At 40.9% G+C, this 72089-nt stretch overlaps 2 protein-coding genes across 2 annotated transcripts; one reads left to right on the top strand and one right to left on the bottom strand.

The window, feature by feature from the left end:
- Positions 1–10519: 10519 nt before the first annotated feature.
- Positions 10520–14681, bottom strand: LOC308329315 (protein L-Myc-1b-like). Its single transcript, XM_080783560.1, has 3 exons — positions 14383–14681; positions 12989–13755; positions 10520–12059 (listed from the first exon to the last, which is right to left on the bottom strand). Exons 2-3 carry the CDS (start codon positions 13638–13640, stop codon positions 11419–11421), a joined length of 1293 nt encoding a protein of 430 aa, XP_080639686.1. The 5' UTR covers positions 13641–13755; positions 14383–14681; the 3' UTR covers positions 10520–11418.
- An 11157-nt stretch (positions 14682–25838) lies between these two features.
- Positions 25839–49392, top strand: LOC308330193 (sodium-dependent lysophosphatidylcholine symporter 1-B-like). The gene is made up of 14 exons (XM_080784952.1): positions 25839–26093; positions 28363–28494; positions 32793–32917; positions 38275–38398; positions 38496–38574; positions 39297–39460; positions 40588–40678; positions 41157–41281; positions 41751–41834; positions 45187–45270; positions 45383–45495; positions 45766–45909; positions 46618–46794; positions 47735–49392. The coding sequence occupies exons 1-14, from the start codon at positions 26001–26003 to the stop codon at positions 47790–47792; spliced, it is 1593 nt and encodes a 530-aa protein (XP_080641078.1). The 5' UTR covers positions 25839–26000; the 3' UTR covers positions 47793–49392.
- The last annotated feature ends 22697 nt before the right edge of the window (positions 49393–72089 follow it).

The raw sequence follows: 72089 nt of genomic DNA, 5'->3' as shown, positions 1-72089 counted from the left end.
TAGTGTGGGTGGGTGGGAGAGAGAGAGAGAGAGAGAGAGACAGAGAGAGAGAGAGACACACAGAGGCGAGTCAGAGAGAGAGTCAGTGTGAGAGAGAGAGAGAGAGAGAGAGAGAGAGAGAGACAGTGAGAGAGAAAGGGGGGGGGACTGACCTACATCAGCAAATGGCATAGATAAGCAACCCAGGGAAGGGCAGGAGACAGCAGCAGACTACTGCTAAGATCAGATCTCAGATCAGAAAAGAGGGGATACAGAAATAGACAGACAGAGAGAGAGGGAGAGAGAAAGGGAAGGAGAGAGAGAGAAATGGAGAGAGAGAGAGAGAGAGAGAGAGAGAAAGAAAGGGAGAGAGAGAGAGAGAGAGAGAAAGAAAGGGAGAGAGAGAGAGAAACAGAGAGTGAGAAAGGGAGAGAGGGATACAGGAAATGACAGTAGGACGGTAGGAAAACAGGACATGGGTATTAAGTAGTATCAGGAAGAATGCGTCCGTCGCCATGCATGTATGCACATGCACTCATGCATTGTGTTCTGTGCCGGCTCGTCTCGTGCACGAGTACACGGACCGTGGCCTCATTAGGATCAGATGGACAGTGGCTGCCACCGCCCCGGCTCTGTTCCAGTGACACAACCAGGCTGGAATGTGGGTCAGTGGGCAGAGAGATGGAGCACTGCCATCAGGGAAAGTTTCCACCAGTACAGTACGGTACGGTACGGTACAGTACAGTACAGTACAGTACAGTACAGTACAGTACAGTACAGTACGATGCGATGCAGTGTGGTGCGATGCAGTGCAGTGCAGCATCGCACCGTGTGGTGTGGTGCGGAGTAGTGCAGTGCAGCAGAATGCAATGCAGCGTGCATTCGTGCTGGTTTGTGTTCCTGCTGACATAGGCATAAAACACAAAAAACAAATGATTGGGTTCAGCATGTCAACTGGGGACGAAATCGGTGTCCCCAGTTACACTTCACTTAGGGTTAGGTTTGGGGATATGGAATGAATGTACAGTAAGTCAATCCAAATGTTTGCAATACCAGTGTGTGTGTGCATGCCTGTGTGCGTGTGCGTGTGTGTGTGTGTGTGTGTGTGTGCGTGTGTGTGTGTGTGTGTGTGTGTGTGTGTGTGTGTGTGCATGCCTGTGTGTGTGTGTGTGTGTGTGTGTGTGTGAGAGAGAGAGAAAATGTGGTGCAAATCTTTGAATATATATTCTTTCAGAGCAAATGTATTTTAGTAAAATCTTTGCTTCATTGGAACAACATATTTTCAGATGGGGGTCGGCGGCCAATTACATATAGTTTTGGGGGTCCTTGCCATGAAATAGTTTGAGAACCACTGACATAGAAACATGAGGTTTTTCAGAAAACTGTCAGGATTTAGAAGATATTTGTAGAACCGACCTCAGGTCTAAATGGGTTCAAATGACACTATACCTTCTGAACAGGACAACGTGCAGGACTTAAGCATAAGAAGCCTATCTGTGTCCAACCTATATACTACAATAGTCTTCACTCTTCATTTGACCTCATGTGGTCCACATGTAGGTCAGAGATAAGCTGCCAGTTATACCATGCACTTAGAACCACAAACCAGTGTAGCGTTTACGGCCTGTTTCCTCCCGCGTCTCTCCCTGTGTAAACATGCAATGTGTGCGTGGCACACACAAACCAGGCCAGTCAGAGACACAAATGGTTAACATGGCGGAAACATTGCTCAACGGCTCGGCGCTTAAAAGAAAGAAAAGTGCAGAGGTATGACATTTGTCACAACGACAGCCCAGCAGGGATGGTCCAGTTGCGAAAGTGCCGTTCGATCTTTTGTCTTGAACAGGGGATGCGCTTGTTCATTGTTGCGCAATTATAAAAATCAACGAATCGTTTAGGTGTGTCGCAACCATAACACCAGATCTTCCGGATGCACGCCTGCGTTTATATAACGCTCTGCGTTCTTCTGAGGAACCAGAAGTGCCGGAGTGAGGAGTAAGACTGGTTGGGTTTAAAATCAGGGACACGTGTGTGTCAACATACTTGTGCTGTGAGGTCACCAAGTTTGTCTGGCATTGTGCTGTAGGCCTACGTATCAAAAGAGTCCTCGCACACATCAATGAAATCTTGTAGGCAGGTGCTGGAACGACCTGTAGACAAACAATATTGAGGAAGATCAAAGTCTGTGTACACTGTAGGGTAGGCAGACATTAAGGGACATTTGCCAGTGTCCCTCTGGGCCAGTCAAGATCACTGGCCCCACCATTGAAGGTACTGGCCCAGGAACAGCAGTACCTTTGAATTGACAAATAACAGTCAAGAATTGACACGAGTAATAAAGGGCTCACAGACAGAACGCTATGTTATAGCATTAATTGACGAGACAAAAATCATTACAATACACCGGTACCACAGGAAAGTAATGTGAACTAAATGGCCAGCATAGCAGGCCATTTATAGAGGGTATAGATGCGCATGTATAAAGTGAATGGCAGATCGGCAAAGTGAGTGACAAAGTTAATTTAACATTGTTTAAAGTCATTTAATGCAATCAAATAGGACTTTTCTGTTTGAATGTATGGGCTGTCAAGGCCAAAAAGTAGTTTTTTGACACTCGTTCCTGCATAACTTCCGGGTATGATGATGATGTCACACGCATACCCTCTATAATGTGTATCCCTGAGCTCCCCTTTGCAGATTTTCATACAGCAAAGCATCACGTATCATATGAACATCACACATAGGAGAGGCCTAGCTCTGGTCCTTAAGGCTATGGAACTCTCAATTTCCTGCCCTCGCATGAAATGCTGCACAGCCTCTGGACTTCTGAAAAAATAAAAAGAACAATTTAGCTACTAGCCAATACAAAGATCTTTTTCTTCAGGTAAAAAACTTTCCTTTCTGGCTAAAAAGTGCATTTTATGTGTTTGGTTTTCATGCGAGCGCAGGACGTGTAGAGTAACATAGCCTTAGGGGAAGTCCTGGACAAGTGCTATAGGAGAGACTATAAATGCCTGTTCACTCAGTGTAAAGCCTAATCAATAGTCTGTGATACAGTTGTGTCGCTTGCAAAAATAAACTAATTAAGCTTATAACTCTATTGAACATTGTCCCCACAAGAGAGCAGGCATGAACAGGTTCATAGAGGCCTTCGCACTCACATCTCACCCTACGCCCACTGATTTGTTTGTTGTTTGTTGACCCAATCAAACTCAAACTGTTTCCCATTCATTAGTCACTGTTACAAGCAACTATATTTATTTCGTAAGCAGAATGGCCTAATGTCTATTCACTGGTGTATTCCCGAATCATGTCTACCTCCGGAGTTGCCCCTTGGGGTTTACTTTTTTTTTAATTGAATTGAATTGTATCTAAATTAGGGGGAGCTATTATCAAAACACAATGCTATCATTAGTCCCATGTGTCAAAATCAGGAAATCTACAGATCTATTTGTGCCCGGTGAACAAAAGGTCACAGGGATATCAATGAAAAATGCTTGTTAACGGATGGTGGGAAGGACGGAGTGTGTTAAAGAGTGAGTCAAGTGGATATATAAATCAGTAGGAGAGAAAGACGGCCCCTTGTACTGAGGCCCGGCCTAATCATCAATTATCCACAGTCCCACCCTGATCATGCAAGCACACACACACACACACACACACACACACACACACACACACACACACAGACCATGTATGACAAACCTGCATACAGAGGTCACACATTCCTGTTTGATACAACCATGCAAAGATCAGTGTTGGAGCTTTTTAGACCAGTGGTTTTCAAACGTTTTGTGGCCAAGGCACAACAAAGGGGATCCGCATCTAATTCCGACGGAGCACATGCGCTGCTCCCGTGGTTGTGGTTTAGGTTAGGGTTTCAGGTAGGTTGTCGTTTGTCGGACCAATGTCTACCGGTAGTCTGAACTAAGTACTGCACCCCACCAAAGGGAAAGTAAAAAATCTCAGGGCATACCTGTATTGATGTCCATGCAAAATAGCATCCAACACATCACTCGGTTTACTAATGCCAAACAAACCGTTTAACCGCTTAAGCCCTATTTAATTATTTCACAAATATTAGCTACCCTCGATCAGTCCTATTAGGGAAAGACCAAGGCCACACAATCCGTTGGAACTACTCCAGAAATACTCTGCCAGGGCTGGGAGGTACGCTTCTGGCGCATGGAAGGACTAGGCTCTGTGGGTTGACTCCTGTCCGGGCCCCTCCTACGTCGTTCTCACCAGGTCCACTCCTGCTCTCACCCGACCCAGGACCTGTGCGTTGCACCAGAGTCCCAGGCCAGCACCAGACACTTCATTCAGGAGTGGTGGATTCCTAAGCCGCAATGGTTCTGCAGACTCCACCTGAGCAGGAAGGTGGTGCTGCATGCGCCGCTTACGGCTCAAGTGGCCCTCCTAAAGGCCTCACCGAGGGTTTGTTGGGCTTCCTCCTCACGGAGGACACAGGCTAGGGCGCTAACCCATACTGCTCACCCCGGGTGCCGTCTACATTCCGGCTGTCACCCGTCTCTCCGGTGGTCACCTGACTATACCTGGTTGTCAATGTCACATAGTCTATTCATAGTCCATACTTAAACCAAAGTCAGCTTGTGATATAGCTAGCAGTAGCACACATGTCGCATGACGATTTGCCCTAGTAACTGTTATACATGCAAACGTACGTTCTCTGATAATATGAGTGAAGTGACAATATGTGTGTTGATTAGGGTCAGAATTCACATGAGGGCGCATAATATATATATATATTTTTTTTATAAATGGCAAACGGAAGGAAGAAAATATAGAAGGAAGGAAGGCGAAGCCTTTGAAATGTTAAATGAAAGACATATACTCGGCTGTAACCCCGGAGCATATCCTGGCTGTCTTCAGGGCAGCTGGGTTACATTCTTACAACACGGATGTGACAGGGAAAATGACTTTGCAGTTTGCACAGAATATATCTCAAATGCATTCTCACCATGTCCCAGACATTTCAGGAGCCAGCTACTGTTGTAGGCTACGGTACATTAGGTTTTGAATTGGAACTGAAACAAAGTCATAGTTCAGTTACTAGTTTTTCTAGCTAGTAGGAGTGCATTTTTCCGCATATACTTCCGTTAATACATAGGTTTCATGGGTTGATCCTGAAGTACATCAGACATTTAAGTGCAAAAATGAGTGTGGACACAGCCTCTATTTGTATGTTCTTATACAGAGTTTATTGAAAAGAGTTTATTATTTAATTGTCTCCGCCAGGTCGAAGGAGTGACCGAGATTATGTTTCGCCCCTGTCTGTCGGTGAGCAGCTAATCTCTGGCACTGCTGGGGAGTGAAACTTTGTTTGCGTTAAAACTCCCTGCCCCAAATGTTTCGCGTCAGCCTGTTATAGCGCCAGTGCGCCACCAGGGGGATAGTTTTATGTGGTAAAAAAACTAATATAAAGTGGTATAAAGTAATGTAATTCAGGGGTACCGTGGATGAAAAGGTTATTTACAGGGGTGACATGAGACAAAAATGTTTGGGAACCACTGGTCTAGAAGAGGGTACACACAGAGCATGTTGAAGCAGTTTAGGACTGAGAAAGGGGCTTATTTTAATCGTGGAAAATAAATGTAGCACACAGATGTGTGACGATGAAACCCACATGGACTAACAGCACACACACCAGCCACCCACCCACCCACACACAGCCCTGAACATGTGTGTCAAAGTGATCACACATGCAGCAACGCTGCTGTATACTGTAGGCATGTAGGCGTGGGGTGGACTTGAGAGCAGAAGATCTGGTCGGACAAGTCTGTGCAGTTTAAGCGCCAGCGGCCTATAACAGAACAGAACAGAGATAGTCTGACCTCATCGCTTCCTTGAGGAAAAGATCCTCGTTCTCAGAACATGGAAAGACTGGAGGGCATATATTTAACGTATAAGTAAGTCTGTTAGGAGGCTCTTTGATAATTGGTAACATGAATTGAGTTAACCATATGAACTGTAGTGTCCCTATTCTGGGCATGTCATATTAATAAATGTGTGAATTATCGGTAGAAATTGGCTGATTTACATGCTCACATGTGAGTTTGTAAATTGTTTGTTTTCGCTAGTTGACGTGTGTCCCTCCCCTCCTCATACAAAGTGGATATGGAATACTTGGAATATGGAATACTTCAGATAGACCCTGACGAAGACCTTTTGGTCGAAACGCGTAGGTCCTGTTATTTATTTGCCTTGCTCATCATCAAATAAACTATTTAATTTTTCACCAAAGACGGAGTGCCTTGGATTATTTTCTTTTCAAGTCTGCAATTCACACTTTGACAAGCAGTACAACTTGGAGGAAGGATACCTTTTGTCTATATGGATATGGATTACTTTGCATATTGTTTGTGGACAATAATTACACTATCACAAGACCACAAATAAAGCACCCTGCAATGCTGTTTACCATAATCTGTATATTATACAGATGAAGCCGTTTCACCTCGGAAGCAAACTTCCCAGGTTTATTCGCTTTAGATTAATTCTGTAGTTGAACTTAAACTTGTTTGTTAGTTCACAGAAATTCTGCAGTGCAGGTTGCTTCCTTCTCACACTAATCTGATTGTGTGCTGTTTTCACTTCCTGGTAATTTTACAGGAACAGCTGTGTCCCTGCAATACCTGCTGCTGATGGCAATCTAAAAGAGTTATCTGACAATCTACTATCACTTTCACTCTACTGTAAAACTCAACTGTAAAGATTAAGAACTTTAAACCCAGTAGTGAAACGGACCTGAGTTGCAATTCTACTTGGACCGCTTTTTCCCGTCTACACAAAATCTCTTCGCCAAAATGTGCCTATCTACAAGCTCACATCTCGCTTGTAGATTGTATGTTTGTCAAATGTTCCACCCAGAATAGCGATGCTGAGGTTCAAGTGGTGAAACTGACTGCCCTTGATTCAGCAAAGGAAGATATAGGATTTGGAAGATTTCTTCTTCATGGGACTAAAGTGTAATTTTTTGTTGAATGGAATGAAAACAAGTTTCTGTCTCCTATCGTTCTTATTGTTTGTGGAATCGAATATTCGACACCTTTAACGGTGCCTCCCTGAGACAAAAGCTGGATTTTGTGTGAAAAATACAACTGTGGTTGAAAAAAGAAAATGGTGCCCTTAGGGCTGAAATGGGGCCCACTCAGCAGAGAAAACATTCAGGTGAAACAGCAGCCGGTTGCAGCCATAACAAAGGCCGGTGAGGTGTGAGACTGTTGCGGTTCAGGGTGTGTCAGGCTAGTCTGTCAAGCTTGTCCTTCAGTGAAACAGTAGTTGGAGTTTATTTTTCATACAGCTGGAGCCCAAGTCTCTGTCATGTACACAGCTGGGCTAGCTGAGACTGGTTGGCGAGATCATTAGTACAGGCCAGCATGATTCCTTAACCCCTTTCAACCTAGCATGTCTATTTTGGGCATGTCATTCTAGGCACACATTTTCATAGAATTTGGAAAAATAGCAGATCTACAAGCTCACAGCAACTCGCGATGCGTTGTGAGCTTGTCGATTTCTGCTGTTTATTGTGCGACAAAGTATAATCTGTTGGTCTTAAATAGTTAAGATTTAACCATTTCATGTTGTTTTTTTCCGTTCTAGTTATTCTATTTATAGTGACAGACAATAAATCGTGTGCGGACATTCCACTTTTTTCTTCATCATATGAATAGACAACCAGGAACAGTATGGTGAAAACCAGAGAGACGGGTGACAGCCGGAATGTAGACGGCACCCGGAAGCAGTATGGGATGGCGCCCCAGCCTGTCCCATGTCTTTCGTGAGCAGAAGGCCAACGGGAGGCGGCCTTTTTTCCGACAGCATTCTAGCCGACGGGGCAACGATCCGATCCGCAGCGGCAGGACATTCGCTGCGATGCGAAAAAGCAATGGTCCGACATGCGCTGCGCCCGTGCTTGCGGTTAGGGTTAGGTTAGGATTGAGGTTTCGGATCAATATGCTGTCGGAAAAAAGACCTGCACCCAAGGCCAACAAACCCACGGTGAGGCCATTCAAGCCTGCAGCACCACCGTTGCCGAGGTGGAGCCTGCAGAACCATTGCGGCTCAAAGATCCACCACTCCTGAATTAAGTGCTTGGTGCTGGGAGTCTGGTGCAATGCACAGGTCCTGGACCTGGTGAGAGCAGGAGTGGACCTGGTGAGACGTAGGAGGGGCCCGGACAGGAGTCAACCCAGAGCCTAGTCCTTCCACGCCCCAGATTGATCTACCTTGGCTCCCAGTCCCGGCAGAGTAGTTTTGGAGCAGCGGAATGTGTAGCCCTGGTCTTTCCCTAATGGGACTGATCAAGGGTAACTGGGACGTAAGTCAGGGCTTGACCACCCCGGCTGGGTCGCCTGAGCGAGGGGTATGATGTTGTGAGAAACCCTGATGACCTTGGGATATATCACTGAGGATACGTCCCAGGTGCATCCATGCAATGTTATTTCCGTTCTAGTTAAGACATCAACTTTTTCAGTTGTAAGTCGTTTTTGTTGAAAGACACAAAGTAGGAGATATATTGCTGAAGGTGTATATCACTCACAAACCTTTGCGTACATGTTTTAGACCTTACGTAACTTATGTTAAAGTACTGAGTGCATCATAAGACTTATGACAGTAAGCACAGCCCCACTGGGAATGAAACCAATAGCTAAGACTTCGGTTAAGACCTTGTCCATAACATTGTATGCACTTATAATTGAACCAGCGACCTCTTGAACTTCAGTCAAACACTCTACTATTCAATTATACAGTGGGGCGGCCGTAGCTTAGTGGGCAGAGGCCATCTGGCATCCAGAGGGTCACCGGTTTGCCCCCCAGCCTTCCATGTGGAAGTGTCCCTGAGCAAGACGCCGAAGTCCAGCTCCCCTAAATCTGTTCCAACTGCTTTGGATAAGTTCTAGTAGTCTAGTTTTGTTTTCTTATCTATGTATTCTCCCTCTTGTTGTATATTTGTTTACATTAATAGTACTATTATTGCTTCTACAATGTCTGAGGAAACGGAACAATAGAAATGTACTATACATAAGATATAAAAATACACGTGACCTTGTAAATCTGCTTTACTATTCCACTATTCTTGAAATTGTAATCATGGAATTAGTACTACTACTGCTGCAGGAATAAGATCAAAGGATTCCAGACACACTTGCAGAACTTGGTACAACTTTTTATTTGCAAGATGCAGTTCTGAGCTGATCTTGCCAAGTTGTTCGCAGTGCTGCAGGTATTGCTGGAATCATCTGATCTTATCTGAGCGTCTGAATCATCTGATCTTATCTGAGCGTCTGAGCCTAAAGTGTGAAGTTCTGTGAAGTCCCTCTGAAGTGACTTTTGTCATGCAAAGGTCACTGGTATTGCATGACCGTGACAAAACAAGTACAAGGCCCAGGTACAAATAAATCCAATCATGGACTGACTCAAATGTTATCAATCATGAGTGTATTTTTGTTTTTATACTGCATTGTTGACGTGTTACAATGTTCCTTAACCGCTAATTCAACAACCTAATACACCAGCAATGCAGCATGAACGCCAAGAGGACTTTCTGGAATTAATTTTGATAGAAAACATTGGCAGACCAGAGTGGATTCCTTGTCCAAATATCCAGAGAAGCCATATTACAGCCATGATATTATTATTATGACGTATAGCATGAAGCAATGATACATGCTTGGCTTAATAGTGCTGCTATACCGAACCCATCTCAAAGTAGCAGTTAACACAACCCCTCTCTATGAACCCAGGAGACTGTTCTAAAGATACTGTGTGTGTGTGTGTGTGTGTGTGTCACTGTAACCTAGTTCAGAGCACATCAGGTGCCCAGCATGCAGCAGCCACTGCAGAGGGGAGGATCCTCCGAGGTACCACAGACTCTTCAAGGACAAACCTCAAGGACACGTTCTCTCTAACCTACAGTGGAGTTAGTAGACCGTACAAGATGTACCCTGTGTAGCGTGAGAACTGAGAAGTACTACTCTGTGTAGTACAGAATGTACTATATCTGTATAAGGTCTACTCGTGTCCGTCAATGGCTTGAATAAACCACAATTTCAGGGCATCCAGTTTTTATTTCGCAGAGCATTATTTTGCGAGTGCTTCTCAAGAGACAAAGTATTAACAATGAGTGTGTGCTTAACTTAAACTTAAATACTTCATTGACCAGGGACCTCCAGGGTTTCATATTTGGTCAACTCCTTTTTCCCCCTCGACATCAAATATCAGGCTGAAAATAGCAGATCTACAAGCTCAAGCTTTGCACAACGTTAACTCCAGAATAGGGTTGCTAGGGTTTTTGCGTTTAAAACATCTCATCCACCTGGCAAAAAAGTGCTGCCTGAACTGAAATTTAAAGCCTCCTATATTCACATTTGTGTGGGCTTTTTCCTTTAAGTTACCATAGTAGCAGTTAAATAAATCACAATAAGTTGATTTTTTCAAGATTCATGTAGATATTCAATGATGCATTTGTGACACTTATTTTGCAGGGGGGAGAAAAAAAAAGACATGAGCACCAAGATTGTATGCAAATATGGTATCAAAATTTAATTGTTTCTGGTGATATGAGCATGCATCAAAATCAAGCCAAGAGGAAAAGCTTTGAAAATATCACAAAGTGACCTGTGAATAAAGTACAGCAGTGCTACTCTTATTTTATTTTTTTTAACATTTTTTTTCAGATTTTTATTAACAAAATAAAGGCTCCCTGTTGGTAGGTTATTATAGAAAGAAGCGCAGTTCAATTCCTGTTTTGATTCCATCTCCTTATCTGGAGCAAATAAGCTATATTTACATAACAATTTATACAGCAAAACAATCTGTCATGTGTCACCCATTCCTATGTACACAGCAAGACTTTCACCTTTCACTCCAATGCAAGTGTGCAACGATAATCATGTCAAACGACATTCCACTGAGAAAACCAGCAAACAAAAAACAGGCTCCATGGACCTATCTAAGCTATGCCATTACCAACGTTTCACCATTACAAACATTGTGCAAAATAAAGACAAAAAAAGAAAAAACTCCAACTTCCAGCCTTCCCCACAATGGGTTCATTGGCCAGTAAAGAGTTAACTCATAGGAAGCCCATAGCAATATGAATGAGGCATTTATTGATAAACAGAAGTCCATATCCTTTTAGATGAGGCATGTTGTTATATAAAGTCTGTAGCTTTTTTGAAAAAGTGACAGTCGATTAGACATTGAAGGGTACTTGGCTAAAGCTTAATTCATTCTCCATCGTGCGAGTGTGCTTCTACGAGCTAACAACTACAAGCTGAATGCGACGTGTCGTTAGCGTGTAGTCGTTAGCTTGTGGATCTGTTCTTTTTGGCAAGTTGACACCGTCGTAACATGGAGTACAAATTAGGCTTAAGAATGCAGCAGTTTATTGTGTGACCCCACGTTGTCTGGACCTCAGGAGCGTTTCAGCTCAGCTAGCTTGCGGAGGAGCTGCTGCTGGCGGGCTTTAAGGCGCTTCTTCTCCAGGACCTGGTGCTTCTCTCTGGTGTGCAGCTGGGCGAGATACTCCGTGGCCTGGGTCAGGATGGCCACCTTGGGGGTTTTGGCCGACTCCACCAGGCCGGGCACCTGATCCCGCAGCGCCAGGAAACGGGAGCGCAGGTCATTCCGCCGCTTCCTTTCCAGGAAGTTGTGGTTCCGCCTGCGGTCGGTGTCCTCCACGTCCGAGCTCTGACTGTCTGTGGAAAATGTGGACTGGGAGAGCGAGGTCGACGGGGACGCTGCCGCCCGCTGCTGTTGACAGGACTCAACGAAGGTACGTTTGCACTGAGGTTCATCCTCATACTCTTCTTCCTCATCGTCGTCGTCGTCATCGTCATCATCGTCCTCTTCCTCATCGGGCTCGCTGTCCGGCGAGCGGGCGGCATAGTTGTGCTGCTGCCGGTGGACGGACACATGGAAGCGTTTGGGGCAAGGGTCAGCCCGCACCGTGACCGTCATCGGTTTCCTGCCACGCACCAGCCGCGCCCGGTTCTGCTTGCTCTCCACGGTGACAACGTCAATTTCTTCCTCGTCTTCCTCGTCATCGTCCTCATCTGCGACAGCAAAGACAAACAAAAAAAAACACTGGTCACTACACATGATCTAGGCATTTAGAAGATGACGTTAACTGAAGTGATTTGCAATGTGCAAGATCAGAGAAAAATCCCCCAAGTAGACTGCAAAGCCACATCAAATGTTGAGTGGAACGTCAAAATTGCACTTCTAGCAATAAATACTAAACTAGATGGAAGGAAGTACTTTCCACTGACAAGTAGGTATGCAAATCAGCATTCCTTCGCTTCAGTCAGAGTGCAGGGGACTGGTTGAGATGTTAACCGAGTCGAGGTCATACGTGTCAGCGCTCTGCAGGAATTCAGGCTATTGTCACAGGCGTTGGGGACTGAAGTATTATTCATTAGAAGTCAGAGGGCTCACGCCATTTAAAGGCACTGAAAGAGTTTCACTCACAGGCTGCCAACAGTGTGTAAAAGCAATAAATCATCCACACAGACAGACACACCCACTCTACTGCACTCCAATTGCAATGCAAGACTATTGGGGTTTATCTTATATGAAAGGAATCCCAAACGCTGAACTGGACAAGGGCGCGTTTAAAAAAATTAATCAAATGTCTGTGTCAGGATGTGGCTGCGATCCTGTCATATATCAGACGATGTCACATTTTTGACCAGCGGAACCATCATGTAATTTGGACTCGACTCAAGTCGATATGGTGCTCTGCAGGAGGCACAGCCCTCCAAAATTACGCATTGTTAGAGGGCATGTACACAGTAAAATCATCAGGGTTCACAATATCCGTTTGTAAGTCTGAGAGTGTACACAGATGGAACCAAATGGACCAGTTTGTTCACATCTGTGTATGTGTGTACACTCTCAGAGTTAAAAGAACTGAGGATTTCACTGTGTGCCATGCTGGAGGCAAGGGTGGGGTCATTCGGTACATCGTGGTCAGTTCACTTACCGGAGGAATCGGAGTGTGACTCGGAGCCAGATGATGCTGCAGGCAGCTTCCTGCAGCTGCTCGCCACTGCTGCTGCGGGGATGGTAAGGACAGACGCGGGGTCAACGCAGTCCGCCAAAGTGCAGGTCAGTGACGCATTAGGCGATGCCAATGAGGATGCGCAGTGCGCCTTGCCGGCTCTCACTGAGATCTGGGGCGCCGCCACGGATGGCACGCGGGCAGCCTGCTGGGCTACTGCAACCGCTGCTGAGGATGATGATGATGACAGTCTCTCGTTGACCTTCTCCAGCTGTTTGCTGGCAGAGAAGCTACTCCACATGCAGTCCTGAATAATGATGGAACTGAGGTTAATCCCAAACAGCTCCTCCGTGTCGGGCAGGAACTGTCCCTCGCACTCCTCGTCCTGTCCCAGCACCTTGGACAGCCAGCTGAGCTTGTCCCCGGGGGACAGGAGGTGCTTGTCCCCGGCTGAGAGGTGACCCTGCCTGGGACCGGCACCGCTCACGCTCAGTGTCCGCGTGGGTGACATGGGAGGGGTGGGAAGCAGCTCGAACTTTTTCCATATGTCCTCGCTCGGGGCGGTCGACTTGTAGAAATCCTCCTCGGTGTCGAGGCCGTCGTAAAAATAGTGCTGGTAGCAGTCGAACTCCATCTTTTTAAAGTTCTCTAGTAAAATCCGTAAAGAATTGGTTACTAGTAATAAGGGCGGAAAAAATGACACCAGTGTTCTTGACGAATGAGACTTGTAATGAGGTCCACGTTACAACCTGAAGGAACAAAAATGTCACAAATTAGCGAACACGATCCGTGCAGTGTGGTTTTTAAAAGCAGTTAACGTCACTTTTCAGCAGATGTGATCACATTTCAAAGCACCGTCTAATGGACTATTAGGCGATCTAATAGCACAGCCCACTTTCTACAAATGGGACTACATTAATAATTGATTACATCTTGCGGATGTTCGCCTTGCAGTGATGGACTGTCCACTCAGAGTCCAGACACACAAGGTTATTACATAAAGCCAGTTTATAACCTGTATGTGGTAGTAGTGCTGGTTACTATGCACAATTATTATTTGCGTATAAAAAAATTGGTATGCAAATCTAAAAGTCTGGTTTTATTGGACAGTCTGTCTGGCGTAGACGAACTAATACAAACAAGCCATGTCCTGAAATGCAGCCGGCGCTTTGTTCTAATTAGAAAGGCAGACAGACATGTAAGCCGGTTTAGAGACAAAAGTGGGGCTGCCGCTGTTATATACTAGGTTGTAAAAAAGGAAAGGGGGGGAAAGGGCACGGCTTTTATGAGGGTTGATTCATTGCCCTCAATTTCCTCCTCCAAAACTTTGCAGCTTTTACCACCCCGGTTCAGCGATGAATAAACGAAGCACTCACCAGGTTTAATGTTATCCACAAATCACGACACGCAGAGGGGGAAATTCCAAACTCCCAAAACGCCGAGATGAGATAAATGGAAAAGCTGTCCCGAGTTGCTGCGAGACGAGCCCGGTGCCGGCGTCAGCCTGGAGAGAGAGGAGTAGGTTTTTCCTGATTCCGACGCAGGTTTGCTTCTTCTTTCGCACAAAAAGCGTCAAGAACGAGACGTGGAACCGTGTCAGACAGTCTCTAGTAGAAAAGCAGCACAGTGCGTTTTTCGCGCCAGTGAGATATCCTGTTATAAGATGATAAAGTAAAAGAGGGAGGAGCCTCGGAAATATCTGCAGCGGTTGATCCGGGTAAATGGCGCGTTCGTTTGCATAGGAGGCGGGGAAAGGCACCCTGCGCCACGCCCAGCCTTAAAGGCCATTCATGGCAATAATAACTGAAAATATTTGAGCAATTATAAACGCCTTAAGACATCTAATGTTGCTCCAATGACTCAGGCTCAGATGTTGTTGATCACACGTTGAATGCGTTCGCTCAAGATAGATAGATATAGACAGATAGATTAATTGATTGATAGCCGTTGGGGGGGGGGGGCTAATTGCTCAAGATATAACAGTAGTAAATAATGCAACATCAGTGCTGTGTTGCCCACATAGGCTGAAGCCTGCTGCACATAGACATAACCCTTAACCTTATCAATAACTGTATAGTTAAAATCATATGAAACTGTCTAAATTGAGGTTCTTAAGATGTCCACTAATCTAAAAATAACTTCTCTCTTATTTCAGGAATTATTCATGAGTATTTCCTGAGTTGCATTTTATTGAAAGGTATGGCATTTCAAACCCAATTTTCGCCATTAAATGGCAATTGGATTTAAAAGGATTTAAAATGTAAATCTGTTTCTGTTGTAATTTGTGGATCTCCTTCCTAATTTGTATTACAAAGGGTAGGAATTGACACAACACAACATTAGCATATTTAATTGAACATAATATGACCTGGGATAATGTCACAAGGTGTGTTCCAGTGGTGGAAAAGGTACTAACATGTTTTACTTAAAGGACCACTTCACACATTTTTTTTCCAACTCGGTCTGTGTCTCATAGAAGGGCTGTGGTGTGGGCAGTTCAGAAACCCATCCGCCAGTGACATCATCAATGGGGAATCCAAGCTAATAGAAACTGCAGGCTTTATATTCCTGAAAAGTTGCGATAATGGAAGTCATCATTCTCACGATAATAAAAATCTAAATATATATATATATTTTTTTTCATTTTGTTTAAAAATATATCTGCCTAACGATGTCACTGGTGGACGGGTTTCTGAATTGCCCACAGCCTTCCTATGAGACACAGACTGAGTAGAAAGAAATTGTGGTATTTTATCATGAACATTAGTGAGGACCAATTATATGAAGATAAGCTGAAAAGTGGCGAAATGGTCCTTGAAGTAAAAGTATGAATTCTGCAATGTAGAAAAACTATGTTACAAGTAAAAGTGCAGAATTCAAAATGTATTCCGCACATTTGCGTAAAAGTGCAATAGTATTGGCATCAAAATGTACCAAAAGTAAAAAGTACTCATTGTACAGAATGTTCCATTTCACAATGTATTTTCATATGTATAAAAATCTTGATCTGAAAATAGCAGATCTACAACGCATTGTGAGCTTGTAGATCAGCTATTTTCAAATGATATAGGGCTGAAGTGGTTAATGTATGTTTTGTGAATAATCAAAATCTACAAAGTAACTAAAACTGAAGTTTTGAAAAATAAATGTAGTGGACAATAATTTTATCCAAGATGTAGCGGAGTAGAAGTAAATGTATTGTAAATTGTAAATACTCAAGTAAAGTAGGCTATACAAATATCTCAAAAGTGTACTTATAGTACAGTACTTTCTCGGATTGCAAAACGAGACATCTCTCTGAAGGCGAGATTGGAGGGATGTGTGCTATCGATGGGTTCCTCTCTGATTGGTGTGTTTTAACTAAGTTAGAAATGTTTTTTCATTAATCATTTATCATCATTATTGTATTGTTTGTGATATTATAAGGGATGTTTGGAGAGAGACGTTGATGCAGTGGGAACAGAAAACTGGCTCCCACACTGACCTTCATCCCTAATTTGTGCAAAGAAATCTATAAAAGAAATCTATAGCAGATGTATAAACTCACACAATGTGACGCTTTGTGAGCTTATATATCTGCTATTTTCATTATTCATCATACAATGAAGTATATAGGTCTTAAGTGGTTAAACATACAGTAGGTATATTGACCCAGGGAATAATTTAGTGGAGAGGTAAACTAATATAATGTCATAGTCTGGTGTGGAGTGAGTGAAGTCAGAATGTGTCATGCTCCGTGGTCTCATGATGGTTGGGGCGAGTTTGGGGGTAAAATTTCTCACAAGTCTCCCGACAAGACAAGGTCACTATGGTCGGATTATTATTGATCAGAGGCGTGCCCCCCCAATGGGGGGTGGACCCCCCCCCCAGCCCTGGCCGCATCCAGGCCACATTAATAACACTGATTAGCGATGGACATCTGTTGAGCCTGAGGTCAAACACACTTACAGCCTGCGGTGGTCAACCCTAAAAGCCTAAAAGTAGCGTCCCCTTATGTGAGATCTCCATTTACGAGGACAGAGTGTGGGATCTGGTCAGGTCTGGAGTGGTTTAACTCGGCCTGTCTAATTACATTCTAGTAATCTCATCAATCCAGCTATAATTTCACAGGAAGCTAATTCATGTTGGTGCAACAGTCGTGATTATTCTCCATATTCAATCTCCAGTCAACAGGTGAACTGTTTTTTATTTTAGACTATGTCAATTACTTTTACCCACTTTTTCCTCCCAATCTAGTTGGCAATTAATCTTTGCCACACATTTGTATTGCCACTTCTATTGTATTCCCTATAGTCTTCTATTGTACCCTCCTGGCTCCCCTGCCAGTGAGGAGCCCCAACCGAGAGGACGTAGTCGTAGCCCCTCTCAAGTTACAAATAGATTACCACTAGGAGTTTGCTGTGTATCACTTTTTTTGCGTATCTCATCACACTCTTAATTTCGGTAACTTCACATGGATAGTCACATGGACCACCCCACAATCTGCTACAATAAGGAAGCTTTCATCCCCATAAATAAGAGAGGAAACCTTTGCCCCCATAAAATTCAGATAAGGGGCGATCCTTCCCCCTGTGCTTTCACTTCCAAGAAATGGAAACGTTTTTAATTTTGGCATTCTATCTTCTATTTCAGTACTAGACTAATGTTTATCAGCATGAGGTCCGTTGTCCGCGGACCCCCAGGGGTCCTTGAGGCATTACGGGCCTGTAACTCTAAACTCTGAGAGTGTACAAATGGAACCAAATGGGTCCACATGGTTTAATTTGTACACACTCACAGTTAAATGAACACAGATTGTTTCCGTGTAGTTGGTGACCTATATCAAAATGCAGACTTATTTAAAAGGCTGAGAATCATTGGTGTGTAGAGCATTGGTTCTCAAAGTGGGGTACAGGGACCCCCAGGGGTCCTCTTGGGGAGGATCCAGCAATATTAGTTAATAAAGAATCACAAATATTTCAACCTTTTATATTTTGGCTATTCAAAAATAGGAGATATACAATGGATCTGCTAAAAAAAATCACAGAATCTTTGCTTCTGGGGGTCCCTGATACAACATATTTTCAGATGGGGGTCGCGGCCCAATATATATCAATTTGAGGGTCCTCAATCAAAAAGTTTGAGAACTACTAGTGTAGAGAGATGAAAGAGATGAAACCAAGGGCAGGGAGAGAGGAGAGACATATGAGTCAAGACGGAGGACAGGGGGTCGGATTCGAACCTGGGTCCTCCTCATGCTCGCTAAGAGCATATGGTCAGTGCATAAACTGGCTGAGACACCATGCAGGGCCCCCCCCCCTCTCCGCCTCCAAGGCATGGCAAGTTGGGAATGTTTTTTTTTCTCCCTCAGAGGCCTCATTGATGTTGTGACAATGCTTAATACTAAACAATGCATCTCCTCAACTCATCTCCAGCTTAACTTCGAGTAGCTGCCATTGTTGCCATGCTCATTGTTGGAGTAGCATAATGTGTGAGGAGGATGGGGGGGTACATTGATGTGGGGGAGGGGCAGGAGGATTCACCTTTCACCCTCGGGGTGTACTCATGCAGTACACATTAACACCCACTGGTAAGCCACCGGGGGAATAGCAGAGAGAGTACACTGGTGGAATTTGGAGGATTTTTGGCGCAATCCCTCTGGGATTGTCCTCAACACCAGAGGTCCCGCTGACTCCCCTTCCCCATAACCCTGATGACACTGGGACCCCTATAACCTCCGACCTATGACCCTTCTCCTCCCACCCTAATAGATTGGACCTGAAACAGATTGAAATGAGCCCTGTCACCCTACGCTTTGAGAAAAAAAGAGGAGGAAAAAAAACTGCCCTGTAAATGAGAATGAAAGACAAGAATAAACCCTATTGCTCCCCAGGGGATGGATAACGTCCTATTGTGACACACCCTCAGTGTGTAGGGACAGTGATGAGTTGTATGTAAACTTTCCTGCTGTGACATTTTGCATATTCATAGACACACGCTGTTGAACCTGCAGGGTTTCACTGATGATGACTCGTGGAAGAAAAGGGAGAAAAATGCATCATCTCAACCAAGAATAGTGGTGGTTGCATAATTGCATTGTTATTGATTGTGTCAAATGTATTTTGGTAGCCTGTAGTTGTGTTATTATTAAACATGGTAAATTGGGAAGATTCTACTACTTAAGCCCCCATACACATGTATCATCGTACGACAAATATCGAAAGTAACTGATTGAAAAACATTAGAGACATATCTGTCATCAGAAAGAAAGATAAAGAAAGAAGAACTCAGTCTTCATTTGTTTCTCAGTCTGAGAATCAAATGAAGGTTGAGCTGGGCTGCCACCTGGTGTTTTAAAGGTGTAAGCACATGTCAGGGAGCCGTCTGAGAAAAGTCTCAATACAACAAAGCAGTAAGATCAGTGCAGCTGAATATAAGGATGTCCTAATTAATATATAATGAGCACCTGTTCAGTGAAATAGTTTTTCAGTCATTGATGCAGCAATAATTTAATGTATTTATTAATTTATTTATTTTTATTTTGTATTATGATTTATTTATTTTTTACACCAGGAGATGGCAACATTGCACAACAAAGTCAAGTTTGGGAGGTCATTTAGAAAATAATTATCCATGTCAAATTGTAAATAATTCACATAAATTAGTTTATTTATTTAAGAAAGCAAAACGAATGGCCACTTTTTCAGATTTATTTTTGTTTGTGATTTTATGCCTACATTTCGGATAGGTCAGTAATAGAGACCAGGCAGTATAGCCTCCCCCAAAATCATTGGTTTATTCATAGCATTATGGGGTTAAGGCTAAGGGCATTGTGCAGGCCAAGTCTTCCTCCCTCATCTTCAGTGGTGGAGTATCTAAGTACATTTACTTGAGTACTGTACAGTCTGTACTTAAGTAATACATTTTGAGTGTCTCTACTTTACTTAAGTAGGCCCGGCCCTACCTGGGCCCTCATCAAACCCTGTACACTCAAGACCCCTCTGCCACCCTTAGATCTCCATATATGGAGCTGACCTGTTCTGACATTCTATATGTTGATCTGACCTCATCAAACCCTGTACACTCAAGACACGCTCCATATATGGCCAGTACATTATTCATTCCATATGTTGATCTGACCCCCCATGAAAGCGCCAGCGCTCGCCCAGAAGTCTGCTGTCACCCAGGCGCCCACCTGGTAGTAAAGAAATTATATTTTAATTTCGGGATGACAATTTTAACCAATCAGGAGAGCCCAAAAAGTTAATTTATCATAATTGTATAATGTTTCAGTTCCAATTATAAAATTGGTATTGCACCCTGAAAATTTAATTAAAATTTTGTTAAAGAGCTGAAGACACAGGAAAACCCCTGTTACTGTTACACTTCAAGGAATGAATATAGAGCTGTTTAACACTTATTCTAACCAAAAATATCACTTCAAGGATATGGTTTGAATCTAAAGGCAACAACTTCACAGACTTCAATTTCAAAAGCTTCAAATTTAGCTTTGTATAGAAGATGGAATGCGATTCCATAATTGCACGCTCAATCATTTACTGCGGGTGAATCTTTTTTTTTTTTCAAGTCATTCGCGTTTACACAGGAAATGTGGGACTTTATTGGACAACTTATGATTCCTCAGCTATGCTCATAAATGTGGGGCAACAAAAGATGTACAGTAGGCCTGTATATGATGGGTGAGATCCAATTAAGTACATACTGTATGTCCATGTGAGACAGAGGCATGTCTGCATGACCTCTGTGGCATGTACTGAGCTCTTTCTTTTGGTAGGAGGGAGGAGGGGTATAGATAAGGAAAGGCTGACGTAAAGAACAGGGGGTGTCTCCATGAGTGTCGAGTGGTAGCAGTATAGCCATTGCCAAAATACTGGTGACCTAAGGTCTTAGGACCTGAGGACCTGAGGCTGATTCTACTAATGCCTTCTAAATAAGTAGTCACATATAGTGCAGCTTTTTAGTAAGTAATTCCATTTTACTTTATACTCCACTACACCTCAAAATGATGCCTTGTGAGCTTGTAGTGTTTTTGACAAATTTTGATAACTTGTGAATTGGGACATATTGATTAGATTTACTTTTAATATTCAAGAATATTTTGATGCCAAAATACTTTTGTACTTTTAGTCATGTAAAATGTTGAATGCAGGACTTTCCATTGAGCTAATAGAGCTGGCCTGCTTGCTCAGGTTCTGTGACATGACCTTTGACACAATCTAAATATCTCGATAGAAGAGCAGGGAGACTAAATACAAGTTACAACCTCCCTAATTGTATAAGTTATCCAGTCTGTATGCTCTACCATACAGACTGGACAAAATTTAATTTTATTCATAAAACAAAAGTAGTTACATAGTGCCGCTTTAAGTAAATAAATAATCAGCATACTTGTGAGTACCAGTGAGGCCTCAGTGTCACACGTGGCCTAAATCAGCTGATGGAGGTGGGAGCCTAGGTCAGGTCAGATTGAGAGGGAGGGGCCCGCATGAGGGGGGCCCAGGAAGGGAAAGAAAGAGGAAATGGCCCTGTAACAGACTTTACTACAGCTGTGTCTGTATGATATGAGAGAGAGAGAGGAGTGTGTGTGTGTGTGTGTGTGTGTGTGTGTGTGTGTGTGTGTGTGTGTGTGTGTGTGTGTGTGTGTGTGTGTGTGTGTGTGTGTGTGTGTGTGTGTGTGTGTGTGTGTGTGTGTGTGTGTGTGTGTGTGTGTGTGTGTGCGTGTGTGTGTGTGTGTGTGTTGAGCTTCTTTTAGTTTTAACTGACACCTCGTGCCCTCGGGCATAATATTCATTATTTATGAATTGGAGAAGAAGTCATGATAAAGATCTCTAAATATTCATAATTAGGTTTGAGTTGACGGCACAATATTCGTGTGTATTACAAACACAGGTGGAGCAGTTGAGCAAATTAGAATGGCATGGACCTAAATGGATGATTTAACACACACACACACACACACACACACACACAGATTTAGTGGTAAGTTTGAATTCAACAGCACGCCGCTGCTTAGCAGTGCCAGTGAGTTAACTAATAAGCTGCAATGTGAGCCCTGGTTTTACACTGTCAGGTTGTAGAGGTGGTGTTTTGTTTTAGATGACCACTAAGTTCACACACACACACACACACACACACACACACACACACACACACACACACACACACACACACACACACACACACACACACACACACATGCACGCACGCACGCACACACGCATGCAGTAAAATGGTGAGTGTCAATCATCATATCATCATCATCATCATACTATCATCATCATCATCATCATACTATCATCATCACCATCATCATACTATCATCATCATCATCATCATCATACTATAATCACCAGTAAGACGCGCAAACGCGGGAAGCGAACGCAGCTGAGACCCTGCAGATCATGTCTGTCTGTCTGTCTGTCTGTCTGTGTGTCTGTCCCGCTGTTACTGTATATGTGGACCTGGCCCCTTTTGTGCCCATATATGGAGCTGAGTGGACCTGGCCCCTTTTGTGCCCATATATGGAGCTGAGTGATTGCTGATGCAACACACTCCATATTTGGATAGCGGGACAGACACACACACAAACACACACACAGACAGACAGACATGATCTGCTAGGTCTCATAGTAAGTGCTCACTGCGTTCGCAATCATCATCATCATACTATAATTCTAACAATGTCTGAATGTCAGAAACACTGCCTTATCTCATCATTGCCTGCACCAATCACTCCCACTTTTCACACAGGCATTGACCATAATAATATGGAGGTCTTAACGGAACCCTTTTTTCTATTTGACACATTAATGATTAATAATGAATTTATTAGTGAATTAACCTCGCACCCTCACACACCTCCGCCCCTTAGCGACACCTGCATCACAGGCCACCGTTCTCACCGTTACCCCACTGGCATGCTTCCTCTAGCTACCGCCGCAACACAACAAAAAGTGCCCTATACAATTTGGCGCCGCTGACTGTGTGTGTGTTGCATCCTTTGTTCGTCTTCTCCTGCTAAACTACACGGTTTGCACACATCTCACCATGCACAGCAGCGACAGCTAGCCTGTCCACACATCAACCACTACTTTGCATTCATATTCATGTCATATTTACAGTACTACGGCCTTCACAGTGACTGGGATATTTCCAACCCCTTCAATGTCCAAACTCGCTGATCTGCTCCACACCACCTCAGGCCCCTCCCCAACTCGCAGGCACATAACACTCTGGACTTTACAGTGCACAGTGGGAACTAAATGCCAGACACAGGAATTGTCAAGAATGTTCATCAAGTTGTCAGTAGGACCTTGTTATGATTTATGACCTTTATCCGCTTGACCCAGTGTGAATCAATCCTCTAATCATAATTGATATGTGATACGATGACCACACTTTATCAGAGAGACTGATGATGTCTGTGCACAATGATTGGAGATGCATGTTCTATTCCTATCCATTCTGTTCTTGTCCTATATCTTCTGGTCACATCATGTGTCCACTGCCCAATACTGTATATTCTTTCTTGATGTGTGTATTAAACTTCAGAACTTCAGAAGTTGTGTGATACTGCCTATTGTCATCATGTTCTCTGCGCACACGAGTCAGACTGAAACATCACTTACCACCCTTAGTTAGAGGGTTGAAAGTGGTTAAGGTCGGGCAGAAACCTCTTATCTCCATTTAAAAAAAGTAATGTCCTAGCCTACTCAATCATATACAACAGCGTCATACAAAAGCATAAAAAGTATCAGATTGCACAGTGCTTCGAGCTAGTCTATCTGCTACTTTTTTATTTTAATCCTGACAATTAACAGTTTTGGACACATGAGGTTTACACCCGACAGAGACGATATGTTGTAAAGAGAAACTGTGAGAACTTGTAGAGAAAGCAAACATATGTTTAAACTTTCACCCTCACTGTTATTTTCACTCTGGAGAGTCTAAAAAAAGAATCCACATGGGATCCCTTTTTGACACACACAGTGTCGATGGCGGGTTTTTCTGTTGATGATGTAATGAACACCTTTTTTTTTACTTGGTGGGTTAAGGTTCTGCTTTGACTGACACCTTTTCTTAAGCCTTAACCACTCCAAAGGGTCGAGACGGTTTTAGCGTTGTCCCTGCGGTGTGATATGTCTTGTTGCACGTTGACCCACGTTGACCCTAGTGATTCAACGCATGGAATTCAATGTCCCAAACCACACCAAAGGGTCGAGATGGTTTTAGCGTTCGAGCCTCACGTGACATTTTAATACTCTTGAGTTCTAAATGGAGTGTATGTTCTGGTCTATACTTGCAGATGATTTGCATTATGGAAGGAGGTTTATCACATCGCCATCCAACATGTACTTATGACAGCTGGAAGAACCTGCCATGGATAAATAATAAATAAATCAGCGTCACATATTGTATGTCTCTCACAGAGACACAAGACCTGCTGTGCAATTTAACTGTTGGCGCTGCATGGATGAGTACAGGGGGGGTGGTGGTTAAGGTGAATGTTTTGTAAAATTTAGAAAAACTTGTAGAACATGCAACATGTGAGAACTTGTAGAACGAAACTCGGTTTAAACTTTCACATGTTTTTCATTTGTATTTGATTCAAGCACATGTGAGCTGATTTTGATGTCACACAAAATGAAAACTCAGCACATAGAAAAATGTGTGTTTGCATTTTCACAGAAAATCTCGGAACATTTCTGAATGTGACGATGTCATTGTCACAGAAGAGAAGATGGGGTCTAATAACGACATGGCTTCTAAGTAGATCTCGGACATTGCCATACTTTTTGTTATATATTGGTGAGTTATGCCTCTCTTGTTATACCTCGAGTCTCTATTTAACCAAGACTCAAACACAGAACTAAACATGTGACTTTGAATACCAAGAAAGGAGCTCTTTATTATGAACAAAAAGAAGAAAAGCGTATGCAATCTTTACAATTACAAAAACTACTGAGCCAACCATACAATGGGCCTGAAAATGTAATCTAAACTCAACCAAAAACTCAAATCTGGACTGCTGAAAATCTTCCACCCCAAACTAAAATAAAAATTGTGAAATAAGAAAGGATTAAAAACACACACGCATATACATGTAAGTGACACATTTAATGTGCCCCTTTTAAATGTAGAATTTTCTGCACAGGGTCCCAACAGTCAAGAACTGCCTCTGCTCAAAAATGGCAAAAACATTTATTAGTGTTATCCTTTTGGCTGGCACCTCACAAGGACTGGTGTGCTGTGCAGTGTGCACCTTTAGTAACCAGGGTTGACAGAAGGACCAATACCGATATATTCGAATACATTAGCACAAATCGCTTGCTTAATCCATAAATAAGCCTATACTAACTCATGTAAGTCTATATGTTCTCAGAAAGTAAGTTAGCCTACACGAGCTCATGATTGTTGTTTCATAAATTCCAAAGTATTGTGGCCTAAATCTATTCCCTCCTGCAGGAGTCCTGCTACTTTCTCCTTAATGGCACACACAGCACGCACGCACGCACACACAGGCACGCGCGCGCGCGCGCACACACACACACACACACACACACACACACACACACACACAACCGAGAAGATGACATTCTCGATCCTGACAGCCATGCATGTGCCATGTCATAATGAGTCATTATAGACAATATTCACAGCATAGATATCTCCGATTCTCCACAATATTTGATGTGGCTTGAATTGCGCATTTTGTCCTAGAGATGGTTAACTGGCAACGACCTTGAAAGAGTTAAATGACGTAGGAGGCGCACCTCGTGTGTGTGTGACAGTGTATGTATGTCATACAGAGAGGGGGAGAGAGAGAAATAGTGGATGAATGAGCGAGGACGCACTGATCAAATTCAAAGACGCACCGCTCTGTAACGGTCCGCATTCGGCAGTATATCGCTGGCTGTGCAAGATATTCGCCATCAATAAATAAGACAGCGCTAATAATATAGGTATTTCCATCGTCTTGAGATCTAATTAGGAGATGGCAAGAGGAGAGGGTGCTGAACAATATGCTGCTACAACTTTGTTACCGGTAAAACCGTTAAGTGCTGCAGATGGAATTAAAATTGCAAAGGTAAGTGAAGTGACGGCGTCACGCGTTAGCGTAGGTAGGGATATGACTGTTTTAATGTCCTGTGGATACTATCCACTGGATAGCCCTAGAATTCATGGTTTTGCCTTTTACACATGGATTTAATTGTTCATGGGTCGAGCAAGGCGGCCGATTTTATCCACCATATTAACGCTCATAATACATTATAACGCAGGCTAAAACATCAAATGTTTTCTGTCCACGCGGGGTTTGAATTATATTTCATCCAGCATGTCCACGTTCATCATTATGTGTTCTTCACCTTCAGGCAGCTGTCCATTCATACTTCATAGCAGCCTAGGCTACTATAATGCCGGTTTTAAAGGAACCATGTCTTCATAATAAAGACATGCAGTCTTCTTCATTAAGGAGATATGATCATATACGATTGTGTGTAAAACATTAAGCTGACGACGAGCAGTTGCAGATATGAATAGTGAATGTTCCTCCTGCATTTGGCGTGTTCAATTAAACAGTAACACGGGAAAGCTGTATCCAATAGAGCTCATTAGTCTACTCTAGGGCAGGCTGTTTAGTTTAGCAGCCCAGCTGCTTGGTATGGACCATGAGCCACTTTGTGTGGTGGCTGTTTTCTCGGTGATGAGTCATGACTCATGACATTGCTGAGACTTTTGTTTAATGAAGATAAACTTAGGCTATGTGAGCCATGTTCTGTCATCAGTGCAGGGGCGGCCGCATCTGCATGGCTGTCTGACAGTGTCTGTCTGTCTATCTATCTCAAACCTTTTCATGTCAAGGACCCCTACATTGATATGTATTTGGCTGAGGACCCCCATCTGAAAATGTTTGATGTTCTGAAAAACAACATTTTAGATATTTTTCCATATTCGTTCAAAATAGCAGATTCACAAGTGTAGATCTGCTATTTTTAAATCGCCGACATATAAATGGATCGTAGTTAAAATTGTTGTAATGCTATATTATCTACTTTTGCTGGGTACCCCTATTGTCTGAACATTTCATGTTTCCAAATCAATTAGAAAATCATGTATGGATGTAGAAATGCAAATGATTTAATCGTAACTGTCGACTCGGACAGCATTTCCTGTCGTATCGATATGGTACATATCTGTACCATATCTCTGGAGAGGTCCTTCCTCTACAGGAGACAGGTGTCTACTGTCTAGTCTATTTGATGCTACACTCATGTGTGTTTGTTGTATAGTGTAATCATAGGCTGACATGACATCATCATATGGTAGGTGTTCATTGGCTGTATGGATGCAGGATGTAAACATACACACAGCCTCCTGACTCTCTGCTGACATGTCGGGCTTGGCCTGACATGTCACCCTGCATGCCTGCAACATCCCACAGCCAGAGCCAATGGCTGTGGCCGAGTCAGGGCGGGGGTGTGTGTGTGTGTGTGTGTGTGTGTGTGTGTGTGTGTGTGTGTGAACGAACTACAGTGACCCGACAAGTCTCGCACCACTTTCTAAGCTGACCAACAGGCTAATGCTGTTTGTGTGACATCCTGAGAAGTACATGAGGTGAGGGGAGATTTGGCCAATCTCAGTCTTACGTGGTAAAGCCTGTGGATTGAAAATATCCGATCTATATAAGCTCGCGACGCAGATGCAACTCGCCTGTGAGCTTATGGGTCGGCTATTTTTTTAAGATTTGTTTTTGGCTTCTCTGCCTTTATTGATAGTATCAAGTGAAGAGAGACAGGGGAGAGACATGCAGCAAAGATCATCATGAACGGGACTCGAACACGCGGCGCACTGTCAGGCCAAAGCCTATGTGGCATGCGCCTGGACTACTTGGCCAGCGGGTGTATTTTTGGTCAGCAAGGCATTCGTTCGACCAAGCATGAATTAGGCATTACAGCGTTTCTGATGGCCTCGAGAGCTCATAAAGGGTGAAGTTTGCGAGAAAGACCAAGCGTTTGGAACGCGCAGGGCTGGAGGAGGACGATTCATCCTCATGTCTGAGAAGTGTACTGTTGTACAGTGATGAGATAATCATCACATGTTTTCCCTCTTTGGAATGTGAGCTCTCTGAACTCGACATTAACTGTAGAGATGATCGTGATCCAATTATGAATTGGTTGATCAAGGGCTTAGTGTACAATCTGCAGTCACTAAGCCCCTGATCAACCGAATCATAATTGGATCACGGAACTCAACTTCTCTGTAGTCCATGACACGACTATCTCTGTTCCATCTAACCGTCTCTCTGGAGTCGGTGTTTCTGCATTTAACACTTTAATTTCTCTTTCCTTTTCCAGAAGACCAAAGACCAAAAAGGCCATCTGTCTGTTTGCAGTAAGGTGTGTTATGCCTTCGGCGGAGCTCCCTACCAGATCACTGGCAGCGCTCTGGGTTTCTTCCTCCAGATATACCTACTGGATGTGGCCCAGGTGAGACACAGTAGCATGTAATGTGGTCAAAGACCACGATTAGAATATCATCTGGAATAGTGTGCCACCACCCACTGTGTATGTTATCCTTATGCCTGATTAAGGTTACGGTCACACATTCAAAAATAATAAAGTTGTCTCCAAAGATTTAAATGTACTGGTTTCCACCATTTTGAAGTGTCTGGCAATTCATCAGATGGTGAGGCTCTAAACATCACGTCCAAATGCTGGAAACAAATAATTGTTCAATGATGGAGCATCACCCAGTGTGCAGTCTTTTTGGATTCTGACCTCTGCCTGGCACATGGAACTTTAGTGAGTGGGTGTGCGACTGTTTTGTTTATTACGGTCACACATTCACCACTGAAAGTCGCACCCCGTTCCCTTCACTTCTGTTTCTACATGAGCAGGGGGTGGTGGTGCTTCCAGTTGCAGTGCATTGCCGCATCACATGGTGTATCATGGAGTTCAACATGGTTGGGGGTTGCATTCACTTTTCTCTCTTTTCCAATTACTTTGAATTCAAACACATTTTTCGTTTTTGACCATCCAGCACAAATAAAGGCCAACTATGTGTTATGTTACATTGTGTTATGTCAAATGTGTGTAGGCCCTATATGTGTTGCATGCAAGGCTGCTGGGTTGCAGACAAATTTCAGTGCAAACTGACAAAGTACTATATCATATCATATATCAGGAGACATGAGTGCAACCATCTTTTTGAGGGGCTATGCCCAGCTTTGTGTGTTTGTGTGAATTTAGCGATGATTTGATTGGCTGAGCACGGAATTGAGATGATTTGATTGGCTGAGCAAAGTACGTATTGAGGGCAAAAGTGACGCACATTGTGATTGGCCAGAATGAGATGATATTTATAATGATGTATAGGCTTACCATACGTCCTCTTTTGCCCGGACAAGTCCTCTTTTGGGGGGCTGTCCGGGCAGTCCGGGGGGGTTTTATAAATTCCTTCAAATGTCCGGGGTTTTACACGTATCGCCTGTATATACATAGGGCGCGTTCGGAAATTGCGCACTGAGCACACTGTGCAATGCAAACTAATAGGCGCTCCGGTGCGGTATTTCCGAACGCGCCCATATCGCTATACGCTCACAGACCATTCAGACCAATGTGTATTACAATGCACGTTCAATGGTTCGTAGTGGAAAAACACTGTGGGAGGTGGACTTTCAGCCCGAACCCCGGAATGTGTATTATTCATAACTCTGCATGCACTGCGCGCTGACTGCAATGGTCCCGACCGCAGAGCAGAGAATGGCTCCGCGAGGCAACTATCTGGACATACCCACGCATTCAGGGAGATGTCCTCTACCACACCCCACTCTCCGCTAAGCGGGAGAGGTGTAAAAATCACAGCAGCAGACCTTCTACTGGGGTCAACGCTCAAAAAGGTACCGTTTCCAGACCCAGAATGGACACTGGACAAAAGAGGCCTCCGCGAGGCAACCATCTGGACATACCCACGCCCCCTGTGCCAAGCCCCCTTCGTGTGTGTGTGTGTGCAATGTTCATAAAATAAGAAAACATGGAGTAGGCCTATGTACATACAACATGCAATGTACAGGTAAAACATGTTAGTGCAAACATTATCCAAACACAACATCAGCAAATGTACAACATGCAATGTGCAAAAAGTTCAAAATCCAAAACAAAATCACGCAGGTATAAAAAGTCTAAAAATAAAAACATCATTTCAACAGGTGGTCCGTGGACCACTGGTCAGCCGTGAAGGTATTGCATGTGGTCCCTGACCATAAATCTAATAATGTAGCAAAGTGAGGATTTGGCATTTTCTTCCACGGAACAATGCATTACTTTTGGCGGACGTGGAAGTGCATCAATGTCATCAGTTACTGGGAAGTCTGAGGTTAAGACATTCCACAGAAAATGTAGTTCTCAAGAAGGGTGCAGTCTACCAGCTTACCTGATTGAGTCATGTTTATTAGGAAATACTGTGAGTGTGCGGACTTGTTTGTGTGTGACTTGTTTGTGTGTGTATTTCCAGGGAAGAGGGTGTGTGTGTGTGTGTGTGTGTGTGTGTGTGCGTGTGTGTGTATAATGCTGTTTGTTTCCACTTTGTTTGCAGTGATGTTTTGGCACAATGTGCTACTTTTGCATGATGTTTTTATTTTTAGACTTTTTATACCTGCGTGATTTTGTTTTGGATTTTGAACTTTTTGCACATTGCATGTTGTACATTTGCTGATGTGTTTGGATAATGTTTGCACTAACATGTTTTACAATATTATTTTGTACAACCTACAGTAGCAAAGCATAAGATAATGGTTTGGAGAATAGGCTTTTTACAAGAGATAAGCCATTGCATACAGGTTCTTAAACTTTTTAATTTCAAGGACCCCCATAACTCTGAGAGTAAAACCAGATGGACCCATAAGAGTCCCATTTGATTCCATTTGTACAGTATCAGAGTTAAAAGTTATAAAAGGGTCCATTTGGTTCCATTTGTACTAGTGCACTCTCAGAGTTACAGACCTGTAAGGGTCCATTTGGGTCCATGTGTTACACTCTCAGAGTTACAGACCTATAATGGGTCCATTTGGAACCCCCTCAAGGAACCATGAGGGTCCCTGGATCACACCTTTGAGAGCCACTGCTTTAAATATTATACATAACTAATATAGAGCATATTTGATCAAATTTAGGAGCCAAACCTTTTTGACAAATTGATTTAATTCAAACAGAACCGCACATGCACGCACACATGCACGCGCACATGTGTCCTCTTTTTGGTCATTCAGAATATGGTATGCCTAATGATGTATGATGATAAGAGTGCCCCTCACTTAAAGGAGAATTACATACTAGAAGGCTTTCTTACCTTATTTGTAGTTGTTACGTCCCCACCAAAGAGGTCCAGGTGTTATTTTGTGCAAAAGCGCATTATTGGCTATTTCCCCTACCATAAGCCCTCAATGAATTGCATTGAATTGAATGGGGATATGGGGTGCTGTGCTAATTCGCTTATTTCCATCAATCAATAATCATTTTTCTTGTATATATCCTCTCTTCATAATGTAAATACTATCCCAATCGGCACACTTTACTACTTATTTCAATGGAAATAAGCGAATTAGCACAAAAACCCAACCCCCATTGAGGGCTTAGGGGAAATCGCCAATAATGCACTTTTGCACAAAATAACACCTGGACCTCTTTGGTGGGGACGTAACAACTACAAATAAGGTAAGAAAGCCTTCTAGCATGGAATTCTCCTTTAAGTTCACACGGGTGTGATTAGCACTAGAATACAACCACTGCAGGAATAGGAATCCTTCAAAGCAAGAAACAATACTGAAGTAGGCCTATATCTCTGTGAGCTTAACACTGAGTTTTGCTACAGTGCATCAATCTTTTCCCAGAAGGTTCGGTTTAGGTTCAATGACAAAGCCTGGTATCATTTTAACAGTCCATGGCAGTCAAGCGCATTAACCAAGACTCCCACTGTTCTGCTTTGTCACTCAATTAGTGCAGTAACAAGATCCACTCTATGACTGCCAGTGTGCTGTACAACTCTAAATGCAGCCCATTCAGACAGAACGATCACATCATTACAGCCAAGCCAACTGGTACTTCGTTCATAAATAATTGACGTTACAAGAACACACACATAAATCCTCGGGGGGATTTCACAACTGTTATCATGGTCCTTTTGACCCCTTCACCATGTTAAGCCTTCGGTGGCATATGAGTTGATTATTTTTTATATGGTTTATTTAATCAGGGATGATATGGTTTATTTAATCAGGGACGACGATGATATGGTTTATTTAATCAGGGATGACGGTGAACAAATGCAGTAAGCTCAAGTGGAAGAAAAATTTAGAAAATTAGAAATATAGAAAATTTCCACCGGCAGTCCCGGACAAGCAGATATAAATATAACTAGAAGCTTGACCGTCAAGCCACGGGGGAAAAAGTGTAAGGTATAAACCTGTGGCCTGTAGAATCACGTTACCATAGGTGTGCGTCGCTGTTTGATGATGTTGCGTAGTAGTGCCTGAGTAATGTGTTTTATTATTAACTGGACAATAGAGAAGACAATGATCATAGCCTAGATCATAGACAGAAGTGGTGAAGAGTCTGTGGCAAATCTGGAGGCAGGTGGAGTGCTGGTCAGCCCGTGATGTGCTGACACACACAGCAAGGTTGCCCCTCTTAGATTCTGGTAGTTGGATAATAAAGACATAGATTTACAATACAAGCTCAAATTGCATGAAGTCATCTCTAAACACAATCCTCTACCATACTCCTCACAGCTGGATCCATTCTACGCCTCCATCATTCTGTTCGTGGGCAGGGCCTGGGACGCAGTGACAGATCCAACCGTGGGTTTCCTGGTGAGCAGAAGCAAATGGACGCGTTTTGGCCGCATGATGCCCTGGTACGTGCCTGAGTCACATATAGCAACATGTGTGTTTTAGTCTAGCATGGAGACGTCAAGTGGAGAGGAAATAAAAAAATGAGGAAACGTGATTGACAAATAAACTATCGAAGCCGGCAGGATGATGAGAGAAGTAGAATCAGCAAGGCGAGAGATGCTTCCATGAGATTGAGAACTGGTTCTGTAACAATGACAACAATATTGAAGTGGAAATAAATTAAAAAGAACAGCAAGAATGGGGTGTGACTGCAGTGACACGGTATGCATGGCTTGCACAGGTTTATACCTATCAACCTGTGATCAGCTCCATGTGGAACCTGTCCATCTGCTGTATAGCTCCGAGATAAGGTCCCACAGCATCTAGTGCCGGCTTTTTTTAGTCGGTCGGCTGACAAAAAAGTTTCTTGAGCGCTAAAATGTAAAACATCTGAGAGAGGCCCAGACGGTTAGCTCAACAATCCGGGCACCCAGGCTGCTGAGCCAGCCTGATGGCATGCTGCATTGCTGCAGGTTCGACTCCCGATCCCGACGGCCTTTGCCACATGTCTTCCCCCCCATTTCCTGTCAATCTACTTTCAACCTGTCAATAAAGGCAGTTTTTTTTTTTTTACATATATATATATATATATATATATATATATATATATATACCTACGCAGTGGTAGAACCTCATCTCAGAGCTATACAGTCGAGGGAGCAGTTCTGAACTTCCGATTGGAGCTAACCTGTGATGTGACTGAGTTGAGTTGAGTTGCGTGCAGGTGCATGTGTATACACATTTGCATGTGTATACACATGCAATGCTTGTGTCTACAGTCTTGCATAAGCAATGTAATACATGCAACCTGACTTGCATGCACCTAATGTGCCTGTAGCCTATTCTTTATGCCACACAGTACCACAGCGATTCTATTTTCCACACAACACGGGTGCAGACTGGAGATGAGGTCCGGAACAATCAAGCTTGTTAGGTTCAGTAGATCTCATTTAGTAGTGGAATATCCAGGTGGTTTTCCTTCTGTTGGAAGTTGGAAGTGTGAAACGGTGGTAAGCTGGCGGTGCTTTTTTGAAGCTCATGGCTAAGCAGGCATATGAGAGACTGGTGAGTCTGCCAATGTGTGCCAGACTGCCAGAAGGATGGAGGGCGAGTAGGTGAGGTACAGAACAAAGCACAACATTATGATTGACCACTTGTACTTGGTAAAACGGACCTCAGTTGCAACTCAAAACAATGAAACAAATAGTAATTGCGCAAAGTTAATTTAATTAAGATTTTACACTGCCAGGGTTAATGGAACCATTTGTTTACATTCGTACACTTGTACACAATAAATCAGTTAGTATTTTCAATTAGTCCGCTGTATGCAAGTAAGTTGCAAGACAAAACATTTCAGGAATTGTGTTTTGTGTTGAAATAGCATATTAATGTCTGTAAATTACTCAGTGAAGGCGATTAGGCCTTTCTAGTCTAATTCTTCAAATTTATTCTGAGAAAATACTAAATATTTTAGTACTACATTTATTTTCACATGTAATTCTGTATACATATTGAAGGGCACTGCTGACTCCCTGCTGACATTATCACAGTGGGATGCCCAACGTTTATTCACCCCAAAACAATATAGAGGCCATTGTTCCATAATATACTGAAGCTCACACTGTTGGAGGGAGACAACAGAATAATTACCAGAAGGATTGGAAGTGACCCTCCTTGTATTTGGATGCAAGTGTTTCAGGTTGCATGAGCCAGAGAGAGATTGCTTTCATCCCCTCTGCAGGCAGATATAGAAATATCTTAACAGGCGTTTTCACAGAGGAAATTCTATAGTCATATCGCAAGTCACTGAGAGGTAGAATACCATCCTGGCTGCCATGTGCTGCATGTCTGTTGGGGGGGTGGGGAAAGCACCGGCTTCTCCTTACACGATTGGTCCAACCCACAACACACCATCAGTTTAGGCCAATGGGAGCGTGGGATTCAGGTCCGTGTGCGCTCTATGCTGTGAGGGGATGAAATTGGGGGGAGGGGGGGTTAGAGGATTGGAGAGAGGTTACCACGGGTCAAGAAGGGGCCTGATGCTTGGCTGCATGTCAATGAAGCCATTGTTAGAATATGGTTGTGTGGACCGTGGACGGTAGCTTGTGAGCGGAAATAACGACCGTCTCTTGTAACAAATCCTGTGCATGAATGAGGAGATAAACTCGGATAAGGATCTGTTTACAATAACAAATTTGTCTAAACTTTGTCGAAATTGTCGAAATTGACATTTCAGTTGATTGAAAAAGCAATCTAGATGTATAATGGGATAATGCTATTAAATACATCCCTCCCCGTTCTATTTCGCCTCAAGGTCATTGCCAGTGACTTGCTCACCTCTGCATGCTTACGTGCATCTGTGATCTTTTCTACAATCGGCCAATCGCATCAGTGTGTGACTGTGAAACACAGCCAATCGAAATTAAATCTGACCTCACATCTCCAGCTAAATGAACCCATTAGTTCTCATTAAACTGATTGGGTCAGCCAATAGACTAGAGCGTATGAGGTGAGGTGAGGTGAGGTGTGGTGTGGTGTGGTGTGGTGTGGTGTGGTGTGGTGTGGTGTGTGTGTGGTGTGTGTGTGTGTGTGTGTGTGTGTGTGTGTGTGTGTGTGTGTGTGTGTGTGTGTGTGTGTGTGTGTGTGTGTGTGTGTGTGTGTGTGTGTGTGTGTGTGTGTGTGTGTGTGTGTGTGCGTGTGTGCGTGTGTGCGTGTGTGCGTGTGTGCGTGCGTGCGTGCGTGCGTGCGTGCGTGCGTGCGTGCGTGCGTGCGCGCGTGCGCGCGCGCGTGCGTGTTATACAGGGGAGGGAGAGGAGAGTGTATGACTAGTGTGTCATGTTCTATAAACAAACGTGTGTGTATTATGATACTGCACGAGCTTCCAGCCACTTCCACAATAAAACTAACAGTGTTAAAGGTGGCATAAGTGTCAGTGATATTGTTTTTGTTAAAATAAGCATTGAATATCACTATATTCTGACAGCAATAGCCATGGGCCCCGTATCTCTAGCTCTTTTGGAAAGAGAAAATACCGGGTCGGGAACTCAGGATACAGAACCAGTTTGGGATGGAACTGTAAAGCTGATAAATTATGTTTGCTGATGAGGCTGATACATTCTATTTATTCTATTCTACTATACATATCAGAATATAGAGCTTCAACCTTTTAACAAACAATTCTTTTTTTCTTTTTTTTTTAAATATATATTTTTTATCCCATGATTTTGTAACCCATTTTTCACCCCTGTGTCAATCATCTAATGTGATGCTGGGCTCTACACACCCTCCACCAACCTAGTCCCCATATATGGGCGAACAAATTATTTTAATCTTAATTGTGGTTGGTATGGGCTGACGCCTGAGATAAAATAAATGACATACTGTATACAAACCACAGGCGTGACATTCTTGACTCCGTATTTTCGGTGCAGGAATGAATCGTGCTTACGTATATTGTACATCAGTATGTGAAAGAAAATCTGATGTGATATGACCTTGTGTTGTACCCGTGGATGCTGGCACAGACATGTTCTGTTGAGGAATAGCAGCAGCAGGTGTACTCATCATCACCCCAATGCAGCTTGAGTTGCGTCGCTGACCTAGTGGTCGGTGAACTGCACTAACTGTACCACACATGGAACCACTTGGTTCCATTTGTACAGCTCTTAACAGTTTGTGTAAAGTGCAAAAGACAGCATGAAGGGGTTTTGTTGTTGTTTATACCGTGTTAACTCCATGTGGGGCGAGCCGTCTATAAGACGTCTGTCCAGTCTGTGTCTAATCTCGCAAACCACTGGATCGATAAGTGTGACATTTGTTGTGCATGCTGCCAGTTGAGTAGACTGTATATTCCCACATTTTTCCCTACACATTGTGTAGGCTATATTGTTTCATTATTTATAACTTTAAATGTACATGATAGTCAAAGCAGGTTATTTTGGATTGGGCTAGCTGAAACTTTATCCAAATATGGAGATGGCTTGATGTCATAAAACCGACTAACCCTGGCCAAACAACGTCCGCGATCCACTTGGAAGCAACAGCCCCCAATAAATGTTTTAGTCAGGTCAGTTGGAAGACCCACAGTACAGAGCTACAGAAATAAAGGCTATGGAGTGGACGGAGAGCAGGGTGAGCTGTGCCAGTAGAATGTGGAGTGGTTCCCTCCTGCCCTAGTTTGTGTGTAGACGGTTCCTTGTTTGGCCTCTAAATACATGAGTCCAAACAAGTCAGGATTAGGGGGATTATTCACAAAAGAGAAAAGACCCACTCACAAGTAACCCAGGTGGTAATAAAGAGAGTAACTGTAAGAGAACAGGAATGAAAGGAAGGTCAAGGCCATTTAAACAGTCGGTATAATACATTAGACAGACTTTATTAAACCGTAAAGCCGAGAATTTTTGACCATATGTTGTACCAGCTTCATTTGAAAGTACCAGGATAATGGTCCTAATGCAGGGATACACTTCTAGTGATCCATTCTATAAAGATATATCATATACCTGTAGATACTTTATTTTACTTTGGATCTTATATCCCTCCTGTGTTTCATTGTTGCTGCCATGACACCTGAATGTCCCTCTGGTTTTGCTGCCACACATATTTCATAGAACCACCTACATAACACTGTTGCATTGATATTAAAGGGAATCAATCACAATTTACAGTACCTCTACCGTAGGCCTATATGTTTTTGTACAGGGGTAGCAGAAACGTTCCATAGTTTAGTAGAGACACAAATAAATGCCATCAAAGTGTGCAAAAGTGAAAAGTGTCCTCAGTGATCCTCAAAATCACTGTTTCCCAAACAGTGGGCCATGACCAATTTTTAACCCAAAATCTGCCATTGGCGTTGATCTGATTCTACATCAATTAAAAGCAATTAATTGTTTCATGATTTTGTTTTCCAGTAGACAAATCTAAGAAATTCCATAAACCAAAATCTTTAAGTAGTAGTGAAAATAGCTGATCTACAAGATAACAACGCGGCGCAAAGCGACGTGTTGTGAGCTTGTAGATCTGCTATTTCATTAGTTTGGATCCCGGAGAACCAAACTACTAGTAGTTTCTTTGGGAACCACTGCTCTAAATCACTTGTTTCTCAACATCAGTTCTGGGGACCACCAGGGGTCCAAATGAACCGTTGGATGGATTATGGGACTGTAACTCTCTGTACTGTACACATTTGTACATTTTCAGAGTTAGATAATCACTCATCATCATCATACCAAATGAGGGTTCATGACCTAATCCTAATGCATATCAAACTGGGAGGTTTGAAAATCACTGCTCAAAGACTTCTATCCACTTGTCTTCACAGGATCCTTATATCTACCCCATTCGCTGTGCTAACCTACTTCCTGATCTGGTGCGTTCCTCCGGTGGAGCAGGGGAAAGTGGTCTGGTACCTGGTCGTCTACTGTCTCTTCCAGTCAATGCAGACAGTCAGTATATTAATAATACTCTGATACATCATTCTATATGCGCTTTTTTGTGTTTTAGGACCAGACAGCTCAATGTGTTTCTGTTCTGTGTTGACAGTGCTTTCATGTGCCGTACTCTGCTCTCACCATGTTCATCAGTACAGAACAGAAGGAGAGGGACTCTGCCACTGCCTACCGTAAGTCAGTCTCATTGTAGTCTCAGCCATTTTTGATTATTATCCCATCATTTTGTAACCCATATTTATTTCACCCGGTGCCAATTGCCTAAACTGTAATCCTGGGCAGTACTCTTCCTCTGCCAATACAACCTGGGGAGAGCCCCGAACTGAGCTCATGCTTTTTTCAATGCATGAAGAGTGGAGTGAGCAGACTGCTCACTCCTCATCCCTCTTTATCACCTGACAGGGGGGAATTTCCCCAGTAGTATATAGCGTGGAAGGAACACGTTGTTCCTTTCCCCTCCATCAGGCGCCCCGGCTGACATTGCGGAAGCAGTATAGAGACCAGGATTACTGCATGTTTTTGTGGGAGTACCTACCCTAGGCCTAGGGGACACAGGGAGAACATGAGACTGCATGTCTGATGGCTTTTGAATGTATGCCAGTTGTTACGACTCTCATCATTTCGACTTGATGCTGGTGGTCTGCCAGGAAACAATTGCTGCTGTTTATTAAGTCGGGTTGTCGGGACTCGTGTGTGCTGAAGAAATATTATTGTTTGACACAGAGGGATATTGTTCTTGTAGTAGGCTACCACTTCTGACCGTATAACATCACACAAAAGCAGGAGTCTGCAGTTTATTTTGCATTCTTCTGCCAGTGAGACTAGTCTGTGTGATCTGCTGAACCTCATCACGAGGGTTTCATCATGTCTTCATTCCTCTCCTGATCTCTCTCAGGTATGACCGTGGAGGTGCTGGGCACGGTGGTCGGCACGGCCATCCAGGGGCAGATAGTGGGCGGGGCCATTGCCGACTGCATCCCCACAGAGTTTGATGTCTTCGACAATTCTTCCCAAACCATGTCCAGGGGAAACCATTCTGAAATTTCACTGGATGAGACGGTGAGTGTTAATATAATGTTGGAATTCCATGGCTCTACAACAGTAGCTACTTTATGGATAACTCCACGACAAGCTGTCCCAGCAGTTCTGTACAAAGTAAACATTTACTGAATCATGAGTTTCTACACAAACCATTCATGCCTTTCTGAGTAGCAAGCGGGTATAGCTGTCACCTATTAGTTCCTCTTGAGTCAATGCTGTATTCGTCAATGCTGTATTCTGGCTCAAATATCACTTGTATATTCCTCATCATATATGATGGTCAATATAGCGGCCATGAAGTATGATGGTGTGTCTGGTAAATAGCGTTTTGACATACAGGTTATTTTGACACTTTTTATTATGTGATGCAAGTCTGAGATCGAGCCCTGACAAATTTCATTTCACCCTTCTTTTACTGTAAACTAAGAAGGGTCATCAAAGTTCAGTACAAATTAAACATTTACTGACAAGCGATATAGGATTAGTATTATTGGGGGAACTACGTATAACTATATGATATCATTTTCACCTCAGATCAATGTAATTTGTGACCGTTGCTATTGTTTGTCAGCAAACTGCCAGATCCCCTGTCAATTTGAACACCATCTGGTGATGACAGTCATCAAATGTCAGTAATTATCTCCGCCAGGAGACCATGCCTTCGCAAACTACTAGGCTGGCAGCTGGCCGACAGCAGCCCAAGGGCCTCAGTATTCCACACCTTCTTACTCACAGCTCTGTGAGGCCGCGTCCAGTGTGCACTGTGTAGTCTCTCACTGATTACCACGGGAGCAGTTTGAAAGCGGATGCGCTCCGTGTAGGCTTGATGTGCAGTTAGCGACAGACATTACTGTGCATATCATCTGATTGTGACCCACTATCTTTGGATATTGGGACCTTACTGTCTCTGTCCACTGTGATGTCTTTGCAACAGAAATGGCTTAAATAATAATCTACATTGGTCTCTTTGAACTCTACTTATGTGACAGTTTACCTTGTTTGTTGACCAGGGTTCACACTTACTCTGCTAAATGTCTACATGTCATTTATTGTCCCTGGAGCTCTTTTTAAAGATGTATTTTATGGCATTGGTTTATGGTTTTAAAGTTAAGTCTTGTGTCTCCATCCTTCCTTCCTGTGTACAGAAACAAGCCTACATGATAGCCTCAGGTGTCATCTGCGCAATCTACGTCCTCTGTGCAGCCGTCTTGTTCATAGGAGTAAAGGAGAAGGAAGGTGCGAATGATGGAGTGAACCTGTAACTGGTTTCTATTACTATCGGCCTTTCACAGCTATCCTCATCAACCCTTTTCTTTGCTCACCTACGTATTTAGATTTATATTTTTTCTATAATGATCAGAAGCTTTTGTTAGATGCTTAAAACTTAGGGTGCAGTCACACCGAACTTTGATGTTCTGTCTAGTGCGTGGGATTTAGCCAAAGCTTTTCAATGGGAACAGAGCGTTTGTTTTTTTGCGGAAATCCGCGAATGGCAACAAACCACCCATTGAAAAGCGCTGGCAGAATCCGCCGCATAGACAGAGTCAAAGTTCGGTGTGACTGCAGTGCACCCTATAAGCATCTGACCAAAGCTGACAACGTATAAAATCTGAGAAAGCAAAACCCTGAATAGATATGATTGTATTGTTGTTCTCTTGGCGCTGTGGGCCTAAGCCGCATAACTGTTTCTTTCATCTATGGTGGCATATTCTAGAGAGTGGGCGAAGAATCAAGAATCAAGAACCCATAACCTTCTGTCAAGGTCTGAGGCTGGTGATGGGGCACGGACCTTACATCAAACTGGTCATGGGGTTCCTCTTCACCTCTCTAGCCTTCATGGTAAGACTGTTGTTACTAGATGCTGCAGAAGTCATTTTCATGTCACGTCGGGCAGAAACCTTGTTTGTCCAAAATAGTCAGGAAATGGCCTAAGAACCTGTGTAAGGATCCAGTGTAGTTATTATTTTATCCACAAGCTCTTGCTAATACTTTTCATTGATTAAATATTAATAAAACCTATTGACTGACTATTTGGGTGTCCCTATATGCATGTCATTATACACCAAAATATTCAAAAGTATTGAAAAAATAGCAAAAAGAGCATATCTACAAGCTCACTAGTAACTCTTGTCCATCATCAATTTTACTTACTTTTAAAGGACACAGTGATAAAGTATAAAATAGTAAATAAATGAATAATTTATGAAAAAACACGGGTTTATGGCCAAAAGCAGCAATATGGGTGTTTTTCCCTCATTGTCCTCTTTTAATTGAACATACTGTGTCTGTATTCCTCTATCTCTGACAGCTTCTGGAGGGAAATTTTGCACTTTTCATTACATACGCCCTGGGCCACAGGAACAACTTTCAGAACATCCTCCTGGTGATCATGGTGAGTCCATCTCTTAACAGCTCTAGTAATCTAATACTTGTAGTTACTTATAGGGCCAGCTCGGTACTTTGTTTTTGGCGAATGTTTCCCCCAGAATAGTGATGCTAGGGTTCAAGGTGTTAAAGTTCTGGGAACTTGTCCAAAACGTTCTCAACCTCAGATCAAATGCTTGGCTGCGCTAAGTCGTGCCCTGGTCGTGGATGCTTATTTCGGACCCTGGTCGTGGAATGACCTACAGACCAGACTCAAATTGGCTTCTGTGATTCCCCTAGTGAGCTTTAAAAGGATTGCCATTGGCACACTTCTCAAACACTGCTCCTGCTTTGACGTATAGCAAATGTTGGTTCAGTCAGACAACTCAAGGAGGATGTAATATATATATTTATTGAATATAGGATAATCAATGCAATATATTTATTATGGTTTGGCGATGTATTGGATCTGCTTTTTAGGTACTCAGGTCAAGCGCATCAGTCCCGACCATAGGGACTCTGAATCCCCCGTACGTAAACAGTAGATCCAAAACGACAGGTGGTAGCTGGGGTGGAGGTGGGTCAGCAGCAGAATTGAGCGCAGGTTGTATGACAGCGGCACGCTGATACAGCAGCAGTGGGCAAGCAAGAAGGCAGAGGAATGCAAGAAGGCAGAGGAATGCAAACCTCTGGTTCAAGTAGCCGGTATGAGATGGGGTGAGCGTGTGATTGGCTGAGTGAATCATGTGGATGAGAGCCAATTAACGGCCGGCGCGCTGACTGAAGTTCCCTGACTGAACTTGCTCTGCGCATGTCTACGACAGGCGCAAATGCTAATTTCTCTTGCTTTTGAGTTTATTAGCAAATTTTGTTGCTCATTTTTCATTTATTAGTCTTTATTGGTTGCGTTATTAGACATTCCTGTTCTCCCTTTGAGCTTCTTCGGTAGTGGGTACTGTATTTATGAGCATTGTATGTTTGTCCTGTTTTTTTGTCGTGTATTTATTGTTACTGGCAGAGCTGTGTCACTTATTTTGCCTCTTCTCTTGGCCAGTTCAAACTTGTAAAAGAGACTTCAGTCTCAATGTAGTTTTTACTAGTTAAATAAAGGTTAAAAAAATAATAATAATCCAATTCGATAAATAAAAGCGTGAAAATATTTTTTGTCTCTGGGGGCATCACCGCTTTTTTGCGTAAAAACAGGAACTTGGTTTGGCCCCTCCCCTTTCTTAGTCCACTTCCTCCCGAGCTTTTCAGTGTTTATTTCTACTAACAACAACACTACATGTTGCAGGCAGTGGTGCTGAACTGCTGATAGTGACAGTTTATGCTTTCAGAAGAAGAATCTGTCTTGTGAGATTAGTTTACACGTAAGCTTGTTTATACAAATAAACTGTTGATAATATCAACGATCAGCACATCGACACAGTCCAGGCAACTTCTGTGCACGTCTGATTGTGTTGTAGTGTAAAAGACCTTTGTGCCCCCTGTGGGATTTGAAACACGAAGCTTGTTGTATGATGCTGTTGTGTGGCGAAAATAGCCAATCTACAAGCTCACAAAGAGTTGCATCACGTCATACCGTGAGCTAGCCTCTAGATGGCTACTATACAAAGTTTGGGGAATAATATAATAATTATAATATTTTATATAATTATATGAATTAAATAATGTATTGATTAATAGTTAATAGATATATAATGTGTTATTTCACGTTATTGAACAATTCATCATTTGAACACCATCTGGTGACATCATAAAATCATCATCATGAATTAATTAATAATTGTATTTTGTATTGTATCTTTTGACAATCATATATCTTTTTAAATTTAGCCTATAATGAAATGAACGCTGTCAGGTTGGGGTTAAACGCCAGCCCATGTTCCTTCTGGGAGGGAGCACGGAAGCAACTAATGTGATCACTCTCACTCACTTTATGCTTATATGACGTTTCCCGGCTGTTGGGCCCATCACCACCCAGACCATTTAAGACAAAAGGCTTGTCCTTTGCTTTGTTGACCTCCAGCCCCCTGGAAGTATCCATATCCCATTGATCCAGTGTCACGTGTCCATAAGATATGAGAGACGACGTACGATGAAAGTCGAGCTTCAGGAGATTCTTGTCGTTATGCGTGCGACTCTTGACCCTCGTCTGTCGTGTACTGTAAACCACACGTGGCTCCGCAGCCAGAGGCCACGGCTATTTAGAAAGGTTTGGGAACCCCTGGTCTTAGTCAACATCAGTAGAATTATCTCCATCTCCTCCACCCTTAACCAGAATGACCAGATTCAAATCTTTCTATTCAATGTTGTTTGCCACGGAGGTCTCCTCACATGGAGTCTCTGGCCATTAGTTGAGGGGCTTCCTTCACATGAGGAGAAGGATGACTGTGCAGCCTGAAAAGGAAATAATTTTCAGGGTGAGAGGAGGTGTCGTTGGGGTCCCTGGGAACCTGTCCCCTGTTTTCCCACTCCATCCAGGACAGCAGGAGAGGCGAGGACAGACAGCTTTTGTAGCTCAGGGCGATCTGTCAGAGCGATGCCATGGCAACTCTGATTCTCTGTCCCATCCTTCTCATTGGTTTTACATCACTAGTTTCTGCTTTATTGCCTCTTGGAAGAAAAACTACGCAACATTACACATTAACCCTGGTGTGCCTATTTTGGGCATGTCATTATAGGCAAAAGGTTTTAATGGGGGTTATTTTATGATAAAAATTTCAAAGAAATTCCACAAAATGTGAATTTTAAATAATCACTATAATTTGAATAGTGAAAATAGCTGATGTACGAGTTGACTATGTTGTGATGTGACGAATATACTGTATATAGTTTTAAAACTTTGTAAAATATTAAATAGGGCTTAAGTAGTTAAGAGAGGTGGGCAATAGAAAGAAATGAAATATTTGCTGCCGTCTTTGATCCATCTTGGCCAGTTATGTGACATTTCCCAGGCTGCAGAATTCTTGGTGACAAGCTTGTCCTTGTGTGGTCTTTTGACATACTGGTTGACCACGTTTCCCCTACAGGTCAGGGGTTACTCGCCCCCCTGCATGGTTAAATAAAAAGCCCCTTAGATTTATGGTGACTTTCTCCCATGACCCCTTCGTCCAGTGGTCAGCGTGTCCCGGCTGTGCCGTTCCCACAAGCAGGTTCCCAAATTAACACCAGCCAAGCGGTGCTTTGTTTATACTGGCTACTCGCACAGGAAATTTGCCACTGACTGGTCCAGCGGTTCGCGAGATTAGCCTCAGAGAGAGACACACACACACACACACACAGACAGACTCACAGACAGACAGACAGGCAGACCCATCTTGCCTCCTACCAGGCCAGGCTACCTATAAAAGCATTAATACACATTCTCTCTTCTCCAGCTTTCTGGAACTGTATCCATTCCATTTTGGCAATGGTTCCTGACTCGCTTTGGAAAGAAGACAGCCGTATACATCGGCATCTCGGTAAGCAGTGTACAGATGCATGCACAAAAACACATCTTTAGAAGGTTGTGTCTGACGTTTGGGGAGCATTGAATTTAGTCATGTGTTCATGTACTGCTTTCTCTCTCCACAGTGGGCAGTTCCTTTCATGATCTTGATCGTCTGCATTGAGAGTCATATCATCATCTCGTACATGGTCTCAGTAGCGGCTGGTGTGAGTGTAGCTGCAGCTTTCCTCCTTCCTTGGTAAGTATTGAGTTTTCTTCAGAAGTTACACACACCTTTAATGACAGATGCTACACTCCTGCTACTACATGCTGTGTATAAGAGGGCTGAACTTTGACCGTGCCCTGTGACCTACCCCAATTCATATGTCAAGTTTGATCTAAATCAGATTCAAACAAATAAACAGCCTTTGTTTGTTCGGAGTACACCCACTCCACTGGGAGTGGAAGTAATTTGTTTATTAGTTTATTAGTGTTTCCACTCATATACTGTGTTTGCCCTCCCTTGCAGGTCAATGCTTCCAGATGTGGTAGACGACTTCAAGGTGAAGAACCCAGATATCCACGGCCATGAAGCCATCTTCTACTCTTTCTACGTCTTCTTCACCAAGTTTGCCTCTGGAGTGTCGCTAGGCGTCTCCACACTCAGCTTGGAGTGAGTCGGCGTCCATGTTGTAGTCCTACAGCCTGTTCAGAGACACATCACCAGCTGTTTTAACTTCTCATTTGCGTTGAAGCACTTTTTTCTAGAGTGACATACAACATGCTGCTTTACCGGGCCAATTTACTGAGCCATGCCAAATTTGCCAATAACACACTGGCAATAAAATATCACTCAGTGGTATGTTTTGGATTGTGGAGGGTTGAAAGCAATGCAATTTAGAAAAACTGAACACTACTAACACATCTAAAACAAAGATTTAATGACAGTGCAGTGCTTTTATTAAAGCAACAAAATAGTTGAGGTTGTGGCTATTGCCACGGCTGTGCAAGGCGACATGCCTACTGAAGGCCACAGCACATGCTCCGTCGTACAAAGTTTAAATTGTGCTTAAAGCGATCCCTCTCGTGTCTTTTAACTGTTAGATTGAAGCATCACAGACCAGTTTCATTCCCTGCCTTCTATTTATTGACAGACATGGTGAAAACTAATTATCAGCACTCAGGTTCTGTAAATCTGTCTACATGACTTTAAGTTTAGAGAAAAACTAGATTATAGTTGTCTGTAGGATCACGGTTTGAGATTAGTGTAGCCTAATATTTGCGTTCCAGCACAGTAGTCATGTGCTCAACAATAACATAATCCTTCAACTCATAATTGAGCCGGCATGTAACCACCTCTTCTCCTTACATTTTTCAACAGCTTTGCAGGCTATGTGACCCGCGGCTGTTCACAGCCAGAGGCAGTGACGTTAACCCTTAAGATGCTGGTGTCTCCTGCACCTGTCGTTCTCATTGCAGTGGGGTTGTTAATATTCAAGACTTATCCAATAGACGAGGAGAGGAGGAAATGCAACCACAAGGTGCTGCAGGAGAGGCTGTGAGTGATGCGCCCGCACTTTATTACTCTACTTACTGGACATTTACTTTAGTTGCAAGGCAATCCACAAACTCACAGTGTGAGGACATCTACTTTAGTTGCAAGGCAATCCACAAACTCACAATGCCATGTATTGTGATCTTGTAGATTGGCTATTTTCAATTTGCAACACCGGTGCATAGAAAAATGCATTTTAGCAAGTAGGCTATGGATCAGACATACCTCAAACCCCAACACCTAACTTTTAAAATAAATGTCTAATCCTAACCCTAACACCAACCAGAATCCTTTCCTAGCTGTAAACCAACTCTAAAGATTATTGTGAGGACCAAATTGTCCTCACAATTCTATTATATTTGTGGAGCCATTAGGCCCTAACAATAGTAATACAAGTACACATAAACAGTACACACACTACTGATTGGATAACATATCAATTCAGTTATGTCATATGTCGCAGGCAAACGGTAACAAGAAGGAACATACTGTATAAACTGCTGAAATGTAGAATATGTTTTTTCACATTTTTAGAGCAAAACTGTGGTCATAATGTGGATATAGTTAACAATAGATAGCAAGTGTGTTTACTTTGTGGACTGATGTGAGTCAAGTGACATCCAGGATGGTAATAGTCCCCAATGCCCACAATCGTCTCTGTTACACAGATCACTTATTAGCTTAGTTACTTAGTTCCTCCACTTGCGAGTGATCCCATGTGATCAGTCTGGCAATGCCAGGCTACAGATAACTCTGAAACCAGGAGAGAAGAGATGCTCAGTATAGGTTGACACTGAGGCGCTGCATTCAGAAATGTATAGAATATTGCCACGGCTAAATGTAAATGAAACAAACTACTTTGCTGTGTCAGTGCCTTATGTGCTGTTGGGACAAGCCACATTCTTTGTGTTTGACTGTTGGCTGCCCTCCTGTATCTCCACAGAGCTATTGAAGCTGATGACTCAGAGTCAGACTCCACGGAGCTGGGGAGCGTGGTGTAAAGCCAGCGAAGCAGGGAAGATGGAGTCAGCCAAACGGCCTCTGCCGCTGTCTGGTGTGTTTGCACAAACTGGACAGAGGGAAGCGACCACCTGGGACGCTGGACGGGCCTTGTGTGTGTTTTGGATGTAGTTGGACTAACGGAGCAGAGACCACAGACCACACTGTGGCAGGCTGGCTGCTTGCGGGCTACCAGAAACGCAAAAAGGCCCGTTCCATTGGAACGCACAGGTTCACAGGGCCCTCTAGTGGACAGTTAATGCCATTTCATCCTCTGTGACCATCATAGCCTTCATCTGTGATTTGTACTGTATTTGTGTGTTAGCCTGTTTACAAGGCTGTATCTGAGATTGGAATGGGTTGTTACCTAGCCTGTGAATTATGTCTACTGGAGGAAAGCTGCACTTGTTACACTTTCCATTTAGATGGTGCTCAGACAGAAATGTACCAGTATGAGTCTTTCTTTTTTTGCCAGGAACTTATTCCATCTCTGTTGGAGATTTATGAAGCAGTGCTAAATGATTGTTAATATATTTTTTAAGTAATACATACTGTAAGTAGTTATTTATTACCACAGTAAAGGCATTATAAAGACTACTTAAATATTTCTGGTGGGAAAGCCTATTTAGAAAAGCATTAGTTAGACATATTAATCAAGGTCAATTTAATTACTGCCTTCTAAGCAAATGTTTACTTTAGTAGGAAGGGTTTCAATGCAACCTTTTTTAAATGTGCTTTAAAACCTTTAAAATCTGTCTATCAAGGTAAGCAACTTGTGAATAATGCTCTGCCTTGAAACAAACATGCACACTTCAAACTCCTTTCAGCTATAAAGCAAAAATAATCCCTTTTCAAGGGAAGAGAAAGGATTTATTCAACTATTTATTTTAGTTTTAATCCAAGGGATTATTGTAAAAAGAACAAAAAAGAAAAATATATATGTGTTAGTAATTTGTGTATTTGTAAAAGATAAATCTAAACATGAACTTAGTCACTATTGTGTGTGTGTGTGTGTGTGTGTGTGTGTGTGTGTGTGTGTGTGTGTGTGTGTGTGTGTGTGTGTGTGTGTGTGTGTGTGTGTGTGTGTGTGTGCACATGTAAATAATCTGTAAATTTGTAATTGACACATCCTGGGGAAATCCTGTGACATCATCTGTGATGATGACATCAAAATGTGAGATCATGTGATCTGAGTTGAAAGGGCTGCAGGTGAAATGTGACAATCTGTGTGATTAGTATTGAAGCCCTTTCGACAGGAGCAAATCCCAGACACATTTTGTTTAACGTCATAATATCTTTAAATGCCTTGATTTGAATCTCAGTGCTGTCAGCTTTCACGCAATCTTTTTAAATGATTACGATTATATGTATGCTGCATGTAAATAATATCTACATATATGCATATGCTCACAAACTCATTTTCATTATTAGGGCATTTACTTAAGGGGCACTGGGTGTGCACTTATACATGCTTTTCTATTGTTATATTGTACATGTTTTTCTAAAGTTGGTCTATGATGTGATTATGTTAAAGTTATGCAAAAAATGAGGTGAAATATTGATACACTGTTTAACTGTAATTTGTGAATAAAATCAGAAACAGAAAAACAACTGAATTCACTTCTATTCTCACTCTAAGGATGTGTGTTTTCAACCTAAAATTCATACTTGGTCCTCACTGATAAAATGGTAATCAACAGAATTTTAATTAATATTAAAGGCTTTTTTTCTATTTAATTTCCCCCTACTTTAAGGATACAGGGTGGGCATAGATAGGGACATCTGGGCAGTGGGCACCTCAATGTAAAATTGTCTATTTTGTCAAATGTTAAAAATAATTATTTGAAAAGGGGTCTTGATGTGACAGACTTAATCTTTTCCTTCAACTTCTTGTTTATGGCCAAAAATTGTATTACCCTTTCGAACCCCGCATTTGGCGCCCTCTGGCGGATTTCCGAACCGACTCACAATGCATGTGACACTTTCTCTTCAATTCTATTCATGGCATTCTGTATACCTGCGATGATGCGATCAATCATCATAAAGGATAAACGACCTGCCAAAAATGCAGTGTGGGAGCCTTGATCTTGTATAATACTAGGTACAAAGCAGAAGAAAGAACAGAAGAGCAGTAAACAGTGACACTAAACGTGGTAAGACTGAAGCCAGCCAACTGCCAACCGTATAATTATCTCCACCTGTGATCATTGAACGGCCCCACTCGTGGATTCACGGACTGACAGAAGAACATGAAAACAACGAGTCGTGTGTACATTTTGTGGAGTGTTTGCTCGGCGGTGTTACTCAGCACAGTCAACCCTGTACCACAAATGTATGAATATAGGCCTACCATTAGACCACCAGTTAGAGGGGAGAAGCTCTTCAAACTGGACACCAGCACCCAGCTGTCATCAGCCGACATGAGACTGTCCTCGTCGTCTCAACACAGCCAGGAGATGCTGCTGCAACAGCAACTACAACAACCCAGTAGTAGGCTAATCTCTTTCTTTCTTTCTTTCTTTCTTTCTTTCTTTCTTTCTTTCTTTCTTAATTTCCACTTCAGTAAAAGTAGCAATAACATAAAATACAAAAGTAATGGCACCAGGAAAGATATTCTTAGAGAACCAATTAACCAGTAAAAAGTAGGCTACACTTATTTCCAAATGTGTCAAAAAAAATGTGTCAAAAAAAAGAGTATAAACAGACTCACAATGTTTGATCTGCTTGTACTAGTTCTGCATGCTATTCTCAAGGTATAACAAAACCCTTTTGAAAACAGTGTTATGGCTTCGAGGAATGAACAGCCAGACTTTGCTTCCTAATAATTTGTTTTTATTTCAGCAGTTGTAGTAAATGTACTTAAAGTTACTTTCTCCCTGCGCAACAACACTGTCCAGACGTCCAGTCAGACCTCCCAGACGTGTCGGTGAGCTGCTCTGTGTCTGGCTTGGTGGTGCGGGTCAGAACATCGTTCTACGGCCATGGAGCGAGTAAGGATGACCTGATGTTAGGAACCACCTGCAGGAGTAATGGAGTGCTCAGGCCCTATGGTGACCTGCTCTTCACGTATCATCTGACCGAGTGTGATGGACAACGCAAGGTGAGGTGTCCATGTTATCATGTGCACAGTTATTTTGTTTTGTAACATTCTTCATTTGAAAATATTGTGCCAGGGAGGGACCACCATAAAATATCAGATCTGCAGGCTCACAGACGCAACGTGTTGTGAACTTGTAGATCGGCTATTTTTGAATAGCCAAATAATAAATTAGGGGTTGTACATGACATTTCTTTGTTAACATAAGTGTTTAGATGTATATAGCTAGCTGTATATACCCATTGCTGTTCAACAGTCTCCCCATCTCTCTATCTCTTTGTAAAAAAGAAATTAAGGCCAGGATCCCAATATCATCCAATCAGTCAGGATACACTTTGGAAGTGACAAAACAAATTAATGATCAGACAAATTGGAATTGCTTGCTGATAAATTATCTTTTTGGTGTTCACTTTTGATTGGATAAAATGTGTAACCCACTTTAAATTGGCCGAAGAACCATTTTTAGAAGCCATGGTTTACTTGCTGGAACATCACTCATGAAGTGTTATCCTCTCACCTGTAGATGCGTCACGGGAATCTCGTCTATAAATTCGTGCTCCACTATGTGCCCTCTCCTCGCCTCGACGTTGACATCGAATGCCGGTTTCAAAGGTCAGACTGGTGTATTACTACAGCTCTTTTTTACAATGTTTTTTTTAATGTGTCCCACTTTTATCTCTTTGTTGAATTCCAATTTCCCCACACTTGACTGTCCAGGTATCATCATGTGTACCAACTGGCTGTGCGTCCCACCTGGCATACCCCTACTCTGCGCAAAACGCTGCAGGGGCGTTTCAACGACTTCCATATTCAGTTAATGGACGGTAAATATCTCTGTAATACGGAGCATGATGGGTCAACTGTCCTGGGAACATTCATAGTTGGATCCGTGTTTCTTTCTCGTCAGATTCATGGACTAATCCAGCCAGCTCGCTGGTGTACCTTCTTGGAGAGCCTGTTAACATCCAGGTGTCGGCTTCATATCTCCCCTCTGGAGGAACGGTGTACGTCAGGAGGTGTTACGCCGCCCTGTCTGGCGGTTCTTTACCGTCCCAGAGGTACACCATCATTGACAATTTTGGGTATGTGTAATATTGATTGAATACTTTATTAGAAAGAAATGTAAAACAGCACAGTGGTACAGGAAGACATTTAGGGTGGAAGGATAACGTGATAGTCGTTTGTTGAGGCCCACTGGTTTTTAAAGTCCAACCGATTCCAGATTGTTGGGTCCGCTCTCATAGGCCACCGATGTTTTGAACAATAGGTATAATCAAAAGGTGCAAAATGAATTCTAATACATTTGAAAAATGTAGATTAGATAAGTAAAAAAAAAAGAATGGCACTTCTATAATCTCACAACACATCACAGTGTGTTGTGAGTTTATAGATCTGCTGTTTCATTATTTTTGGAAAGAAAACACATCGGTAGGCTACACATCACGGCTGCTTATTTGCAGATACAGATTTCGTTGAAAGTCAAATAATGGCAGAATGGAGGCTGTCACTTTCTCATCCACTGTTGTAAGGTCAGTATCATGATGTCTTTCACAGCTGTCTGTTGGAGAGCCAGAAAGAACCAGCGGTTTCCCAGTTCCTCTCCCCCAGGACGAATGATACCCTGCGATTCTCCATCAGTGCATTCCAGTTTATATCTGATCCAGGCTCCCAGGTAAGCGTGGAGAACAGCTCTGCTCACTGCTCAGTTACTGGTGGTGATGTCACTGGTTGAACTTAAAGCTGAAACGTTAGTAATTAGTGCCTTTGGTATCCCAAAATTAGTGGACCTAGTGGTCCTAAAATATGTTACGGTTCACTAGATACTGTTGATAAATATGTAACTTCTCACCTGTCTATAAGGTATGGGAAAAGCACTGAACTCGTTTTAAGTTTGTTCCTGATACTGAAAATGCCAATATAATCTCTTCTTGTTTTTAGGTCATCATTCACTGCAAACTATTTGTGACATCAGGGGACCCAAGTCCTGTACGCAAGTCTTGCACCTACAGAGAGAACGGGTACTGTATCACTCCTATCTGACCCACCATCATGGACTGATTTCTTTTACAACTTTTGCAATTTCTTTACAAGGGGGCTCATATAAGCATTCTGAACTCCTGACCTTGTCATGTTAGGTGGAGAGCCCTGACCGGTGACGACTCCATATGTGACTGCTGTGACTCACAATGTGTGTCCTCCAAAACCCGGAGGGCCATGATGGGTCTGTAATTACGTTTCATGATGTTTTTAATAGATGTTACCTTTTGTCAAATGTTGCTAGAACCATTACACTAGCTAAAACTAAGCTGAAGAACCAAACCTCTAAAGAAGCATAGAGGTGCTTTTGTGTGCATTATACTGTATAGTGTATACCACACTAGCGCACACTAGAATTTACATTCACCAGCTAATGTGATTCCATCTCCGTAGGCTCTGCCAGCAGTGGACCGTTGGTGTTCTCAGAACAGCTGGCTTCACATGAAGACAGCGTTCCACCATCCACTTCCTCTCCGGTCGGCAGCATAGAAGACCGGGAGCTGGAAGACCTTCTCGACGTTGAGATGAAAACCACGCAAATCCCGGCACTGCAGAGTCCTGAGGGCCTGTGGGGAGAAGCTGACATTGAGCCGAGCTCCGCAGAAGAGGAGGAACAGGTGGCAACACAGATTGATAATAGTGGGGCTCCCCTTGAGCCTGTGATAGACAGACTGTTAGACAATTCTTGGCTGATGGAGGAGAAGGATGTAATTGATGAGGTGGAGGAGGAGAGGGATGTGATGGATTTAGAGTTGTTTGGAGCAGATGATTCAGGGCACTTAGAGTTGTTGGATGGTTCAGGGTACATTATAGAGGACGTACCAGTGACAGAGGGGGCAGATGAATTGGGATCACAAAGTGAATTTGTGGGGAAAAGATTGGAGATGAGCGGGGCACGAGTAGAGCAAGAAGAGGCCTCTGGCGATGGCCGAACTGCCCATCTACCAAACGAAGGAGAGAGAGAGACTCTTCTTGGAGAAGGGGTATGGGAAACGATGGCTTCAGCGGCGAAAGGCGACTCACAGCTGTCGCAGAAACGAGGATTGAATACGAAGCAGCCACTGGGAAATCAAAATGCAGACGATCAAATAGAATTGTACACAGCGGGAAGTGAAGAGGCACAGAGAACTGAGGGGGAGGAAGAGGATCACGTCTCAAGTGATGGTCTAGTAGAAACTGGTGTGTTGGATGGAAAGCAAATTACTTGGTTTTTCACCTGGAGGTAGCATATATTATTCAATAAAAACCATGAACTGTGTGAAACACTGAAGTCTGAACTGCACTCAATGGTCTCATATCCTTTTGTACACTGATTTGACTGCTAAAAGAAACCAGGCATGTGAATGGTTTGAATCACATGGTACATAGCAACATAATTCCTTTTTTAACACTTATTGTTTAACTATATTGTCCCTTCTGAGTGAACTGAAGGACATGCAACCTTGTGACTCAAAATTCAGTAACAGGGTTACATATCAATGCTACTGTTAGCTTTTTCTTAGGAAAGAACACTAGCTGTAGTAGAATGCAATTCTACTGCCATAGGTCAAGGAACCACAGTTATACTGTATATAAAGAAAGAAAGACTACTTTGAAATAAGTGAAACACATAGTTTTCGACATTCGAACATATTCTGCCTAAATCTGCAGAGCTTGTGATGTGTGGTAACTCAGAATTTGAGTCAAAAGTTAGACTGACATCAAACAGTCCTGTGATCAGTGAACAGCCAGTGCTGTAGCCCAGGTTTTTTCAAATGGTATATCATAATTGTTCCCTGCATGACATGCACATGTACTGTATAGGCTGCTACACGCTCGCGCGTGGTCAATGGTTGAAATGAAAACTTTGGCACGGCATATTGGGCATAATATATATCTTGTGCCACCCCTTAACCCTAAACATATTTGCTGATCTTATAAACTGATCTACAAGCTCACAACGTGTAGATGTAGATCGGCTAGTTGAACTATTTTCAAATTATTTTCAAAATAGTAAAAAATGGCAAACGTTTAGGGATAAGGGTGGCGCAAGATGGAGCCCATAGCGTATGGTAGACTACACTGATAACAGCCATCACTACTTAAGTCATTGGATAAAAGCGGTCTGTCGTGCTGTGGTTTGACGTGAAATCTAGTGCCATCCTAAATGTAAGACATCATCTCCAGACCATATGTGAGACACGCAAGGGATACAAACACCATGCAGTCCCACAAAGTGATACACCTGGTCACCCTGCTACTCCCATCATAGTCATCAAAGCACATGGGTCTCCTGGCTATGGAGAGATCATGTAATTTTAGAGGAGTATTTCCATTTTGTTAAACTTTCTACTTTCTACTCCACATAATGCAAATATTGAATTTGAACTCCACTATAATTATTATTATTATTATAATTATAGTTAGTTGTTTTGCAGATGTAGATTCATGTATAGTGATGTATTAAAAGGGTCGATTCTGCATGATTTGAATGCTTTGGTTTTTTTAGTTGGTAAGTAGCCTGCAAGTGATGGAGATACTTTTGTACTTTTGGTAATTGCTACTTTTACTTGCGTAAAATATCTGAATGTCTTCTGAAGTTGAATTTTGAACCATGGTGTTGTGATAACTGATAAGACAGGGGTTCTCAACCTGAGGGTCGCGGTTTGCAACTGAATAGCTGGAAAATGGAGATTAAGAGTTTACATTGTACACATAGTAAATACATAAACGATGATTATATCTGGTTTCAGTATTTATTTATGATGTATTGTAACAGTCAATTTGTATTGGGAGGGGGGCGGGGGTCACGAGACATGGCCAAAGCATTTCGGGGGTCCCCAGCCAAAAACGTTGAGAACCCCTGTGATAAGAGAGTGAACACAAACATCAGGAAAGAATACAGACATTTTTGTCCATTAATTGTCCATTAAGTTAATTGATTTGTCCCATAAACCCAGAGGTGTGGTGCTGCTTTTAGAAGTGGGATAGTGCATCTATACCGCTTCCTTCCCTCTACACACCAATTCTCTTTGATCTTCAAACTCACAACGCATTACAGTGCGATGAGTTGTGAGCTTGTAGATTGGCTAATTTGGGCATAATGTTGCCCACCAGAATATGGATGCTAGGGTCCAAGTAGCCTCGGAAACCCAGACGTTTTTATTTCCAGGGAGTGGTTTTGGTGTGTCCCCTGTGTCTCCTTTGACTCCTCACTACCACATCCCTTTATCTTTCTATGATAGACCTTACCCTGTTAACAATGACCTGGGAAGACTGGCCATGGCCCCTTAAACTTTCTCCTGGAGTTCCTGATGTTACAAAATGTATCAAATTAAAATGTAATAACGGCAAATTTTCACTCCATGTAAAATCTACAAGGTTAGTATTTTTTCACTTGTACAGTACCTGCCTAGCCTGGAACCCATGGCTAGTACCTGCCATGCTTCTGTGTGTCCCGCGGGCCACATCAGGCCCGCGGGACCATTATGACTGGCCCACCAATGAAAATTAAAAAAAAAGAAGAAAAAAAAATCTGGAAAATGAAAAAAAAACAAAAAAACTGAATGAAGTTATCTTTGATTACATTATTATAAGTAATACTATTAGAGTTGTACTATTACTCGAACGAAAATAAAAGCTTGGGGGGGGGGGGGGGGGGGGGGAGATGCAATGCAAATGAAAGACATATACTGTGTATCCCTATTCCCTGACATAATTTTATAGCTAAACGGACAGAATTCTATTTTATTTGAATGATGAAACCCAGCTGCCATTAATAGTTGGAAATGGAAATGGAAATTGCGGAAATGGAGGAAATGGAGGAAATGGAAATTGCGGAAATTGCAGAAATTGCGGAAATGCGGAAATGGAAATTGCGGAAATTGCGGAAATGGTAATTGCGGAAATTGCGGAAATGGTGGAAATGGAAATTGCGGAAATTGAGGAAATGGAAATTGAGGAAATTGCGGAAATGGAAATTGCGGAAATTGCGGAAATTGCAGAAATTGCGGAAATGCGGAAATGGAAATTGCGGAAATGGTAATTGCGGAAATTGCGGAAATGGTAATTGCGGAAATTGCTCTGCGATGCAATGCAAATGAAAGACATATACTGTGTATCCCTATTCCCTCCCAGCTAACATGTCCATCTGGGCCCCACTTGGGTTTTGACATGGGCTATGGGCATGGGTTCCGAGTGGGCCGTGCACCCAGTTTTCACAAAGGGCCCACCCGTGTTAGCCCATATGGGCTTATGCAGGTTTCTAAGTGGGTCTTAGGTGGTATCCAAATGGGCCATTTTATTTCAGAACCATGTGTGCGCCACCTGTGTTTGCCTATATGGGTTTGAACTGGGATCTGATTGGGCCTTAAGTGGGTACCAGCTGGGCGAATTATATGTGACCCATGTAGGCCACACTTGTGCCTCATTGTCTTCCGTCCTGTTTCTGTTTTCCCCTGCTGTCGATTGTTCATTCCTACAGATAGGATGCAGTGTTTCCAGTTTTCTGTAGTAGTTTCTTCAAGTGTTCAAACTTTATGACTGGATAGCACTTGATCTGTAGAGTCCTACATTACTATCTCCTACGATCAAGGGTTAGGGTTAGGGTACTGTAGCATGCCGTTTTTTCATCATTTTTGAGGATTTGAAAAAAATGACGAAAATCACTCCGACACCATGGACTATAACCCATGGTCAGGAAGTGATTTTGTCTTTTTTTCAAATCCTCGTTTTTCATCGTTTTTGACCATGGATTATAGCCGGGTTAGGGTTAGGGTACACTAGCATGCCGTTTTTCATCATTTTTGAGGATTTGAAAAAAAGACGAAAATCACTCCGAGACCATGGACTATAGCCCATGGCCTGTAAAAACGGGGATTTGTAAAAAAGACAAAATCACTTCATCATCTTTGACCATGGATTATAGCCGGGTTAGGGTTAGGGTTGGGGTTAGGGTTAGGTTCCACGGGCTAATAAAGTGTAAATTCTGGGATCCTTGACAAGAAAGGGTTTGGGAACCACTGTTGTAGAGGGTATATAGAATAGATGGATGTTGATAGTATTAGTTAATGACTTTGACAGTGTACAAATGGAACCGGATTTCAGCAGGTCAAATGAGGGTACAGAAAACCGTATGACTCCCAGGCTGATGGGGGAAAACTGTATGAGTTTATTTGTTTAAGAACTAACAATCAATTGAAAAATATATTCTGGATGTGACACTTACAAGCCGAAATAGCGCAGTTGGTAGAGCATTAGACTGAAGATCTGAAGGTCCCTGGTTCAATCCCGGCTTTCAGGAGTTGAAATGAGGTACAGAAAACCCTATGACTCTTAGGCTGATCTCCCTGGGTGAAAAACATTATGAGTTTTTTTTGTTTAAGAAGTAACAAGTAACAGTCAATGTAAAAATAAATGCTGGATTTGACACTTGCAAGCCGAAATGGCTCAGTTGGGAGAGCGTTTGACTGATAGACCTGAAGGTCCCTGGTTCAATCCCGGCTTTCGCCAGTTGAAATGAGGTACAGCAAACCCTATGACTCTTAGGCTGATCTCCCTGGGTGAAAAACTTTATGAGTTTTTTTGTTTAAGAAGTAACAAGTAACAGTCAATGTAAAAAATAAATGCTGGATTTGACACTTGCAAGCCGAAATAGCTCAGTTGGGAGAGCGTTAGACTGAAGATCTAAAGGTCCAGAAGGACAATTTAAAGCAGCCCAGAAATTCAACATGTTTGTGTGCCTCAATGGCCAAGCGGATAAGTCAAATGATATCCGTAGTATACCTAGTAGAAGTGTGCCGGTTCAAACCGGCAAAGACTCGTGTCTTTACTTTCCAAACCGATTTCAGAAGAAGAAAACAAACAAAAAAGATTTGTAGTACTATCCAGCAGTTAGCTCAGTGTGATGAGAGCCTGTCCTTGGAAGCCACAGGTCCAGGGTTCAAATCCCACATTATTCATAACTGTGACACTTTGCTTTGCACACTGATTTCCAGAAGGACAACTTTAAAGCAGCCCAGAAATTCACCATGTTTGTGTGCCTCAATGGCCAAGCGGATAAGTCAAATGATATCCGTAGTATACCTAGTAGAAGTGTGCCGGTTCGAACCCCGACATACTCAAATCTTTACTGACACTTTGCATTCCACACTAACATCAACTAGCACAGACAATCTGTGTTGTAGTAGCGCGCAGGGTCCGGCCCATTCCTCTCTGTTATGTCATATGACGAGCATTTCACTTTTAATATCACAATTATTGTAGCTAATCTTTAACTGAATCTGGAAGTATTCCTTTATTAAATGATTCTTCATAGTCTGGAATTGTAACTGATCAATTTTCTTTTGTGACTTTCGCCTTTATTTTATATGGAGGGACAGTCAGTGGTGTAAACTTTATTTATATAGCACATTTCATACATAAAATGCAACTCTGTCACATTCTGTCTCTCCCTCAGTCTCCACACTGGCCTCCCATATCCCATTCCAGCACACCCAGTTCCATTTACACACCTGTCAACTACCTAATCAGCCCAGCAGTGAACACTTCTCCAATCAACCTGCTCACTATAAAACTGGACTCAGTACAAACACTCATTGTCAGTTCATAACCTGTGTCACAGATGTCCTGCCTGTTCATGTGTTGACTTTGATGTCATTCTGATTCATGCCTGATTCCTACCTGCATTCCCCTGTGTAAGATATCTCGTAATTCTTTATTAAATACTTTATTATTATACTCTAGTTTGTTGTGACTTTGCTCCTGGGTTCAACTCTGTCTGCATCCTTGACAACTAAAGTACTTCACATATTAAACTTTATTTATATAGCACATGTCATACATAAAATGCAACTCAAAGTACTTCACATGAAAATAAAATAAAAAATAACAAGCAGCGGAATGCCAGAAACAAAAAGTAGGTCAATCTACAATTAGCAAATAAAAATAGCAATACAAAACTAAAACATTAAAAATGGTAAGGAAATTTGTATTGGATAATACATTTTAAATTGATATTATTAGATATTCAACTTTATTGACATTTATAATTAAATTGGTGTCTCTGTAGAATCCATTGTTGTTTGTTTCTGTTGCTTAACTCTGTTGCTTTAACTACATATAAGTGTCTATTTGTTTGTCTCTAAATGTTTTGATGAATTGAACAATGCCCTTTGTTCAATTCATGCCATACTATAGCACGCCGTTTTTCATCATTTTTGAGGATTTGAAGAAAATTCAAAATTTCAAAAAACATGGGTTATAGCCCATTGTTTTTTGAATTTTTGAAAAAAATGTTATCCTCATTTTTCATCATTTTTGAACATGGGCTATAGCCCCTACCATACGGCATACTATAGCACGCCGTTTTTCATCATTTATGAGGATTTGAAGAAAATTCAAAATTTCAAAAAACATGGGTTATAGCCCATCGTTTTTTGAACTTTAAAAAAAAATGTTATCCTCATTTTTCATCATTTTTGAACATGGGCTATAGCCCCTACCGTACGGCATACTATAGCACGCCGTTTTTCATCATTTTTGAGGATTTGAAGAAAATTCAAAATTTCAAAAAACATGGGTTATAGCCCATTGTTTTTTGAATTTTTGAAAAAAATGTTATCCTCATTTTTCATCATTTTTGAACATGGGCTATAGCCCCTACCGTACGGCATACTATAGCACGCCGTTTTTCATCATTTTTGAGGATTTGAAGAAAATTCAAAATTTCAAAAAACATGGGTTATAGCCCATTGTTTTTTGAATTTTTGAAAAAAATGTTATCCTCATTTTTCATCATTTTTGAACATGGGCTATAGCTCCTACCGTACGGCATACTATAGCACGCCGTTTTTCATCATTTTTGAGGATTTGAAGAAAATTCAAAATTTCAAAAAACATGGGTTATAGCCCATCGTTTTTTGAATTTTTGAAAAAAATGTTATCCTCATTTTTCATCATTTTTGAACATGGGCTATAGCCCCTACCGTACGGCATACTATAGCACGCCGTTTTTCATCATTTTTGAGGATTTGAAGAAAATTCAAAATTTAAAAAAACATGGGTTATAGCCCATCGTTTTTTGAATTTTTGAAAAAAATGTTATCCTCATTTTTCATCATTTTTGAACATGGGCTATAGCCCCTACCGTACGGCATACTATAGCACGCCGTTTTTCATCATTTTTGAGGATTTGAAGAAAATTCAAAATTTCAAAAAACATGGGTTATAGCCCATCGTTTTTTGAATTTTTGAAAAAAATGTTATCCTCATTTTTCATCATTTTTGAACATGGGCTATAGCCCCTACCGTACGGCATACTATAGCACGCCGTTTTTCATCATTTTTGAGGATTTGAAGAAAATTCAAAATTTCAAAAAACATGGGTTATAGCCCATTGTTTTTTGAATTTTTGAAAAAAATGTTATCCTCATTTTTCATCATTTTTGAACATGGGCTATAGCCCCTACCGTACGGCATACTATAGCACGCCGTTTTTCATCATTTTTGAGGATTTGAAGAAATTTCAAAATTTCAAAAAACATGGGTTATAGCCCATCGTTTTTTGAATTTTTGAAAAAAATGTTATCCTCATTTTTCATCATTTTTGAACATGGGCTATAGCCCCTACCGTACGGCATACTATAGCACGCCGTTTTTCATCATTTTTGAGGATTTGAAGAAAATTCAAAATTTCAAAAAACATGGGTTATAGCCCATCGTTTTTTGAATTTTTGAAAAAGAAATTATCCTCATTTTTCATCATTTTTGAACATGGGCTATAGCCCCTACCGTACGGCATACTATAGCACGCCGTTTTTCATCATTTTTGAGGATTTGAAGAAAATTCAAAATTTCAAAAAACATGGGTTATAGCCCATCGTTTTTTGAATTTTTGAAAAAAATGTTATCCTCATTTTTCATCATTTTTGAACATGGGCTATAGCCCCTACCGTACGGCATACTATAGCACGCCGTTTTTCATCATTTTTGAGGATTTGAAGAAAATTCAAAATTTCAAAAAACATGGGTTATAGCCCATTGTTTTTTTTATTTTTGAAAAAAATGTTATCCTCATTTTTCATCATTTTTGAACATGGGCTATAGCCCCTACCGTACGGCATACTATAGCACGCCGTTTTTCATCATTTTTGAGGATTTGAAGAAAATTCAAAATTTCAAAAAACATGGGTTATAGCCCATCGTTTTTTTAATTTTTGAAAAAAATGTTATCCTCATTTTTCATCATTTTTGAACATGGGCTATAGCCCCTACCGTACGGCATACTATAGCACACCGTTTTTCATCATTTTTGAGGATTTGAAGAAAATTAAAAATTTCAAAAAACATGGGTTATAGCCCATTGTTTTTTGAATTTTTGAAAAAAATGTTATCCTCATTTTTCATCATTTTTGAACATGGGCTATAGCCCCTACCGTACGGCATACTATAGCACGCCGTTTTTCATCATTTTTGAGGATTTGAAGAAATTTCAAAATTTCAAAAAACATGGGTTATAGCCCATCGTTTTTTGAATTTTTGAAAAAGAAATTATCCTCATTTTTCATCATTTTTGAACATGGGCTATAGCCCCTACCGTACGGCATACTATAGCACGCCGTTTTTCATCATTTTTGAGGATTTGAAGAAAATTCAAAATTTCAAAAAACATGGGTTATAGCCCATCGTTTTTTTGAATTTTTGAAAAAAATGTTATCCTCATTTTTCATCATTTTTGAACATGGGCTATAGCCCCTACCGTACGGCATACTATAGCACGCCGTTTTTCATCATTTTTGAGGATTTGAAGAAAATTCAAAATTTCAAAAAACATGGGTTATAGCCCATCGTTTTTTTAATTTTTGAAAAAAATGTTATCCTCATTTTTCATCATTTTTGAACATGGGCTATAGCCCCTACCGTACGGCATACTATAGCACGCCGTTTTTCATCATTTTTGAGGATTTGAAGAAAATTCAAAATTTCAAAAAACATGGGTTATAGCCCATCGTTTTTTGAATTTTGGAAAAAAATGTTATCCTCATTTTTCATCATTTTTGAACATGGGCTATAGCCCCTACCGTACGGCATACTATAGCACGCCGTTTTTCATCATTTTTGAGGATTTGAAGAAAATTCAAAATTTCAAAAAACATGTGTTATAGCCCATCGTTTTTTTAATTAAAAAAAAAAATGTTATCCTAATTTTTCATCATTTTTGAACATGGGCTATAGCCCCTACCGTACGGCATACTATAGCACGCCGTTTTTCATCATTTTTGAGGATTTGAAGAAAATTCAAAATTTCAAAAAACATGGGTTATAGCCCATCGTTTTTTGAATTTTTGAAAAAAATGTTATCCTCATTTTTCATCATTTTTGAACATGGGCTATAGCCCCTACCGTACGGCATACTATAGCACGCCGTTTTTCATCATTTTTGAGGATTTGAAGAAAATTCAAAATTTCAAAAAACATGGGTTATAGCCCATCGTTTTTTGAATTTTTGAAAAAAATGTTATCCTCATTTTTCATCATTTTTGAACATGGGCTATAGCTCCTACCGTACGGCATACTATAGCACGCCGTTTTTCATCATTTTTGAGGATTTGAAGAAAATTCAAAATTTCAAAAAACATGGGTTATAGCCCATCGTTTTTTGATTTTTTGAAAAAAAATGTTATCCTCATTTTTCATCATTTTTGAACATGGGCTATAGCCCCTACCGTACGGCATACTATAGCACGCCGTTTTTCATCATTTTTGAGGATTTGAAGAAAATTCAAAATTTCAAAAAACATGGGTTATAGCCCATCGTTTTTTTAATTTTTGAAAAAAATGTTATCCTCATTTTTCATCATTTTTGAACATGGGCTATAGCCCCTACCGTACGGCATACTATAGCACGCCGTTTTTCATCATTTTTGAGGATTTGAAGAAAATTCAAAATTTCAAAAAACATGGGTTATAGCCCATTGTTTTTTGAATTTTTGAAAAAAATGTTATCCTCATTTTTCATCATTTTTGAACATGGGCTATAGCCCCTACCGTACGGCATACTATAGCACGCCGTTTTTCATCATTTTTGAGGATTTGAAGAAAATTCAAAATTTAAAAAAACATGGGTTATAGCCCATCGTTTTTTGAATTAAAAAAAAAAGATGTTATCCTCATTTTTCATCATTTTTGAACATGGGCTATAGCCCCTACCGTACGGCATACTATAGCACGCCGTTTTTCATCATTTTTGAGGATTTGAAGAAAATTCAAAATTTCAAAAAACATGGGTTATAGCCCATCGTTTTTTGAATTTTTGAAAAAAATGTTATCCTCATTTTTCATCATTTTTGAACATGGGCTATAGCCCCTACCGTACGGCATACTATAGCACGCCGTTTTTCATCATTTTTGAGGATTTGAAGAAAATTCAAAATTTCTTCAAACATGGGTTATAGCCCATTGTTTTTTGAATTTTTGAAAAAAATGTTATCCTCATTTTTCATCATTTTTGAACATGGGCTATAGCCCCTACCGTACGGCATACTATAGCACGCCGTTTTTCATCATTTTTGAGGATTTGAAGAAAATTCAAAATTTCAAAAAACGATGGGCTATAACCCATGTTTTTTGAATTTTTGAAAAAAATATTATCCTCATTTTTCATCATTTTTGAACATGGGCTATAGCCCCTACCGTACGGCATACTATAGCACGCCGTTTTTCATCATTTTTGAGGATTTGAAGAAAATTCAAAATTTCAAAAAACATGGGTTATAGCCCATCGTTTTTTGAATTTTTGAAAAAAATGTTATCCTCATTTTTCATCATTTTTGAACATGGGCTATAGCCCCTACCGTACGGCATACTATAGCACGCCGTTTTTCATCATTTTTGAGGATTTGAAAAAAATTCAAAATTTCAAAAAACATGGGTTATAGCCCATCGTTTTTTGAGATTTTGAAAAAAATGTTATCCTCATTTTTCATCATTTTTGAACATGGGCTATAGCCCCTACCGTACGGCATACTATAGCACGCCGTTTTTCATCATTTTTGAGGATTTGAAGAAAATTCAAAATTTCAAAAAACATGTGTTATAGCCCATCGTTTTTTTAATTAAAAAAAAAAATGTTATCCTAATTTTTCATCATTTTTGAACATGGGCTATAGCCCCTACCGTACGGCATACTATAGCACGCCGTTTTTCATCATTTTTGAGGATTTGAAGAAAATTCAAAATTTCAAAAAACATGGGTTATAGCCCATCGTTTTTTGAATTTTTGAAAAAAATGTTATCCTCATTTTTCATCATTTTTGAACATGGGCTATAGCCCCTACCGTACGGCATACTATAGCACGCCGTTTTTCATCATTTTTGAGGATTTGAAGAAAATTCAAAATTTCAAAAAACATGGGTTATAGCCCATCGTTTTTTGAATTTTTGAAAAAAATGTTATCCTCATTTTTCATCATTTTTGAACATGGGCTATAGCTCCTACCGTACGGCATACTATAGCACGCCGCTTTTCATCATTTTTGAGGATTTGAAGAAAATTCAAAATTTCAAAAAACATGGGTTATAGCCCATCGTTTTTTGATTTTTTGAAAAAAAATGTTATCCTCATTTTTCATCATTTTTGAACATGGGCTATAGCCCCTACCGTACGGCATACTATAGCACGCCGTTTTTCATCATTTTTGAGGATTTGAAGAAAATTCAAAATTTCAAAAAACATGGGTTATAGCCCATCGTTTTTTGAATTTTTGAAAAAAATGTTATCCTCATTTTTCATCATTTTTGAACATGGGCTATAGCCCCTACCGTACGGCATACTATAGCACGCCGTTTTTCATCATTTTTGAGGATTTGAAGAAAATTCAAAATTTCAAAAAACATGGGTTATAGCCCATCGTTTTTTTAATTTTTGAAAAAAATGTTATCCTCATTTTTCATCATTTTTGAACATGGGCTATAGCCCCTACCGTACGGCATACTATAGCACGCCGTTTTTCATCATTTTTGAGGATTTGAAGAAAATTCAAAATTTCAAAAAACATGGGTTATAGCCCATTGTTTTTTGAATTTTTGAAAAAAATGTTATCCTCATTTTTCATCATTTTTGAACATGGGCTATAGCCCCTACCGTACGGCATACTATAGCACGCCGTTTTTCATCATTTTTGAGGATTTGAAGAAAATTCAAAATTTCAAAAAACATGGGTTATAGCCCATCGTTTTTTGAATTAAAAAAAAAAGATGTTATCCTCATTTTTCATCATTTTTGAACATGGGCTATAGCCCCTACCGTACGGCATACTATAGCACGCCGTTTTTCATCATTTTTGAGGATTTGAAGAAAATTCAAAATTTCAAAAAACATGGGTTATAGCCCATCGTTTTTTGAATTTTTGAAAAAAATGTTATCCTCATTTTTCATCATTTTTGAACATGGGCTATAGCCCCTACCGTACGGCATACTATAGCACGCCGTTTTTCATCATTTTTGAGGATTTGAAGAAAATTCAAAATTTCTTCAAACATGGGTTATAGCCCATTGTTTTTTGAATTTTTGAAAAAAATGTTATCCTCATTTTTCATCATTTTTGAACATGGGCTATAGCCCCTACCGTACGGCATACTATAGCACGCCGTTTTTCATCATTTTTGAGGATTTGAAGAAAATTCAAAATTTCAAAAAACATGGGTTATAGCCCATTGTTTTTTGAATTTTTGAAAAAAATGTTATCCTCATTTTTCATCATTTTTGAACATGGGCTATAGCCCCTACCGTACGGCATACTATAGCACGCCGTTTTTCATCATTTTTGAGGATTTGAAGAAAATTCAAAATTTCAAAAAACATGGGTTATAGCCCATCGTTTTTTGAATTAAAAAAAAAAGATGTTATCCTCATTTTTCATCATTTTTGAACATGGGCTATAGCCCCTACCGTACGGCATACTATAGCACGCCGTTTTTCATCATTTTTGAGGATTTGAAGAAAATTCAAAATTTCAAAAAACATGGGTTATAGCCCATCGTTTTTTGAATTTTTGAAAAAAATGTTATCCTCATTTTTCATCATTTTTGAACATGGGCTATAGCCCCTACCGTACGGCATACTATAGCACGCCGTTTTTCATCATTTTTGAGGATTTGAAGAAAATTCAAAATTTCTTCAAACATGGGTTATAGCCCATTGTTTTTTGAATTTTTGAAAAAAATGTTATCCTCATTTTTCATCATTTTTGAACATGGGCTATAGCCCCTACCGTACGGCATACTATAGCACGCCGTTTTTCATCATTTTTGAGGATTTGAAGAAAATTCAAAATTTCAAAAAACGATGGGCTATAACCCATGTTTTTTGAATTTTTGAAAAAAATATTATCCTCATTTTTCATCATTTTTGAACATGGGCTATAGCCCCTACCGTACGGCATACTATAGCACGCCGTTTTTCATCATTTTTGAGGATTTGAAGAAAATTCAAAATTTCAAAAAACATGGGTTATAGCCCATCGTTTTTTGAATTTTTGAAAAAAATGTTATCCTCATTTTTCATCATTTTTGAACATGGGCTATAGCCCCTACCGTACGGCATACTATAGCACGCCGTTTTTCATCATTTTTGAGGATTTGAAAAAAATTCAAAATTTCAAAAAACATGGGTTATAGCCCATCGTTTTTTGAGATTTTGAAAAAAATGTTATCCTCATTTTTCATCATTTTTGAACATGGGCTATAGCCCCTACCGTACGGCATACTATAGCACGCCGTTTTTCATCATTTTTGAGGATTTGAAGAAAATTCAAAATTTCAAAAAACATGGGTTATAGCCCATTGTTTTTTGAATTTTTGAAAAAAATGTTATCCTCATTTTTCATCATTTTTGAACATGGGCTATAGCCCCTACCGTACGGCATACTATAGCACGCCATTTTTCATCATTTTTGAGGATTTGAAGAAAATTCAAAATTTCAAAAAACATGGGTTATAGCCCATCGTTTTTTGAATTTTTGAAAAAAATGTTATCCTCATTTTTCATCATTTTTGAACATGGGCTATAGCCCCTACCGTACGGCATACTATAGCACGCCGTTTTTCATCATTTTTGAGGATTTGAAGAAAATTCAAAATTTCAAAAAACATGGGTTATAGCCCATCGTTTTTTGAATTTTTGAAAAAAATGTTATCCTCATTTTTCATCATTTTTGAACATGGGCTATAGCCCCTACCGTACGGCATACTATAGCACGCCGTTTTTCATCATTTTTGAGGATTTGAAGAAAATTCAAAATTTCAAAAAACATGGGTTATAGCCCATCGTTTTTTGAGATTTTGAAAAAAATGTTATCCTCATTTTTCATCATTTTTGAACATGGGCTATAGCCCCTACCGTACGGCATACTATAGCACGCCGTTTTTCATCATTTTTGAGGATTTGAAGAAAATTCAAAATTTCATAAAACATGGGTTATAGCCCATTGTTTTTTGAATTTTTGAAAAAAATGTTATCCTCATTTTTCATCATTTTTGAACATGGGCTATAGCCCCTACCGTACGGCATACTATAGCACGCCGTTTTTCATCATTTTTGAGGATTTGAAGAAAATTCAAAATTTCAAAAAACATGGGTTATAGCCCATCGTTTTTTGAATTTTTGAAAAAAATGTTATCCTCATTTTTCATCATTTTTGAACATGGGCTATAGCCCCTACCGTACGGCATACTATAGCACGCCGTTTTTCATCATTTTTGAGGATTTGAAGAAAATTCAAAATTTCAAAAAACATGGGTTATAGCCCATCGTTTTTTGAATTTTTGAAAAAAATGTTATCCTAATTTTTCATCATTTTTGAACATGGGCTATAGCTCCTACCGTACGGCATACTATAGCACGCCGTTTTTCATCATTTTTGAGGATTTGAAGAAAATTCAAAATTTCAAAAAACATGGGTTATAGCCCATCGTTTTTTGAATTTTTGAAAAAAATGTTATCCTCATTTTTCATCATTTTTGAACATGGGCTATAGCCCCTACCGTACGGCATACTATAGCACGCCGTTTTTCATCATTTTTGAGGATTTGAAGAAAATTCAAAATTTAAAAAAACATGGGTTATAGCCCATCGTTTTTTGAATTTTTGAAAAAAATGTTATCCTCATTTTTCATCATTTTTGAACATGGGCTATAGCCCCTACCGTACGGCATACTATAGCACACCGTTTTTCATCATTTTTGAGGATTTGAAGAAAATTCAAAATTTCAAAAAACATGGGTTATAGCCCATCGTTTTTTGAATTTTTGAAAAAAATGTTATCCTCATTTTTCATCATTTTTGAACATGGGCTATAGCCCCTACCGTACGGCATACTATAGCACGCCGTTTTTCATCATTTTTGAGGATTTGAAGAAAATTCAAAATTTCAAAAAACATGGGTTATAGCCCATCGTTTTTTGAGATTTTGAAAAAAATGTTATCCTCATTTTTCATCATTTTTGAACATGGGCTATAGCCCCTACCGTACGGCATACTATAGCACGCCGTTTTTCATCATTTTTGAGGATTTGAAGAAAATTCAAAATTTCATAAAACATGGGTTATAGCCCATTGTTTTTTGAATTTTTGAAAAAAATGTTATCCTCATTTTTCATCATTTTTGAACATGGGCTATAGCCCCTACCGTACGGCATACTATAGCACGCCGTTTTTCATCATTTTTGAGGATTTGAAGAAAATTCAAAATTTCAAAAAACATGGGTTATAGCCCATCGTTTTTTGATTTTTTGAAAAAAATGTTATCCTCATTTTTCATCATTTTTGAACATGGGCTATAGCCCCTACCGTACGGCATACTATAGCACGCCGTTTTTCATCATTTTTGAGGATTTGAAGAAAATTCAAAATTTAAAAAAACATGGGTTATAGCCCATCGTTTTTTGAATTTTTGAAAAAAATGTTATCCTCATTTTTCATCATTTTTGAACATGGGCTATAGCCCCTACCGTACGGCATACTATAGCACACCGTTTTTCATCATTTTTGAGGATTTGAAGAAAATTCAAAATTTCAAAAAACATGGGTTAAAGCCCATCGTTTTTTGAATTTTTGAAAAAAATGTTATCCTCATTTTTCATCATTTTTGAACATGGGCTATAGCCCCTACCGTACGGCATACTATAGCACGCCGTTTTTCATCATTTTTGAGGATTTGAAGAAAATTCAAAATTTCAAAAAACATGGGTTATAGCCCATCGTTTTTTGAGATTTTGAAAAAAATGTTATCCTCATTTTTCATCATTTTTGAACATGGGCTATAGCCCCTACCGTATGGCATACTATAGCACGCCGTTTTTCATCATTTTTGAGGATTTGAAGAAAATTCAAAATTTCAAAAAACATGGGTTATAGCCCATTGTTTTTTGAATTTTTGAAAAAAATGTTATCCTCATTTTTCATCATTTTTGAACATGGGCTATAGCCCCTACCGTACGGCATACTATAGCACGCCGTTTTTCATCATTTTTGAGGATTTGAAGAAAATTCAAAATTTCAAAAAACATGGGTTATAGCCCATCGTTTTTTGAATTTTTGAAAAAAATGTTATCCTCATTTTTCATCATTTTTGAACATGGGCTATAGCCCCTACCGTACGGCATACTATAGCACGCCGTTTTTCATCATTTTTGAGGATTTGAAGAAAATTCAAAATTTCAAAAAACATGGGTTATAGCCCATCGTTTTTTGAGATTTTGAAAAAAATGTTATCCTCATTTTTCATCATTTTTGAACATGGGCTATAGCCCCTACCGTACGGCATACTATAGCACGCCGTTTTTCATCATTTTTGAGGATTTGAAGAAAATTCAAAATTTCAAAAAACATGGGTTATAGCCCATCGTTTTTTGAATTTTTGAAAAAAATGTTATCCTAATTTTTCATCATTTTTGAACATGGGCTATAGCTCCTACCGTACGGCATACTATAGCACGCCGTTTTTCATCATTTTTGAGGATTTGAAGAAAATTCAAAATTTCAAAAAACATGGGTTATAGCCCATCGTTTTTTGAATTTTTGAAAAAAATGTTATCCTCATTTTTCATCATTTTTGAACATGGGCTATAGCCCCTACCGTACGGCATACTATAGCACGCCGTTTTTCATCATTTTTGAGGATTTGAAGAAAATTCAAAATTTAAAAAAACATGGGTTATAGCCCATCGTTTTTTGAATTTTTGAAAAAAATGTTATCCTCATTTTTCATCATTTTTGAACATGGGCTATAGCCCCTACCGTACGGCATACTATAGCACACCGTTTTTCATCATTTTTGAGGATTTGAAGAAAATTCAAAATTTCAAAAAACATGGGTTATAGCCCATCGTTTTTTGAATTTTTGAAAAAAATGTTATCCTCATTTTTCATCATTTTTGAACATGGGCTATAGCCCCTACCGTACGGCATACTATAGCACGCCGTTTTTCATCATTTTTGAGGATTTGAAGAAAATTCAAAATTTCAAAAAACATGGGTTATAGCCCATCGTTTTTTGAGATTTTGAAAAAAATGTTATCCTCATTTTTCATCATTTTTGAACATGGGCTATAGCCCCTACCGTACGGCATACTATAGCACGCCGTTTTTCATCATTTTTGAGGATTTGAAGAAAATTCAAAATTTCATAAAACATGGGTTATAGCCCATTGTTTTTTGAATTTTTGAAAAAAATGTTATCCTCATTTTTCATCATTTTTGAACATGGGCTATAGCCCCTACCGTACGGCATACTATAGCACGCCGTTTTTCATCATTTTTGAGGATTTGAAGAAAATTCAAAATTTCAAAAAACATGGGTTATAGCCCATCGTTTTTTGAATTTTTGAAAAAAATGTTATCCTCATTTTTCATCATTTTTGAACATGGGCTATAGCCCCTACCGTACGGCATACTATAGCACGCCGTTTTTCATCATTTTTGAGGATTTGAAGAAAATTCAAAATTTAAAAAAACATGGGTTATAGCCCATCGTTTTTTGAATTTTTGAAAAAAATGTTATCCTCATTTTTCATCATTTTTGAACATGGGCTATAGCCCCTACCGTACGGCATACTATAGCACACCGTTTTTCATCATTTTTGAGGATTTGAAGAAAATTCAAAATTTCAAAAAACATGGGTTAAAGCC

The sequence above is a fragment of the Protomyctophum bolini genome (genome assembly GCF_963924005.1).
Source record: "Protomyctophum bolini genome assembly, chromosome: 15".
NCBI classification, from domain to species: Eukaryota; Metazoa; Chordata; class Actinopteri; order Myctophiformes; family Myctophidae; genus Protomyctophum; species Protomyctophum bolini.
This window is presented reverse-complemented; position numbering and strand designations above follow the sequence as displayed.

What these genes read in the sequence shown, in the direction of transcription:
- LOC308330193 (XM_080784952.1), top strand. Translation starts at nt 26,001, where the DNA reads ATGGCAAGAGGAGAGGGTGCTGAACAATATGCTGCTACAACTTTGTTA. An exon ending in AGGAGTAAAGGAGAAGGAAG is followed by an intron (nt 40,679 to 41,156) that starts GTGCGAATGATG and finishes GGCATATTCTAG; the next exon opens with AGAGTGGGCGAAGAATCAAG. An exon ending in ACATCCTCCTGGTGATCATG is followed by an intron (nt 41,835 to 45,186) that starts GTGAGTCCATCT and finishes TCTCTTCTCCAG; the next exon opens with CTTTCTGGAACTGTATCCAT.
- LOC308329315 (XM_080783560.1), bottom strand. Translation starts at nt 13,640, where the DNA reads ATGGAGTTCGACTGCTACCAGCACTATTTTTACGACGGCCTCGACACC. An exon ending in GTCACACTCCGATTCCTCCG is followed by an intron (nt 12,060 to 12,988) that starts GTAAGTGAACTG and finishes TTGCTGTCGCAG; the next exon opens with ATGAGGACGATGACGAGGAA.